Genomic DNA, 60,948 nt, shown 5'->3' on the forward strand with positions numbered 1-60,948 from the left:
AACAGAGCAAAAGTACACTCCGTGATTATCCCCATGTGGTTCTGAAGCAGCGGTAACCAACCATGTTCCTAGAGATCTAGCCTACCGTCCTGTAGGTTTTCATTTCTGCCCTGATTTGGCACACTTGACTGCTGGATGTGGTGTGCTGTGTTTGGGTTGGAGTGAAGTCCTACAGGACGGGGGTTGTTACCACTGTTCAAAAGGACCGTCCAGGCCAGTAAATGATTGGCCCTTTAAGAATGGGCCCGGGCGGGATGCTCGCTGCAGGGGCCCCCTGACCAGCTGGGGCTGTGATCTCTCTCTATGCTGGAGCCAGCTTAACTGCACTGTCACAGTTCTGTGCCCGCTTAGAGCTTGGGAGTGATCCAGCGGAAGCAGCTTGAATCACATTCACACTTGGCTGATGTAGCAGCCTATTCCCAGCCTCATGACAGAGCACTTCCTGTGGGATTCCCACTTTTATCCGGAATCTCCTATCAGAGAGACCGGGGCTGGGGGGCCTCCTAAAAACGAGGGACATGCAGCGCCTCACCCTGGCCTGCAGAGTCAGGGTGCGGCGTGGCCTTCTGGTGAAGAACGCCGACCCCTGCATGGAGCTCCACTGATTCTATGAGTGCCTGCCGATTCTAAGTGTGTCTGTACAGAGTCGTATATGCCACTGTGTCCGTCCTCCCTCCTAGGACCAGCCAGGGCTGCGTGCACATCATCGTGGCCCAGACCAAAGAGAACGGCTACACCCTGGACCAGAGCAGCTGCGTGTTTCCCAGCATCCCCGAGGTGGTGCACCACTACTGCGCTCAGCAGCTGCCTTTTAACGGGGCCGAACATATGGCCCTGCAGCACCCCGTGCCTCGACCGCACTGATCCCGCCCCCCGACCCGCTCTGACACTCCCCCTCTGGGGCAGGTCCGAGGTTCTGACTCTCATCTGATTCATTTCATTTCATACCCTGACCCTGCTTCTTTCTTTCAGACATTCACGTGAACTCACCCTCACTTTCATCTGATTCATTTAATTTCATATCCTGACCCTGCTTCTTTCCGTCAGACATTTACGTGAGCTCACCTTCACTCACATCTTCACGTTTTGCTCTCAGTATGACCACATGTTTTCTTTTGATCAAGCCATTTAAAATATTTTTGTCGAGTGTTGACAATACCCATTCCTGTTTAGGGCAACTCTTTCAAATAAATAATGTTAATAATATTTATGATATTGCCATTTGATCTTCTGTTACCCATAACCGTGTCTATATCCGCTCTCTCTTTTTATTATGAATATAAAACCCACAGTCCTTCAATGTGACTCTTGAACCATCTGCCTCATAAACAAGCATGACAAATCAATCTCACGTCCCCCTCTGGTGGACAAGCTGGTGAACTGCACCAACTTAAAAAAAACGAGTAATGCTTACCGTGATATAGTAAATACAGAAATCCTTTATGCCAAGGGCTTTAGGATTTACTGCAAGAAAAAATATATTGGTACATAAAATGTTTTCCTTTCTTTTCATTTCCATCCCTTGTGCATCGTGAGTGAATGTAATTATGAGTGAGTAAGCCCCAAATGCAATGTGCTACCTTCAGTATTGATCATTGCCTGATAACCAGTGTTAGCTTAATGACCAAAATCAATACTGGAAATCAAAGTATGCTTAAGTTATCAAGTCAATCAATGCTGGTGTATTGAACCGGGCGCTGGTAAAGATTCCCTGATTGGACTTATTTCAGATGAGGAGTGAGGACCTTTTTCATTTCCCCTCCTGCATCTACTTATTTAGCAATGGTTAGTTATCTTTACTCCTAGTAATCTATACTAGTGCTAAATAAATTGACTTGCAAACTATTGTGATCAATATTATCAAATCAATGTTTCAGACAAAGCGTGCCAATATATGCCTTAAAATGTTGTCTATTGTACATATATACAGTGAGTTCATGAGTAACCATGGATGATTTAACATTATTAATATCAATAAAATTTGCCATCAATAACTGACTGGACAGTGGGTTTCCTTGTGTGGGTTTCCTTGTTAGAGAACATGTACACACGCGTGCGCACACACACACACACACACACACACACACACAAACACACACAAAATGCAAAGCCTTTCTCAAATGTAGTTACCCCTTAATAAGTGTGATGGTGCACAGTGACTTGTAACATTGTACCCCCATCTCCCTCTCCCTCTCTCTCTCTGTTTGTTTTTGGTTGCAGAGTCACTGACCTGGCTGTGAAATCAATTACAGCTCAGCATGCCCATGTACATATAAACACATTCACACACACCACATTAACCCTTACACAGAATCACGCATGCATATGAGAGATATTACATACTGTCTAAAGCAGTACTTTATGCAAACGATTTTGGATAGAATGTTTATGTGACCATGTAATTAAATGTACGTACAGTATCTGTGCATGTATTAGTATGTGCAAATGTGTGTGTCAGCTGGTAGTGCACGTCTGCACATGTGTCCTTGTATGTGTGTGTCACTGCGTGTGTCAGAATTTTCTGCTAGATAAGGGATTACCAGGTTGCCATGGTGATTAGTAGGAGTGAGGTAGGGCAATTTCTACAGGGAACTGCGAGAGAGAGGGGGAGAGAGAGAGGAAGAGAGAGGGAAAAGAGGAGAGCAGGAGAGAGATAGGGAGAACGGAGATGAGATAGACATCAACATTAAAAGGGGTCATGAAAATGCAGTAAATATGCACACATACAGACATACACAGGCACGTATGTAACGGCCAGTGAACACTTCTGGAATTTAAATACTTTCACCATTTTTAAGCTGTCCCCAATATACATGGCTTTGCCCATACTAAAAAACCTACTTCATATCCAGGAAGCACTGCGTATAAATCTACCCTATCTCTCCTATTTTATCCTCACTCTCATCCTCTTCCTGCATTTCTCTCTTTTTCCTGTGGTTTCTTATTCATAGCACTAACTAGGTCAAGATGAGCTAGAGGGTAGAACAGCGCAGGGCTATATGAGCATGTCCGTCAGTCAGTCCCCCCCGATCCGCAAGGCATCTGCATCTGCCATCCTGCCCGTCAGAGAGCCAGCCCGTCTCTCTGTCTGTCAGAGGGAGCGTCCGTCTGTCTGTCCGCGAGCCGGGGCTTGGTGCCAGCAGCTGTGACGTGCGTTGCGGGGTCCGCTGATCCATCAGTCTCCACGTCAGCCCGGCGGTGAATTCAGACACAGTTCACATCTGTTAATCAAGCAATTGATCGATCAGTCTTAGGCAACATCTGTAGGAGTCAGTCAGTGTGTCAGGCTGTCGCAGTATATCAGCAGAGTCAGCACGAGGGAGGGAGGGAGGAGGGGGGAGGGGAGAAAAGGCAGAGGAGAGGATGGCTGTGAGGGGGGAAAGAGAGGCACTTGTGGGGGTCCCAGCTTTTTAATTATTCATCGAAAGACTCAGAGCATACCATACAGAGTAGGCACGCTGTCAGGTCAACTCATCCGCTGTGTATGGAGAGAGCGAGGGAGAGAGAGAGAGAGAGAGAAGGAAAAAGAGGCAGAAAGATGGAGAATGACAGAGGAGTGGGAAATTATCACGCACATTTATTTTCATATACTCTGGTTCCATCTTGACTCGCCCTGACTTGTCCTAAATTATTTCCTTTTCTCTCCTCCCACTCCGTCACCATCCTTAAACATAACCTCCCACGCTAAACCATTCATATTTCTCTTTAAGCATCCCCTCTCTTCCTCCTTCAATGACATGTCTTTATACTCATCCTTACTACTCACTCCTCCTGTTCATGTTCACCACTATTACCCTGTCTGTTGTGTTACACCTACCACATACTGTATTTCAATAAAGTCTACCTATGTCTGACCTCTTATTGTTCTCACCTGCCATCAATATGTACTGCCGCATATCTTATTTGCTAATTCACACTCCTTCCTCGTCTGTCTCATCTTTGCATTGGCAACTCATCTGATCTCCTCCTGTTGATGGAGGAGGGCATGAGTGACAGATAGAGGAGGCCCCTCTGATATCAAGATTACGGCGCTGTAATCCATGTAATGTGATTACACCAGAGTGTGAATATGCGTGGAAAACCACCGGTTGAAAAGGACAAGATGGTGCTGAAAAAACGGTTTAATACTCACATTCAGACAGGATCAAGACGCAGACAGACACATATGACAGAGAGATACCAACTGTGACTAAACCCAGCAACCGACCCTGTGGCACCCGCCCCCTCTTTTTTGCCGTAAATGATGCGACTTGATGTCCAACTACTCGCTCAATTGCATCCACGGCAGCGCCAACACCCCCATAAGTAGACGCATAACTGAATTAAATCATAAAAGAGGAGACTTTCTAAAAAGGCACATAACTCCTGCTTGAACAAGATAATACAAATGTATTGCAGCGTGTGAATTGGAGAAACAATATATATTTGTGTTGTCACATTGAATTACGGTCTCTTAAAAAAATACGCGGAGAGGCAACATATGAATATAATACCTTTCATAATTTCTTTCTAGTTTTTGAATGAAATTAGGAAACAAACCGAACGGCATTGCGCGGATTGATGGGGAATACTGAGGTATTCCTCTTCGCCCATCCTCCCCCACCTCCTCACTCACTCGCGCTTCTAGTTCGTCGCATCGCTTAGCACAACACGAGTACACTCGGCATACCCGAATTCTGTTGAGAGATTTTACTCCTGCTACAGGGGAACGAATGGTTCGACCAAGTATAACTTATGAAGCCATGGCATGCATCGAATAAAACGAAAAAAGGACACATCGCTTCTGTCTAAAGCCGTTATATGCGGACATCTATAGATACGCGCGACCATTAAATATTTCACCCGCGGCGAATGTGCACTCATCTTCTTGGCGATGGATCCGTGGATGCTGTTTTGCGTCCTCGCCATTGTGAAAAGTGAGTAACTTGTTTATCGATGTTATTTAATGGATGGACGGATGGAGAGATAAGGATGCTCTTTTCTCACGGCTTGTAGCGATGTGGATGTTGGCAGCGACAGATAGGCGTAATTCTTGTGTACGTATTAGCACCACTAGATGCAATGAAAGGATATCAAGATAGCTATATATGTAGTTTGAAAAAGAAAGAGGAGGCCAAATATCTAGGGCTTTTCCTTTGGGGATAATATAGCATATTTGATTATTTTCATTTCATGCTGATAGTGATTGAATGTGAATTATATAATTGATATGAATTAGCGAGTTACACTATTTTGTTTATTTATTCATAAATGTTACCTTCATATAGGCTGCCTATGTGTAGGTTGAATAGCCTACACCTTGCTCTCTTTCCTCACTCGATACAGAACTGTACCTGTTATTGTAAAGGTATTAGATCATTAATATAATCTTTGTGGACAGCAGGCATATTTTCTCTGTCTCTTAAAAGCCACATTCTTTAGAACAATGTTTGAAATGTAGCTTAGCATGAGCAACCGCTCTTCATTTTGATGACGGTAGTATAATTGCTCAAAAAACCGAAATGAAAGCAATAATTGGAAGGCAAGGTATGTGAGCTGCTCTCTGCCATCTTAGAAATGTTTCACAGATGGAAGTGGCAGAAATTGCGCGACTGGTTATATGCGCCTTCACCGTAGGTAGCCCAGTCACCTCTATCAAACTTGACCCAACTAAATCTGAAAAGTGCCCGTCACACACACGCACGCCCGCGTTTAAAGTACCTAATAATTGCAAATCATGAAATGACCTAGTGGCAGAGGCTTGCTCAAATCAATTGAGGCCCTCTGTGTGTAGCGTGAGATCCCGCCAGGCTAATTCCGCTAATTAACTCCAGCAAAGAGCCAGGACAGATGTGCGATCCGTGCTACGAGAGGGGCAAACAAGTAGGGGTTGGAGAGAGCAAGGTTGCCATTGCGACGGAATCACTCTGGTACTCAGCTAATAAAGTATTGAATAGCAAGAGGCGCATGGAGAAATACTTTTCTCTGCTTGAGACAGTACAGCGACTGATATTTCGCGCGTTATACATGAAGTTTGTCGTTCATTAAAATGCTGAATGTCTCTGGTGATTATGAAGTGTTGAGGTGGAAGAAGCGGGGCCTGCAATTTGCAGATGACTTGACTGACATTTCCATAAAAATCAATGCAAGTGGCAGTTGGGGACGCACTGTAATTGTGTTAACCTTCTATACATCAGCTTCACAGCTTTTATGGATGAGGATCAGTGGTGGAGTCATCCATTACAATGACAATACTCAGAAATATTGCTAACCTTCTTTTAACAAGGTAATGGAGTCGTTCCAATTTTTATGAAAATATTTATCCGGCACAAAAAAAGACAGACTGGTGACACACTCAGCGTACTCCAAAGACACACACACCTCCGGCACATGAAACACTGAAAGAATTCAAAATAGAGAGAGTGCGAACAGGGCTGTAAGAGAATCGTCTTCTGTTCTATTTATACAGGAACAATTTGGCACCTGGCCAGCACACACGCACTGACTCTGCAGGCACATTCAAGGACGTTTGGGCACTTTTTCAGAATAGAGCAGCTATTACCGTAACAGCTGTCAGCATAATCAGAAGGATGTCCATTCGATGGACGGGTAAGACCACCGGCGTCTGAACTGATTCGCTCATACTTGAATTTCAGAGTGGGACTTGGATTACTTATAGTTCCATTCACAACATCCTATTGTCAGTATTTGTTTTACACAATATGAAAAATTGTAAGAACAGCAAGGCCTTCTATTTTGAACTGAGCAGTCTAGTTCAACCCCAAGATTCCAGTTAGCGGGGGTAGCCTGTAGCTTTGTGGCTACGATACATGAATGCGACCTGGAAGGTGGGTGGTTCAAGCCCCAGTGTAGCCACTTAAAGACCTGCACAGCTAACCTCGCAATCAACATTGCTCCAGGGGGGATTGTCCCCTGCCTATTTTAATCAACTATAAGTCGCCATAGGGGTCAGCTAAATAACAATTTATAAGATGTCTACCTTATGTACTCTGTTTAATAAAAATGCTTTGTATGTAAAATGGAAGCAATGATTATTAACTGGCTTGACTTGAGAAGCATGCCAGACACCTCAGGCCTGCTGAAGGTGGCAGAGCAGTAAATGCCTCTCAGCATTTAGCTTCTTCAGAGGACTTGATACCCATTGGCCTCTAGTGGATATGCTTGGTTTAAATCAGGAACGCTCAACCCTGTCCCTGGAGATACCAACTGTAGGTTTTCACTCCAACAATAACAGTGCACACCACATTCAACTTCTAGAGCAGGGAAATGCCCTCAAATGCAAATCCAACCCTGGTTTATCTTTTATTACTGATTGGCCAGACTGTCTCACACCTGACTCCCTGGTAAAGGGAGGAAACCATCAGTTCTTGGCCCTCAATGACAGTGATTTGATGATCACTGATCTAGAGATGTCCTTGAACTCCTAATTAGTAGATGAATAGGTGTACCAAATTAGGGTTGAAATGAAAATGTACAGCAACATGATTGGGCAGGCCTGTTTAAGCTGATTGTAGTACAATCCATTATTAAGTTTTCTTATATCCTTGAAAAATCCTGCTGCTGTTTGTGCTAACCCTGACCTAGTTCATTGAGCAGGTTCTATAAAAAGACACAATGAATACATCGAGTGGATTCAAGAAAAATATGTGTGCACATCAAATAGACACTTGAACAAATGAGGTAAATACTTCAGAGCAATATTATTCAAGAATATACTTACACTCCCAGTAGACCAGAAATGGCATACCTGGTTTTATAGTCTGTCTACAACTTATTATGCCCTTGATTTATAAGCTGCATTCAATTATTCATGCCTCTGCCATCGGTCTAAAGCCGGCTGCATTTTTTTTTCAGGGGCTGCCATCGGTGCTTCATTGATTTTAAAATATTTTGGCATAAAGGTTTCCGCTGCGGCCAAATTCTGTCCCCACTGCACTGAAGGCCAGGAGATTCTTGGCATATCCCGCCCTTCCTAGCGCCATTTGAGGGAGCAGAGAACGTGTCAACCTCTGAACAGGATGATTCAATCTGTATATGTTGCAATTCCTCTTAGTCCATTTCTCTTTGTGTATCTATCGATTTTCTGGGATGCATTTCACAGCCATCCACAGGGCGGTGTCATTGGCGCTCCAGGAGGACTGAAGACTGAAGCGCGCTCTAAAACCCAATGGACCACGATCGTGGACCGTTAACATTACATTAAGTTTGCGGCATTCGTAGCTCGGAGTTCCGCTTCAACACGTGACTGACAGACACCGATGAATGAGAGGCACTTTGTCACAGCGTTAGGGTGACGTCGGAAGGCTTCCTTTTATAGCCTTTCCGGACGGCCATCGAGTGCCCTGATTTATTGAAAAGGCCCGGCTTGGTGCGGCTGTGTCGTCGGGCGTAGGTGTTTGTGCTTACACACTGGCGCTAATCTGCGACAGCGCAGGACCCGTCGCGAGCGGTCCCGCGTGTGCCCGCCCCCATGCGAACACGCGCTTACTCCCCCGCAGCGACTCGCAGAGCTGGATTTATGGCAGCGGTGGTAATAGGGGATGCCCTGGTATCTGTGCTGTTTGTGTCAGGGAAGGAGATGGAGATGGAGAGAGTGAGACAGAGAGAGAGAGAGAGAGAAAGGGAGAGAGAGAAAGACAGAGGGAGGGAGGTTATGGGGCATGATTATAGCCTTCATTGATCCAGCCTCTGAAGCCATCATTTCTGCTCGCTGAACACAGGATGGGTGCGAGAGTGAGAGAAAGCAAGTGAGCGTGTGAGAAAGGGACGATCGAGGGGAGAGGGAGAGCCTCTGCTTCTCACTGTCCTATTTTACGTCATTTCTAACATCGGGTCAAATTTCCACCCTGTTGTTTTGACAGTTGTGAATAAACAGGGCCAGTCTTGCTGCAGAACTGGAATGTGTGTGTATATTCAATCGAAACATAACTGGCTTTTAATATGACATGCTGGCACGCTCCATGCCTGCCTGGGGTTAATGCGATGGTATCGATGCAGCTCTCCACAGAGTGGTAATTGGCTGCGAAATTAATAAAAAGGCAATTGGAGGCAACGGGTCACGCAGTGTCGTTCGCAAACGGCTCTGGACCTGGCCTTATTGAATTCGTGTCTTTGGAGGTTGCACCCGTTTGTGTGTGTATGTGCAGCGTGTACCGAGGGCGGGGACTCTCTGAGCCGTTGTGTCCGGTTGCAGGTAGCCTTGCGGCGGATACCGAGGAGCGATTGGTGGAGCACCTCCTCAACCCCGCCCATTACAACAAACTGATCCGCCCGGCGACCAATGGCTCGGAGCTGGTGACGGTGCAGCTGATGGTGTCCCTGGCCCAGCTGATCAGTGTGGTGAGTGAGAGAGTGATGCCATCTACACTGTGCTGCGTTGCGGTCCGCTGTGTCTGTGCCCTGCCTGGGTGACACTGCAGTCACCTGTACCGCCAATCCACTGAGCTGGTAACAACGCACATCCCTACCGATCCCAGCAGTGCACCCTCTGCCGTGTGTAGACTCACAGTCATCTTTACCTTCTGGCCTGTTAAGCTGCGTCAGCAATCCTCGCAAGCCAGAGGATCTACTGGCTTTTGTCGTTAGCCAGTATTTAATTGGCCAATTAAAACTGTCGATAGCCCCGTTCACTCCCATTACTTGATTATGTGAGCCTGAACTGATTTTCAGGTGAAAACAAAAGCAGACACTGCAGCTCTCCAGGACCAGGACTGCAGCCCGTTCTGAACCTTCCCCAGCCCACGGCTAGTTGACATGTCCCTGTACTTTAAGTATAGTGTTACATCAGCCATCAGCTCTAACTGTTTTTTTAATTCCTTTTACAGAATGAGAGGGAACAGGTCATGACCACAAATGTTTGGCTAACACAGGTGAGTCTTCTCCAATCACCCTCCCTTTTGTCTTGATCTGACTTGCTGCCGATCTTTGGCATGACCTCTGATTAGAGCCCTATGCAGTTCTGTTCCAGACCAGTGGACCAAGGCTGCCTGTCCTGTTACACCTGAATGAGCCTGTAACTGTAGCCCTTGTGATGAATTACCGTTGTTCGTCTCCCAGATATCCTCACACTGCCTTATATTGCCCCTGTGGTCACTGACCTGTGGGGTGGAATGGAGCTCTATAGAACACTGACTGACCAATGGAATGGAGCTCTGTAGAACCCTGTGGGGAGGAATGGAGCTCTGTAGAACACTGTGGGGTGGAATGGAGCTCTGTAGAACACTGTGGGGTGGCATGGAGCTCTGTAGAACACTGTGGGGTGGAATCGAGCTCTGTAGAACCCCGTGGGGAGGAATGGAGCTCTGTAGAACCCTGTTGGGAGGAATGGAGCTCTGTAGAACCCTGCCTAACCTGTGAGGAGGAATGGACCCCGGTAGAACACTGACTGATGTATGGCTGCTGGGTTTGTTAACAAATTCTGAATCTTCTGAACCCTTGTGTCAGGTTGTGGTTGTGATACAACAGTGACGCTCAGTGGGGCAAGGTGATAGCACACAGCAAAAAGGTTCTCTGTGAAAATGATCTCTTGCAGTCTACATGTGGTCCCCATTGGGCCCATATAAACTCGGGTAGAGTTGATTTAACACTGGACTTTGGATGGGGTAGGGTGTTAGCAGTGACTCTGAGTGGGGTAGAGTGTTACTGTGGTTTTTATTAAAATGTTGGCCAGGGGGCAGAGGAGGAGGTATAATTGAAGTTACCACAACACTGTAGTGAGTTTAATACACAATTAGGCACCGCACCTATGATTTAGACCCACATGACGCACAGATACACAGCATTTAGAATTGAGCCAGCACACATTTTAGTTTCCCATTGTAGATCAAATGGCAGTTACTGTACATTTCATTTGTTTAATTAATCTCAACCCAGCAAACATGCATTTGAGTGTATTTACACACACACACACACACACACAGAGCAGTGCATTACGTCCTCACGTTGAGGTCGAGAAGCCGGGGGAAGACTGAAGGCAGAGCCCAGAGCTTGATTGATGTGGGATAATTGAACAGGGAGAGGCCATCAATGTTTTACGAGCTCTATGAGTGGACACTGGGGAGTGCCAAGGACACCCGGACCTCCAGCCAATTCAGACCACACAAAAAACGCAATTACAGCCATAAAAAAACGCCCTGCCGGAGTGAACTGGAGGAGATTGCAACTTCGCTTACTCTATTAGGCAGGTCAAAGGAGTTTACTTCACTGGAATCGCACAACAGCTAGGCCCCGTATTGCTACTCTTATGGCAGTTATGGTTCGATTCAGAAAGTGCTCCTTCCACTCCTGTTGTTGTGTTGTGAGCGATGGGAGCGCCGCTAACTGCGCGAAGCTTTTGAGTGACGCTCGCTGTACTGTGAGCCGTGCTCTAATGGCTGCCGATCTTCCCGTGGGTGTGATTGGTCCTCAGGAGTGGCAGGACTATCGGCTGACTTGGGTCCCGGAGGAGTTCGATGGGATGCTGAAGGTCAGACTGCCCTCCAAACACATTTGGCTGCCCGATGTGGTGCTGTACAACAAGTGAGTGCCCTGTCTGACTCTCCATACCCCTTAGCTGCGCTCTCAGAAATAAAGGTGTGAAAAATGCCGGAGAAGGTAGAGATACTTGTCGCTGGGGTGGTAGCCCATAGGTACATGGAATTGTATGCCTAGCCTACAATATATACTTTATTTGGACCTTTTTTTTTCTTGGAAAATGTACTCATTTGTACCAAAAGAAAACATTACCGTATTGTCAGGGTATATTTTGGATCTGTGAAGAACATAAAAGTACCTCCGCTGTCACTATCTCTGAGAGTCTGCCCAGCAGAGCGAACCCGTTTCAGCATTACCTGCCTAATGTCATACCCTGTCTCCCTGACTGGAGCGTCTGCCAAATGCCAATAATGTAATGTATTCATGTTCACAGTGACGTTCACTCCGACGCTGCGCTCTCACGTGACAAGGTCCCGACTGCATATGCTTTGTATTTATTTGCCTGTTGGACTGCCTTACACATCTTGCTGTTTTGCATCTTTTCATCTCACAGTTGGATATTCAATGGAGCAATTCAGGTTAAGCACCTTTGCTTGGCGGCGCAAACAGGGAATCGAAAAGGGCAGCCTCTTAGCTGGAGGCCCAGTTCTCTTAATTCCTTACCTGGTCACTGACACTGGACCCTAAGCCCCTCCGCTGTGGCCGCATTGCTCGCAATGACATCAATTGGCAGCTTAACTTGATTATGCAAAGAAATAACTGCTGCCATACCTGCTCAGGTGACCTACATACAGTACGCTATCTTATCTGCTAGGTGATATCTATCCACCCTACTTAGCCTAATTCTCTAAGTATTTGACTTCCTGGCTGTAGCGGCCGGATTGACCTGAATGATTTCTGTCATGGCCTCCCTGTGCGCAGTGCTATCACGGTTCCCCTGAATGAGTGTCAGTGCATATATCTTCTGAGGTGAAGTCAATTCCAAATGGATTATTCCACGGTTCATGGATTTCTTGGAACATCTGGTACATGCATCAGGAAAATTACCCAAAAACTCCAGTCCAGTCCACCTCATTTAATCAGACTGGTTCATTTAATCAAACTACTTCCCCGGTGTATCCATACCTGCCAACCAGGCCATTTCTTTGCCTCTAAATTAGAGTGTATTTGTTGATTGCAGTATCTTAGCTATCTTTTGGCCTTACGGGAACGGGCTCACATAAATGACACATGCTGCCAACTGATCGTGGCTAATTAGGGCGGTCGTTTGCCAGTGCTGAGTTTCCATGCCTGTCCAGCAGTAACCGTAGTGCCCTTTCCACCCTTATCTGACATACCTGTCTCTCACATTGTCTTCCTGAGTCCCACGTGCACTGCTTCGTGTCTGCTAATGAAGCTGGTCTCTGGGCATGCCCACTGCTCCCTGGGGTAATTGCTTCACTCAGCGGTGTTTCTGCACCAGTGTGAAACCCTCCTTAAGTCAGTTACTTACAACCCCCTAGACGTCCCACATTACATTACATTATTAAATGACATTTACTTAGCTGACGTTTTATCCAAAGCGACATACATTTGATTAGACTATGCAGGGCCCAATCCCCCCCAGGACCAATGTGGGGTTAACGGCCTTGCCAAACAGTTGGCTACACAGGAGCTTTAACCACCAACCTACCGGGCCCCAGTCAAGCAACTTAGCCACTAGACTATAGGCTGCCCCCACATGCTTCAAAGGTACTGTGGTACTACTTGTCTGTAAGGACAGAATAATAATAATAATGTTTAAAATTATATCTATATATCTATATACACTCACCAAGCACTTTATTAAGTATTTATTAGACTTAATTAGGCTTATACTGCTGTAGCGTATCCTTAGAGTTATGATGCGTTGTCTTCAGAGAAGCTCTTCTGCATAACACATTTGCGTTACTGTCACCATCCTGTCAGCTTTGACCAGTCTGGCCATTCTCCTCTGACATCTCTCATTAACAAGGCTTTTCTGTCTGCAGAACTGCTGCTCACTGTATTTTTGTTTGTTTGCACCATTCTTTGCAAACTCTAGAGACTAGTGTGTGTGAAAATCCCAGGAGATCAGCAGTTTCTCAAACCACCCTGTTACCCTGTCACTTAGATTACATTTGTTTCCCCATGCATTGCACTGCTGCCACACAATTGGCTGATTAGATTATTGCATGAATAAGTAGGGGTAATAAATGTTCCTAATAAAGTGCTCGGAGCACTTTTCATTAATCATATATCTGAAGAGCGCATCTTTACCTCAGTTTTCAAATGAGTTCTACAATCCCTGTTATCTGCAGGAGAACCACTACAAACCTGAGAACGACCTGTCTGGTCGGTAAGGTGTTTGGTGTTGATAAGATAAAATGGACACACTTGAATGACTGAATGCTTGCATTTGGAGAACCATCTACACCCTACACCTAACAGTTTCATGCTCAGCTGGACCACTGTATGCATGTGGAGCACTGACTGCCTCTAGACTTCCAAGTACAGCATAATATATTTGTTGACTGGACAGAGCATAGCATCATTGCTGCCAGTTTACACTATGTTCATGTAGCTAATAGAGAGATTATATCAATTGTTAGTTTCCCGTCCCTAGTTAGGCTTTTTTTCTGAAAATGTGTCACCCTGAATCAGCTCCTGGTTTTAATCTCCCAGATCTTCACTATGGGGTCAGGGTCAGACCTTGAAGCTACTGTAGTCATTACAGGGGCCTGATCTGCTCCAGATCAGTGAAAGCAGGAGTATGAATATTTGGCTGTACATGTCTGATATTTGGGCTGGTACAATTTGTACCCGTACCTGAAAGCTCATTCAACCTCACCATACCTGGCCCATTTGCTTGCACTTTTTTTTTTTTGCGGAGGACTCATGAACAAATTAAATGAAATTTTATTTCAAAGAATTTTATCAAATTCAACTTTCAGGGATATCATGGTATTTAATGTGGAGGAAAATATGTTAAAATGCGGAGTGTTCTGACGTGTCTCCATCTGTCTGCGGTTTGGTAGTGCTGATGGGATGTACGAGGTGTCCTTCTACTCCAACGCGGTGGTCTCGCACGACGGCAGCGTCTTCTGGCTCCCTCCCGCCATCTACAAGAGCGCCTGCAAGATCGAGGTCAAGCACTTCCCCTTCGACCAGCAGAACTGCACCCTCCGCTTCCGCTCCTGGACCTACGACCGCACCGAGATCGACCTAGTCCTGAAGACCGACGTGGCCAGCATGGACGACTTCACGCCCAGCGGCGAGTGGGACATCATCGCCCTGCCGGGCCGCCGAAACGAGAACCCGGCCGACACCACCTACGTGGACATCACCTACGACTTCATCATCCGGCGCAAGCCCCTCTTCTACACCATCAACCTCATCATCCCCTGCATCCTCATCACCTCGCTGGCCATCCTGGTCTTCTACCTGCCCTCCGACTGCGGGGAGAAGATGACCCTGTGCATCTCCGTGCTGCTGGCCCTCACCGTCTTCCTGCTGCTCATCTCCAAGATCGTGCCGCCCACCTCGCTGGACGTCCCGTTGGTGGGGAAGTACCTGATGTTCACCATGGTGCTGGTGACCTTCTCCATCGTCACCAGCGTGTGCGTGCTGAACGTGCACCACCGCTCCCCCACCACCCACACCATGCCGCCCTGGGTGAAGCTGGTCTTCCTGGACAAGCTGCCCGCCCTGCTGTTCATGCGGCAGCCCCGGAACAACTGCGAGCGGCAGAGGCTCCGTCACCGTCGCAGGGCCAAGGAGCAGCGGGACGGGGGGCGGCCGGGGGCCCGGGTGATGGCGGGGCTGGGGCTGGCTGGGATGGGCTTCCCCAAAGAGAGCCCCGACCCCTGCACCTGCTACGTCAACCGCGCCTCCGTCAAGCAGCTGGGGGGCGAGCTGGGGGGCGGCGGGGCCGGTTCCCCGGACGGACTGAACGGACTCAGGGAGGGTCGGGAAGGGGCACCCGCCCCCCTCCAGTCCTCCAGCCTGGCCCGGGGCAAGCAGCAGGGCCCCGCCCTCACACACGCCCTGCTGGGGCAGGCCGTCCCTGGGTTCGAGGAGGCAGTGGAAGGGGTGCGGTTCATTGCCAACCACATGAAGAGTGAGGACGACGACCGGAGTGTAAGTTTTTTTACTGCATGTTATTTTTACCTTTTTTGCCCTCGTTTTAGAGTCACCAGTTATGCCCCTGGAGTCAACGCTGTGCTGCCGGCAGGAGAAGTGTGTGTGCTTCTCTCATCCACTCACCAATGGGCCCTATGACCAATGCCCAAAATCAAACACATTTTCTAAGTTTCTCATAATATATCTTCTATTTAGTTTGCTGTATGACCTCTTGCTGGCCCCCGTCTAAGGATATTGCTTTGTTAGCAAGTTCTGTAGGAAACAAAGTTAGCATCAGAACGCATCACACTCCTCTTTCTACAATTTGCCTCAGTTCAGACGTGTCACTTCAGTCTGAGCTGTATTGGCACAGCTCAGAAGACGCTCAAAGCATGATTCTGGCTGCAGTTCCATTCATTTTAAGGTTTTGCTGTCAAACAAATTTTCTTCTGTGGGGTTAATTATGCAATTCCAAGTGACATCTGAGTATGTTGGGAACTGCAGTTTGTGTATCGCTTGGGCAAAGTGAAAAGTAAAATAACCGAAAAATTCTCACACCTGGTTCCATACTTATGCGATACATCATGATATAATGGTGTAGGATTTGAGTGCCAAATGCAAAATGGCTCTTATTGACCATATCTGTGATTGAGTTTCATTTTGACAGTTTTATTACTATATGACCCTTTTAAACAAATGAATGGTTGGATGAATTGTGGCATTACAGCACCGCAGTAGCCTATCTCGTAGACCTGTAGTGTGGGTTTATTCGATTTTTTTATTACTACAGTATGTATTATGATTTTATTATGATTCATATTTACACACATCGCGGACTGCATTTTGTGTACAGTATATGAGCACATAATGAGTATGATTTTGGTACATACTGTATATACAGCAGTAGATGAAGTAGTGGAGTAGGTGGTCATTTTTGCTGAGCCTGACTCCTGATACAGCCTCCATGATCTGCATTTGTGCATTGGCACGATCTGCCAGATGCCTCTCAGACCTGTTCTCATGGTTACAGCCGGGCCTGTTCAAGTCATTTTTGTTGTGATATGAGATGCACTGTGCTTTGTATTCGAACGTCTGTCCTTTTTACTGAACCCAAAAATTGTCCCTCCACAGGCAGATGCTTATGAATATTCAGAAGCGACGAGCCTTTTATCCTTGTTTAGTTGTCATTCCAATCAGCATCATCATGTGTACAAGTGCTTTAAGTCACACTGCCAGTCATTTAGGATACATGTTAGGCATGTCTACTGATGAATATTCTGGTGATAGGAAAACCAAATTCATTAGCAGGGACTGAAAATAGTATTGACTTGTGTCTTCAGAGAATTAATTAACTGCTTTTGCCTACACTTGTCCATTCAGATGACCATGGTCTCCATGGTTACAGTTAATCTCCATGCCAACAACATTAAATCCCTTCCTCTCCTGGAGCCAACACTGGGGTCAGGAAGTGACTCCCACTGTTGCAGAATCAGTCTGTGTGCATATTAACCTTCTCTCTCACCCCTGCTCAGGTAAGCGAGGACTGGAAGTACGTTGCCATGGTGATCGACCGCCTTTTCCTTTGGATTTTCATCTTTGTCTGCGTCTTTGGCACTGTGGGCATGTTCCTACAGCCTCTCTTCCAGAACTACACAGCCAAGACCATCACCCACACACCCGGCTGACCAATCAATGCTTCCGGCCTCATAGACGGAAAACTGCCCTCAGCCAATCCAAATCGGACTGGGGGACAACGGGACGAGGGAGAGACCTGCCGAAAGTGATTTCTACTCATCATGAACCTGGCTTTATTGACTGCCACGCCCAGCTATGTTTATATAAACTTGCAAAAATAGAAGACAGAAAGCATACTGCTTTTGGGGAGTCCTCCCTTCCAATCCCCACCTCTTCCTTTTTGAGAGACAGCAGCATAAGCCAGTCAGGGAAAGAGGACACACCTGTTTACTTCATTGACTGCTATGCCAGCCAATCACACTCAACTCTCGAAGCAGACAGGGATATGAAGACACCAACACATTCCCTGCCCAAATGCTACACACCTTGCAACAGCTTCAGGGGTCTCTTGAATGACAACTGCACATGCCAATCAAAACAATAGAGAAGGACAAACATGCATTTCAGTTTGTTTCTTGAGCCACCTCTCCAAAAAACTTCCATTCTTTATCATAATATAACATAACATGGTATAGCATCAAGTATATTGTAGCATTAGGACATTTCTATGTGTTAGCATATAAAGGGATATGTTCCTGTTAGGGAGATATTGCTATGGTCAAATATTGTATAGTAATATAAAATAAACAGGAATGTGATGTTAAGTGAACATCCACACGTACACATACACACACACACACACACACAAACACATGTGTATACGTTGAGAAAGCCATGGTGTTTGAACAATGAGGTTTACATTCTGCGACAGCAATAAACGAATAAGGAATAAATCTTGCAAAAACATTAGTAGCAAGATTTGTTTGTAAATTCAGTATGTGAGTATGTGCATGTGCACGTGTGGTTGTATGCGTCTCTGTACATCGGAACAGCCCGGCCTAGTCTTAATCACTGGCAATCTTCCAAAAGGAAACTTCACAGTTTGGAATCGAGTCATGCTCTGTTACTTTCGTTCAACAGAGTCGTAGTGCCAAGACGCCTGTGAGTATTAATAGCATAAATGAATTAAGGGATTAAAGGGATGTTTTTGTCTATACTAAGAGTTTTAATCTTTGACAACACAATTGAATAGTTTGTCTGGTTGTCTTGTCTCATGTGGCAGTACCTTAGGCCCTCTGTCCAGTGCCTCTGAAGAACAGGAGCGTCTGAGTGCATTACTGCTGTGCATCCATGAGTCATATGGAGCACGGTCTTATTTAGTCTTATGTTGTTCAGCTGTTTAAAAAAAAAAAAAGGTTCCACCTGAATATACATGAATATATTTTATATAAAATAAATATATGAATATATTTACTCCTCTCCTCCCCTCCCCTCAAAATATCTTATATATATGTTTCATTCTCTCAATCTCATTGCCTTACTCTCATTCACTCTTCATTCCACTTTCCTTCCGTCTCTCCCTCTATCCATCTCTTCATTCCATCCTATGTTGCTGCTGAGTTTCCCCGCCCGCCCCTCCTCTGTCAAAGAGGACCAGAGCTGCTCTGCCTCTCTCTATAGTATCAGTCTAATAAAGACCATAGGTTCAGTTCCAGTACCTTTGCAGATTGTTTTCTAATGGGAGTGACTGTAATGTTTCTAATGTTTTCTAAAGCTACTGCCAAAGACCCACACCCACTCACACACATACTCTGTGTGTATGGCATTATTAAAATGATGAAGAGCATTAAAAAAGGCACAACAGTGGTGACCAGTAGGCGATACCCTATGAAGAGTGTGTCTAGTGGAGCCTGAGCTGTGCTGGAAATGCATGTTCAGATTATGACAGATTATGACACAGTGACAAATATACATTCCGACAGACTGGGATTCACACATTTACATAAGTAAACTGGCAGATTTAAGCAGTTAGGACAGCGGTTAAAGTATATATATGGCAACGGTTATAATGAAGCAAAAAGAGACTTCAGTGACATAGCCCTACATTCTTCTCAGGGTTATTATTGTCCTCAAGGTAGATTCAGTTTACAGTACAGCATATTACATACAAGTCCTGCACTGCTTCAGTTTCTGTATCTGTTTATTTGTCTTGTACATTACTCACTCCTCACAAGATTGCTTCAGCGCACTGATTTTTCAGGGGGCATTTGTTGATGCACAGCTCTCATATGGTCCCACCACAACATAATTCTAATCAACAAAGAAGAAATAAAAGGGTCATAAACAGTACATTTACACAAATTTAGTTTGTTTTTGTTTTTGTTTACTAATGGCCTAAAAAAGATATATTATGCTTCAGTCATGCTTCAGGCCTGCATTTCTCCTCAAACCTGAGGACAGATGTACAGTACTGTGCAGAAGTCTTAGGTACCCTCAACTTCATTGTATATATATGTTTATTTTTTGTTAGTATAAAAAAACACATTTGAGATTTCCAAATATTCATTTTCCAAAAGATTATACAGAGACATTTTTGAATTAATTTTAAAAGGTAACATATTACTGTAAGCAATTTACTACTTTTTACATAAAAACTTGATCAAGGCTGTCTGAGATCAGAAGCATGGAGCCAACCAAAGTCTACAGAAGAACTGTGGCAAGTTCTCCAACATGTTTGGAACAACCTCCCTGCTGATTCTCTTATAGAACTGCAGGAAAGCGTTGGCTATCTCAGAGAAGATGCAGTTTTAACCCCGAAGGGTGGTCACAAAAAATATTGATTTGATTCAGTTTTTAACTATTTTTCCAAATGTAGTGTAATGTAATGTAAAATGTACAGTACGTTTATTTAGGACCTTTCATTGAATTATTTTTGAAATAATCTTATCTGTACAGAATGTTATACAGGTGCCTAAGGCTTTTGCACAGTACTGTGGCTGCTTTGAAAATGAAACATTTGTTGGTTGACTAGGGGCAGGACAATGGTTACCATGATTACCATGATCCATCGATTTCATAACTATCTTCCCCCAGCGTTAATCGGCAACATTTTGTAGTGATAGTTACAAGGCGTTGTCGCTAGAGATTGCTAAGGTTGTACCAGTGTAGCTGGTCACTATAGCTAATGAAATTCTGAGATATTTTCCTGAGTAAAAGTTTGCAGTGGACTTCCATAGGCCAGTACACTCACATTTAAACAAATATTGCCATCTAGTGGAAATGCTGCTGTAAATTCACTTAAAAACCAACAAGCAAATACTGAAGCAGTAAATGTGAAGGAATAACCTTGATAACTTTTGGAAAACACACATGAAAATGTGCCCTAAAAGTGCCCTGCCAGGTTAAAAAAGGCAAGGTGGTAGAAATGAACACAAAATAAAAATGTCAAAATAAAGTGACTGAGGTCACAGTTGGTTAAATGTCATGGTTTTATTCTTATGAGGAGGAAACTGTGATAATCAAGAAACAGAAAGGTTACAAAATGAATGAAAAGGAACAGTCAAACATATTCACATATTGAACAATGAACGTTATTGCTTGTATCAGGTTCACACTTCTCTTTCACAGTGCACGGGCTATGTGGGTACTGGTGCTGAGCAGGTGCATGGGTGAGTGCAGTTAATAAGTATGAGGAGGTTTCCTCGAGCCTTCTCCTTCACCTTCTCCCCTCCTCTTCCTCCATTGTTTCAGGTGTCGTTTTTCAGGGCTGTGACCTGGGCTTACTGCTTCTTCTCGATCTTCTGGTTGTACTCCAGGAAGAAGTCGTTGCAGGCAACGGTCAGGGCTCCCACAAGGATGACGAACTCGGTGAAGTCCACCTCCCCATCGTTGTTGGCATCCAGGTCTCCCATCACCTTGTCTACTGCGTCCTTATCCTGGGGATTCTGCAGGCCGGAAGTTAAGGAGGGTTAAGAATGGCTTTGCTGTTTCCTTGTGTGTAGTTGTGTGCCACACACAATGAAATGTGAATGTAAGTTAATGCCGGCCTGGACTTCAGATTGGTTCTAAGTCTAGCTCTTGGATCGTTATCCCATACTCTTTATCTGGGATCCTCTGGCTTTACTCTGTTGTCTGTTAAGCTTTAGCAGTCAGGTGATGCACAAAGAGATGAGATGAGAAGCAAGTCCACCAAAATGGATCACCGCATGACTGTTACGGTGTCTACCCTTTTGTTCCCAAACACGTGTGTGTTGGGCTGCTATCACTGAATTTTGCATGTGTGTTAGGTGTCAAAAGTGTGATTTCATGCCTGTCCACATGTGTGTATGTGCGTCTGTATGTGTGTATGTGTGTCTGTATGTGTGAGCCTCTCTCCTCACCCCCAGGTAGTTCCCCAGCTCCTGGGTCAGCATGTCCTTGAGCTCTCCCCTGCTCAGGGTGTACTTGTCCCCCTCGTTCCCAGAATACTTGTGGAAGGTCTGGATCATGAGCTGCATGGCGTTCTCCAAGTTGGACTCACTGCCAGAGGAGTTTCCGATGAGTGGGCCTGACATTCTGGGGAGGGGAGGAGAGAGAGAGAGAGGGAGGGAGAGGGGGAGAGAGAAAGAGAGGGATGAGACACATCCAGAGGAGATGGGTGGAAGGAAGCTTGGATTCAGGCTCCCAAATTTCTGCATCCATCCAAATTAAAGAGAGATGGAGGTACAATAATACAGAGCAGAATCTGGCTGGACTGATAACAGTGAACACAGACACACTGAACTACTGATGAACCAGATGTCTGTCAAATGATACGAATGTTAGTAGGCAGCTGTAAATACAGCAGACAGAAACAAGCACACACACACACACACACACATAGGCACACATGCCCATGCCTGCACACGGTACATGCACAAATGCGCATACAAGCAAGTGACACACACAAGATTTGCAGAGAGTCTATGTTTATGTTTTGCTCTGATGATGATTAAGTCACAGCAGAACCTGCTCTCAAACGCAGTTCTGTCCCCTCGCCCCCACATAAAAATCGATAGAAATGATGGATGAAGGTGGAAAGCGGAGGGCTAAGAAAGAAACATGCAACATGGCAGGGGAAAGATAAGCCCAGTCCAGGCATTCATTAGTATGCACAAGCCACAGGTCCACAGTCAACCCCGCAGTCAACCTCAGACCCAAAATAAGACCAGAGGAAAACCAGATACAGCGATGGGTATACTGTTGAATACAGAGCCCTCTTTCAGAAACATATTATAATCCTCTTCCTAATAACCTCGACATGCACATAAACCACAGAGTGAGAGAGAGAGTGTGCGAAAGATATATAGAGAGAAAGAGAGGCAGCATATGTTGCAGCATCTATGAGTATACAAAGATGCCACAAGTGCAGTGATAAGAGAAAAACATTCTTAGAGATAAACACATCTTCCCCTGTAAGACAACTATTCCTCCCAGGTTTGAAAAGGAGAAGGCGCCCTTATCTCCCGCTCTCTTCCTCACCTGGATGATGATGGAGTGATGAGCTTGCACTTGTTCAGAATCCGAGAAAGAAGACTGGTGAGAAGACAGTGCTGGACCACGTCTTAAATACCCTCGTCCCTCCACCCACTTCACACCTATCTCCTCCTCCTCCCTCTCCATTCCTTCTTCCACCTGTTGCTTTCCCCTCCCATCTCCCCCCAACCCCCCTCAGCCCCCCCCCCCCTGTTTACGCAATCTCCTAATGCCGTCCCCAAACACAACACAGGTGGTATAGCTGTTACATGGCTCACAATGAAGAGACCCTCAAGCGCGTGTCTTTAGTGTCTTTTATTACTTGGCGTAATACATGCAGGCAGGAATACACAGTGTGGTATTATCATCGAAAGAGCTCATGGACCTAAAGCATAACATGGACAGAGTAGCTGTGCTGGCGTGGCTAAGTCACCGTGGCAGAAGCAAGTGGGCAAGGATTAGTGTATTGGTCTGTAATGTATAACAAGCAGTCAGTGGGTGAGGATTAGTGTATTGGTCTGTAATGTATAACAAGCAGTCAGTGGGTGAGGGTTAGTGTATTGGTCTGTAATGTATAACAAGCAGTCAGTGGGTGAGGGTTAGTGTATTGGTCTGTAATGTATAAAAAGCAGTCAGTGGGTGAGGGTTAGTGTATTGGTCTGTAATGTATAACAAGCAGTCAGTGGGTGAGGGTTAGTGTATTGGTCTGTAATGTATAACAAGCAGTCAGTGGGTAAGGGTTAGTGTATTGTTCCGTGCTGTATAACAGGCAGTCAGTGGGTGAGGGCTAGTGTGTTGGTCTGTATTGTATAGCAGACAGTCAGTGGTCTAACCATACAGGCATAGAGGAGGATCAAAAATCAATAGTGAACACAGTGGGGCACATCAGGCCACACATATAAACAACTAAACCACAATTGGGTACAGTAGATCACACATATACACAACCAAACCACAATTGGGTACAGTAGATCACACATACAATCTACCCAATCATAGTGGGGCCAAACAAGACAGCGTTTGTCACAGTTGTCCAGTTGAAAATACAAACAGGTTTATGGTAATGGGGGCAATGGGGCATAGGCAACGATGTCTGGGAACAATGATGACATACATCGTACTAATGTTAAATCGTGGCACTGGATGAAGAGGACACGATATTGCGGAGTGTGTCCGTAATCGAGCCCATCAATGTTACAGTGAGAGAGTGCCCTGTAATCTTTCTGGCAACAGTAAAAAGATCAAAGAGGTATGTTTGAGATGGACATTACATCAGGGTTGCCCCATAGCTGCAGGGCCTGATGGTGTGGGTTCCCTCAAGGGTCTTAATTATTGACTTTGGGCCATTGTGTGGCTGGGATGTCACACACCTGATATTCTCAGTCAATCTTAATCCTTTGCTAATTGAAAGGTCTCCATAAACCTGGCCCCCTCCCCTCCTCCCCACTCCCACAAAAAAAACCCCTCCCTCAAGCACACTAATGTTACTATTTTCTGTGCAGTGGCACATTGCCGTTGGGCAGTAAATAGAGAAATATGCTTTAGCCTAGCACGCTATGTTAGTATAATAGGGTGAAAATGATGTTGAACGTTTGACTGCACGTTGTATGTACAGCTTATAGCACTACATTCTATTGAAAATGTACACTGTCAATGTATCGGTGTGTTCGTGTTCCAGTTGTGTGTAAGGAGTACAGCATCTACGGTAGTGTGCAATGCAAGAGCAGTATAGCAGTGAGGCCTTGAAAAACTTCCCCCGCTGTAAGCTCAATCTTACAGCAGGATTAGATTTGTTTACGGTAGGATAATACAGGATAGTCAGTAGTCCTATGGATATTTCTGTGCAGGAGTAATGTTTGTGTGTAGTGTGTGAGTATGTGCTGGACAGAGACTCTACGGGGCTTCCAATTATGCCTCCCCTGCTGCTGCATCCTCTGCCTCTGCCTCTGGCTCTGCCTCTGCCTCTGCCTCTGGTTCTGCCGCCTCTGGTTCTGCTTCGGCCTCTGGCCCGGTTTCCGGCTCTGGTTCTGCATCCGGCTCTGGTTCTGCGTCCGGCTTCCCCTCTCCCTCCGCCTTCGGCTCCGCTACTGGCTCTGGTTTTTCCTCTGCCTTCGGTTTTGCGTCCGGCTTCGGATCTGCCACTGCCACTGGCTCTACCACTGGCACTGGATCTGCCACTGCCACTGGATCTACCACTGGCACTGGATCTGCCACGGCCACTGGATCTGCCACTGCCACTGGATCTGCCACTGGCTCCGGTGCAGTTGCTTTGCCGGCCTGATGCTTGTCGCTCAGCTTTGTGGCCAGGTATCCCAGCAGGTTCATGAACTCCGTGAAGCTGACTTTGCCTTCCTGCGTTTCTCCCATATCTTCGCGGACCTCCTTCACCGCATCGGCGCTGTCTGTTTCCTGGACAACACAAGCACGGACACGTAATTGCGGCAGGCAGAATACCTACATTGTGACTCAGGTCTAGTTTCAATAGAAATGAACAATGGAAACTTCACTATCATTTCCATACTACTACGCCTGTTATGTGTTCACTTCCACATACTACTATGCCTGTTATGTGTTCACTTCCATGAAGGCCACTGCACCAATGACTAATTTCAAGGGGTTGAGAGTGTTCAAACAAAATAATAGCATCATACTCAAACACTGATATTATTCATCTCTAATCTCCATACATAGCTACAGTGGGCTCCAAAATTATTGGTACCCCTGACTGGCAGTGCACAAAAATAAGTATTTTTCTATATTGCTTGACAATGTTAAGGGACACATTTGGAGGCATTTTGGATCATTCCACTATGCAGTTCCTTCTCATTCTTGGGTTGGCACTTATCACCTGCCATCTCCAGTTCTGCCCACATGTTTTCGATTGGAATAAGGTCCGGCAACTGAGTTGGCCATTGAAGAACATAGGAAAATCCACCTATGGCCCAGTCTCAGTCTTATGGCAGTGGCAAGCAGATTGTCAGTGAAAATTGCCTGATACTTGGTGAAATCCATAATACGACTGATCTTAACCAGTGCCCATGGACCTCTAGAATTAAAACAGCTAAAAAACATCACTGACCCACCAGCATATTTCACAGTGGGTAAGAGGTGCCTCTCAAACGATTTCACTGTATATCTCTTAATCAGGGAAGCATTTTGGCCTTTGCATTATCAGGGTTTATTTTCAGTTGTGAGAGCCCTTGATTGCAGTGAGCATAACACGTAACGTAAAGGGAAAGGGGTTTGAATTTGGTAGTGAACAAATGTACAATGTCAGTACAATATTTGTAAAGTAGAGTATTGGGACCGGGTTCCAGCATAGGTTCAGTAATATTACGAGAAATATACAGCATGAACACATAGTGTGTGACTGAGGAATATCTGGAATGTCTGGACTGTGGCAGAATAAAATGCCTCACCGCCATCAGGTTTTTCAGCTGATCTGTCACCAGCTTCTGGTAGTTCTTTTCCGGCATGTCCTCACTTCCCCTGGATGCCTTTACGAAGGCCTTCACTATCGCCCGAATCATTGCCTCCATGTTCCCGCTCCCTGTTCCTTCACCCGTGGGGGAGAAAGAGGGCAATTGAAGGAGGGACAAAAAAAGTTAAAAGCAGAGGTATAAACGTATATGGACAAACGCAAGCAAATATGATAAGAACTGTAACCATGCACAACACAAAAAAATCATCTGATCTGTCAAAAGGGAAAAAATGTGTGCATATACTGAATATAAATATATATATATAGAGAAAGAGAGAGAGAGAGAGCTAATATATATATATATATATATATATATATATATATATATATATATATATATAACTGATCATTCAGACAGCTGTTTCTGGAAAATGCAATATGAACAGATAGGTGATGTCAGAATACTAAGCAAATGAGAGGAGAGGCTGAACTGGAGTCACACAATGGAACCTCTGATCTTTGACGGACATCTGATCTGCTGAACACACTAGAAGGCCAAAGGTTCAAGTTACGGGAGGGATTGCCTACTACCTGTCTGTTATTTTTGCTATATATGTCAAACACGGACATATACAGTGCAGCCTGTATCTATTTGGCCGGTTGGTACAATTTCTGTGCTTTTGGCTCGGTAGTCCACCACATTGGACTGGATACTGTAAGAAAAAAAGTCAGAGACATCAGCTCAACAATAGGCTTTCCAAAAAAAACTGTTTAGAACATCATTAAGAAGAAAGAGGGTGTCTGTTTGGCGGATTATTTCCTTGCTGTGGGATGAAATCCCACTGTCCAATGAGTTTGGAGGCATTTGATTTAACTTCAGCTGATAAGATGCTTCGGTAGACATCCTACCCTATTCCTTCTGCTGCTGTTATCAACAGATCTGCCTTCATTGATAATGTAACTTATCGTTTTACAAATGAAACAGCACCTGTGGCAGTCATACATGCCCACACTTTAACACCCCCACCATCATGTTTCACAGATGAGGGGGGGTGCTTTTATTCTTGGGCAGTTCCTTTTAACCTCCACACTTTGCTCTTTCCATCCTCTGATCAGTCAATCTTGGTCTCATCTGTCCACAAGAACTTTTTCCATAACTCTACAGGCTCTTTTAGGTCATTCTTAGCGTACTGTGACCTTACTATCCTGTTGTTGTCACTACGAGAGTTTTGTGTCTTGCAGTGTAGCCTCTGTAAATCTGTTTGTGAAGGCTCCTGAAGTGTTTCTGATCTGTTGGACAGGTGTGGGGTTTTTTTCTTCATTGTGGTGATATTTATTAGGTCATCAATTGTAGAGGTCTTCCTTGGCATTCCAGGCTCTTTGGGGTTACTGGCAGTGCTGTCTTTCTTCTTAATGATGTTCCAAACAGTTTGCTTTGATAAGCCTGTTGTTTTATGTCTCTGTCTGTTTGATATCTCAGCCTCATAATGGCTTCCTAGACTGTCATTGGCACAACTCTGGTCCTTATGTTGACAAACACCAATGACAGCCAAAGACAATCAAAAGCCTAGAATCAAGACTAGATATTGAAAGCTTTCTTATACAGCACCTGCACTAAGGAAGTGATTCAATACACCTGACTATTCAGAAAAAAAATTGATAAAACTAGGTATGAAAATGGATGTGATTCCTACACACATCATCCAATATGGATTAAAGGAGACTGGACTACAGAGCCAAAAGAACATAAATTGTACCAACTGTCCAAATACATATGGACTGCACTGTACATACAGACCACACAAAGGACACACACACACACACACACACAGACAGGAACACACACACACATACACACACAGACAGGCACATGCACACACACACACACACACACAGGAACACACACACACACACACAGACAGGCACATGCACACACACACACACACACAGGAACACGCACACACACACACAGACATAGGAACACACACACACACACAGGAACACACACACACACACGCGCACACACACAGGAACACACACACACACAGACATAGGAACACACACACACAGGAACACACACACACAGACACAGGAACACACACACACACACACACACAGGAACACACACACACACACACACGCACACACACAGACAGGCACATGCACACACACACACACACACACACACACAGGAACACACACACACAGACAGGCACATGCACACACACACACACACACACACAGGAACACACACACACACACACACACAGACACAGGAACAGACACAGGAACACAGACACACACACACACAGGAACACACACACACACAGACATAGAAACACACACACACACAGACACAGGAACACACACACACACAGACACAGGAACACACACACAGACAGGCACATGCACACACACACAGGGATACACACACAGACAGGCAAATACACACACACAGGAACACACACACACAGACAGGCACATGCACACACACACAGGAACACACACACAGACAGGCACATGCACACACACAGGGATACACACACAGACAGGCAAATACACGCACACAGGAACACACACACACAGACAGGCACATGCACACACACACAGGGATACACACACAGACAGGCAAATACACACACACAGGAACACACACACACAGACAGGCACATGCACACACACACAGACAGGCACATGCACACACACAGGGATACACACACAGACAGGCAAATACACGCACACAGGAACACACACACACAGACAGGCACATGCACACACACACAGGGATACACACACAGACAGGCAAATACACACACACAGGAACACACACACACAGACAGGCACATGCACACACACACACACACACACACATATACACATGCACGCACACATACTCACACATGGCCATCTGGTCAGATGAAAAGGCCCACTCACTGACCGTAAATGTAGGGAGGGTTTGAAAACGAACAGGGAAAAGAGGGACAAGGCTCTGGGAGCAGGATAAACGAAACAGAAAACAGAAATACAGCAGGCAATGGAGCAGGAGCATGGTACAGTATGGGGTGCAGGGAGTGTACAGTAAGTGAAAATGATTAGGAACGGAGATGGATGATAGGAGGAGGACAGGGGAGATAGCCTTGGCCGAACAAGGAGTAACCCAAGATTTCCTATCTAATGTAAATGTGTCACACCTGGGCACACACGCTATGCCCTGCTCCCTCCCGCGCTCACAATACGCCTCCGGGCAGTAGCCAATTAGGCGCTACAGCTATTAACCTAATTACTGTGAGAGCGAGAGCACTCTGGCCCGCTCCTATGAGTCTCCATGTTACCATGTTCGCTTCCATAGCATGTCATTACACTGAGGCACGCTATAAGCAAATGTTGAGGCGCGCCCACACTATTTACACAGCCTGCTGCACTCCATGCAATGCGGTCAATATCGTCTCCATTGGTTGTTTAGGGGTTTTTATCAGGTTATTGTTTGTGATTAAAACAACCAGGAGTCACAGAGGGGAAAAAAACTCATGAATATTGCTTTGAATACTGTATCATGTGCTGTTATCATTCTGGGTTATGCTCAAGCTGAACATGAAGTCACTTCAGGTTGTCGGTTCATTATTGTACATTGTCCACAACTAGCAAACTAAAAGCAATTTTCACAAAACCTTAAATTAAATGTTGACCAATTGCAATTACACATTCAAATGATTTTCTAGGTGAACAAACTGTCTGAGCAATTTCAACTTTGATCATAAAATGCTCTTTACGTTTTACTCCAGACATTGCTACATTTAGAAACCCAGAATTTACTATACTACACAACAATCTATGGCAATGAGCAGTTCTAGTGCTTGGATTATAGTATGAGCTGATCTATGATATATTTCTATACTTTGTTTATAGGACAATGCATTTAGCTATTAATGTTTAGCTATTCGGTTTTCTCCCAGGCCTGGATTAAACATTTCACACCTGATGCACCTGCCAAAAAATTGCTTGGAGGGCATTCTAAAAGTTTGACCAAATGTAATATAAATACACGGGGAACACTACATAGGGAATTCGCAATCTCTAAGAAAGGCTATTTTATTTTACAGCTGGAACATCAAAACAAGCCGCCAGAACGGCTTTATTAATTCGCCCCCCAAAGTCAAAATTCAGTGAACCGCAAACTTTGCGCATCTCCCTGGGTTCCAGTGGGCCGCATGTTCAGACCACCTTGATCAACTAGCCCACGTATAGTTCAACGAGCAATATTCATTCACGCCCATGAATAAACAAATTCGTTAAATCCCAGGCGTGAATCGATTCTACAACAGCCGTGCATGTAGGCTATCTGTCACCAGCTGCCGGAACAAACCATTTCTTTACCCTAGCTTTAAGTACACATTGTGGTTGTCATTCGAGGCTTATCAACACATTCATTATTAAAACTACGGCTGTAACTTGGCTGCTGCTACTGACAGCCGACCTTAGGAAAGCAAGGGGCCGGCCATCTACGTATATGCCTGGAGGGAAGGAGCCGATGCCTTCCTTGCGCGTCCACGCCCATCGTTTAGCGGACAACAACTAATCCCAATGATTTGTAGTAAAACCAAGGACAACCCAGAAAATAGGTAAATAAATAAACGAGGGGTTTCTGGTTTCCCCCTGAAGTGTAAAAGAGATTAAGAGTTGGGTTACCAACAAGGAGAACGTGATATGTGTTCTAGCTAAGTAATGACAGCAGCTACGGACCGTGGTGTGCCATGAAATATTAACTGCCGAACGGAAGAAATTAACTACAACTGAGGCACATTTTTCAACTGTTTCGGTTTTGACAGAAGATGCAACGAAAGATAAGCCCATGCAAAACTTAATATGCACTGTGCGAGAGTAACAGGCACTGCTGTAACAAGTTGTTGATGAACGCAGTAGAGGCTTCTGCTGTAAATGCGCTTAAATATTGATTAATATAACGACGGCAATTGTCAGTTCAAGGAAAGTTATTTTATGTTGTACAATGTTAATGAACAGATAATGCTCAATTCAAGTTGACCTACATCAACTTTATTTTAAGAATTTTAAGTTATACAACCATTTTCAGGACACTTCAGTATTTCTTGGAACGATGTTTTAATTAGGCCTATATCGTTTATGAACTACGAATCTTATTGTATTCAATTGATAGACTTTTAAGTATTTTTAAACCGTGGTTTAAATTTAGGCTACTACAGACAGGTGGAGTGAAAGTGTACTACACCACAGATTTGTCCTAAGGGATCCACCATCCGTGCGTTTCTCACATACTTTTATTGGACGCTTTAATTAGACTCATCGACAAGTGATACAGTGTCACTATTTGATGCACCCTGATATTTCCTCCAGTATTTCTACAACAGATTTCAGGCTACCATGGTTGCAGTGCAGAAGAAAAACAGTAGTAGGCTATATAGCTATAAACACATACTGTAGCCAATTTGTGGGGTGCCCAATTAAATCAATGAAATACAAAATCTGTTATCCAAGGTTGGTCAATAGCTAGGCAAAATATTTGTCAATAGGCCATCATTGTCATAATTCCATATCATTCAAACTAGATTTTTAAACATGACTTATATAAGGGTGCACATCAACAGCTGTGATATGGATTAATCAACTCCCCTTCATGAATTCTGCATGTCAAATAATTTTTCGTAATTTATAGACAAATAACTTACCGCTAAATTATGACCAGAATTGGAGTAGACCACTGCCCTGTTTGGTTCTGGTATTCATATGCTACCTTTCCTCTGCCCTACTTTTACCCCCCTCTGTCAGTTAACAAACTTGTCTAACAAGATTAACATGAGGAATCTCTTCCGCGATTCAGTTTTTTCCCAACTGTTTTTGGACACATTACAGGGCGTGTACTTGGGAAAATTAAAAAAAGAGGGAGCAAAAAGAAGAAAAAAGAAAAACCAACACTGGTATACAGGTATACAGCATTATCACTTGAACTTATGGTGGCAGGCTACCTGTTTGATTTGTCTTTAAGTGTTGTATTTAGCCTGCGTAGGCCTGCTGTGAATCGCTGTGAAAGTTGCTTCACACCATTTCACCATTACCAGTTTGAGCTTCAGGAGACATAACAGAGCAGGAATAGCAGGAGGAAGGGAGTAACGGCTCCAGTCATTACAGGCCTTAGGACAGGCTAACCCTTAACCCGTCCTCCCTACGGGATATCTATTTATAATTCATATAGGCTAACATTGAATGGTGTTTTATGGTCTCACTTGGTTAGGCCAGTAGTTTTGTAGCTGCTGTAACATGATCTTTCTTTAATTCAAATGACATTGAATTTGAATATGAATTTGAATTTGCCTGTGTGTGAGAATATGTGCGTCCATGTGTGTGCCGTGCATTTGTAATGGACTGGTGCAGAAATGAGTCAGGCTACAGACACAGTTATGTTTCAGCCACACCTTAGTTTTCAACAAGTTGTATTTAATTAAGACTGCGGCCCTGGGTAGATTACAGGTTCACAATGTACAGAGAAGGAAAATAAGAAATGAGAGACTGCATGAAAAAACCAGAACACATCTAGATATTATACAAACATCTAGTACTGATATGTCCGTTCTCTAATCCACAAACCCAATTTAGTTGCTGTCTACTGTTCCATTATTGGAGTCTCTTCACTTCCACCTGGTATGAAGTCCAGAAATGTAGTTTGTGTGTTTATGCATTGTCAGGAAATATAGGGTTAGTTTTAGTGTAGTTGGTGAGGATATTGCAGAAGTACAGTTTTGTAACACAATTAATCTGGCTAAACAGGGAGAGAAAGACAAGAGTGCTTAGAATGGTGCAGTGAGAAGCTAATGGTAGCAGAGCAGAGTAGTGCAGAGAATGAGTGGGTGATTCATGGAAGAGCCAGGATTTTTCAGGGCAAAACCTTGTCAATAAATAAATCAATTATACTCATGTACAGAACAGAAAAAAACAGAAACATTTTCATTGTAGTTGACCTTTGGGCCAAAAATACTTGATCTTTCCATCAGGGCATGGAAATCTGGCTCGTACACTTGTTCTCCTATTGGCTGAAGCCTCCCTGCTTGTTAGCCAGACTGCCAATCAGTTGCCAGAACTCCAGGAAGGTCAGCTCGCCGTCATTGTTTTCATCCACTGAGCCCATGAGCTGGTCGATCACTGCTGGGTCACTGGAGTTCTGCCCAAAACCAGTAAGAAGGGGGGGTGGGGGGGGTTAATTAATCTTACAGTTTTCAGCCATGGTGCACAAGACTTCTGTGAGATGCCACCTCCTTGTGGTCAAAGGCGATACTGCATCTCCATTATATCCAGTTCCTCCATCTCCGGGGATTTAAACGAATCAGCAGTTAGCTGAGTTTGCGTAACGCTCCTGTCGCGGTAAGACTAAATTACACTGACATCATGCTCCTGTGCTTCTCTTCCTGGGAACAACCTGCAGTGATTTTTTCAAAGACTTACTGCCTTTCCTCCAAACACTGTGTTTACCATGGTTAAATATTGTGGGTTTTATTTAATTTGGTTTGAGACTCATACCTGGTATATCCTGGTAATTATTATTGTACTCATAATGGATACTTTCTCCACGCCAAGACTATATTCTATCGTATTATAATAGAATAGTTTGGATATGCAATCATTGTTCTTGGGTGTGCTCCAGTGCACTGTACTATTTACATCAATAGCCTCAGTAGCAGAGATTATTAAGTTAATTGAATGAAGTTAGTTGAAATATGTTCAGAAAAGACCCATGAAGGGCAGGAGACCCAGGGATGGCTGTCTGCAGGGATGAGGATGAGGCTACTTTACCTGGACAAAGTTGGGGAGCTGGGATGCCACCAAGCTGCGGAACTCCTCTTTGCTCAGCGTGTCAGAGGATCCATCCTTCCCTGCAAAGGTCTTGAACTGGGAGACCAGTGTGCTGATGGCAGGTTCCATTGCGCAGAGATACTGAGATGGAGACAGAAAGAGAGGAAGAGAGAGCGAGAGAGAGAGAGAGGTGTGTGAGACAGAAAGAGAGAGAAAGAGAGAGACTGGAGGAGACTCGGTTTGATGGTATCTGAGGAAGACAGAAGTAATGAAATAAGCATTCCCAGTAGAATGCAATCTGTGAGGAAGAGTCTGCAACAGTATATACAACACCATGCTAATAAACAGCTTTCAAGACCTGGACCATGTCTGGTGTCAAAATGCTGGAAGGTTGGAGGACATTCAGAAACTGAAGAAAGAGGAAGAGTGAAAGGATTTGGGAATGAATGAGAAAAACTTTGTTTATTGAAGGTGGAAGACAAACAGAAGGAGCAGAAAGCACCCACGGAAGAAAAGACAAGTTTAGAGAAAGGTTTACAGGAAAGACGAGGGAAAATGAACAGACCAGCATACAGACATAGAGAGAAAGAGGAAGCCACCTCACCTGAGGAACACACCTGTCTCTGGAGCAGCTGCTCTATCTCTCTCCCTCACTCCCTCTTTCTCTTCTTATACTCTCCTCCTCTCCACCGGAATGACTGATGTCAGCGGAAAATTGATCATTCACCCTCATTCCCTCTTTCCTTGACCTGTTCTTGTTTTCTGATCTGTTCTGTTTTGAAATTTCCATGACGGGAGACAATAAAGCAAGTTGCATGTTACACATGCAAGAACACATCTGTATTTTCCCACAATGGAAAAACTTATACTTATACATGTTGGCACAGATGGAAACACACCTATGTACACAAGTATCTACCTCTCAAACAAATCGATCCCCAAACATAAACCGTCTTTACAAAATATGAGTGAACTGTCGATGGTAGATTCAACTTAATAATAGTAATAGTTTATTTCATACTGTTCCTTGTTAATAAGCTTTTTGATTGCTTAAACGTGTTATGAGTGCATAGCAGGAAGGGGCGAGTGCGTAGGTTTATCTCTTTGTCCATTGAGAGGATGAAGTCAATGGTTAACATCTTTTCATTGAAATCTTCCATTGCACTGTACCCCCTAGTCAAACTGTAATTAAAATTAAACCTACAGCAAGTACACAGAGGACACCTAATGGACGTGCTAAGTTACAGGAACACCCCCCCCCCCTAAACCACCCCTTTGCTCTCTTCTTTCCCTACTGAATTTTCTACATTGTAATTGGGTTTTTATAATTCAAAAAGTGTTCCATACACACACACCACACACACTCCTACCTAACACATTGACACTTCTAATAGACCTAAAGCAAGCACACAGAGGACTCTTAATCAGTGCAAAAACGCATGTTCCCCCCGCAGATTCACACTCATACTCAAACACTAATTTACACTAGGAATGGTGAGATTCCCCCCAAATACAACATGAAACACATAGAAATATGCTTTACCCATTATTGTGTAAATTCCAATAGGCTGTGTTTGAAGAAATCCCTGTCATTGTCTCACAAATGTATGCGCACACACACACACACACACACACACACACACACACACACTCTCTCTCTCTCTCACACACACACACACACTCTCTCTCTCACACACACACACACCCACCCCTCATGGGGTATGCTTTCTCACCATATACCTAAACAAATGCATCGTAAGCAAGCAGGCAGCAACTACCAAAAAATAGATGGTGGAGTATAATTCACACACACACACACACACACACACACACATACACACACACACACACACACACACACACAGTAACTAGCAGGTGGCTAGGCTTGAATTTTCAGGAACATCATCATGAGCCACCATATTTATCAAACCTCAAAACTTCATCATTCACTGAGAAAAGTAGAATTTTCTTTAGCTCACACCCATGCCATACAAACTCTATCTATTAACCTCCCTAGTCAGGGAACACAAGATGAATGCCCTGAAATACTGATGACTGGACAACCTGTGCTCCACTCACCCTAATTACAGTCCTGGGATACACATATATAAATATAGCTACTTAGTCAGGGAATTGGAATCAGGTTATACTTGTCTGTAAGAACAGAATCAGCACAGATGTAACCAGAGATCCAAGCAGGCATATTCCCATTAAAAATAATTGTATTATTCAGTTCTTCTGTTCCTCAAGACTGATGAGTGTGAAGCTTAAAATAAAGATACCATTATTATTAATACTCCATGTGTGGGGCTACTGTATATGTACTATAATATACTGTATGTGTACGTTTATAACATATTGACCGGCATACATATGAGAATACTTTAAACATAGGAGACATCTAAGGAGACCGTAATCTAAATCTCTCGGACAGTTGGAATTCACTGCATAAAGGCTCTAGTCACTCTTATTCTGCCTCACATTATGTCTCTTCTTGGTCAGTCTTGGTCACGAAAGCAACATCACATTTTTCCAAGCACATTTAAAGGCTTTGGGAACACCCAGCCAAGCACGTCCCACCCCAGACTCAACATGGTCTTTATTCCGCCTCTGCTTCCCCTCCCAAAAAATGAACGCCCCCCCTCCCTTCATTAGACACATGTAAAATACATTCCTGTCTTATCACCCATTTTATAAGGGTGAATCGGAGTTGCTTGCATAAATGCGGAAAAAGTCAATGGCTCCCACATATAACAGTTGTGTTGTGACTATTGACTTTTATGTCTTATTGTTAAGTACTATTGTACCTGGGAGGTTCAACCTGTACCAGCTCAATAACTATGCTGTGCACCACTCCTGGGTAATGATTAGTTACTGCTGTCTGTTCTGTGTGCTGCACTGTATTTATGTGCACTGGGCAACAATTCACTCTCCCCAATGCATCATAACTGGCTCCGACACAGAGTAAGTACAGCATACACATGAATGTATCACCACTGCAACACACAGCTCCACAAAACAGCAACACACATTGGCTGGGAGGTGGGGAAATGATTCACACACGCTTACAAAATATTACATTCAACATTTTCCCATGAAGTTTGTACAAAATATACAATACAGTATGAAATTCTACTCACAAGCATACTAAATAATACAGCCTCAAGAAGCTTTATTCGAATATTTATTTAAAAGAAAGCATAATTCAGATAAAAGATAATGAAAAAAGATCCACATCCCAAAACAAAGGTCTTCGGTTCAAATAATTCTGTATTCTCTATGATGTTTCCGCATTCAACATTTTGTTTGAAAAACACGACAGAAACAGTCTAGCTCTTGAGGCCAATCTTGAGTAATTGCAGAAATGTGTAATTGCTTTCAGCCAGTCCACACATATGCACCATTACAGTACATAGTATTCTATGGTAAATACTGCTACTGTAAACAAAGACTTGGATTTTAACTTAAATAAGAGAGAAAAAAAAACCCTCACTGAATATATTACTCGGCAACCATTGGCACTTAAGAGCTGCCACATTGTTTTTCTTTATCAACCTTTGGATCCCCTAAAACAAGCAGACGCAGTAGAGCAGACAGGTCTCACTGCCATGCATTTGTAAGACTTAGCTGACATATTAACCTGCTCGCATACCTGAAGTTAAACCCAATGCCTAATTTGGATACTAGATTTTCACCAAACCTGAAATCAATTTGAATTGAAAATTGCAACATGTAAAAACTCCAGTTTGCATAATAGTAGCGCGGGGATCACACAGAGCAGGTTGATGAGGCAAGCCCTGCGTTAATGTATAGTCACCACGAAGGGGATTCAGTTCCAGCCGCTCGTCACCTCCCTCCTATTGCTGAAGTGACTGGCCTGTCAGAATCCCAGGCCCTCTGACAGGACAACAAAGCGGCCTTCTTAGGCCTGACAGTCACTTCCCCATAAGATTGTCATTTGGCGCATTCGGTGCTGGAGTTCGTCTCATGCGGGGAAAATTGATTTAAGCCTCGTATTTGACTTTAAATATTTCTCATCATTGCTCTTCACAACATGTCTCTTCATTTGTTGCTGAATCACATTGTTGTGAAAAGGATTTACGACGCATGGAAACGTAGGCTGTGGCTGCGTCCGAAACCGCATACTGCTCATACTAAACTTCAGGCTGATTTTCATTGAAACGTAGTATGGGTAGTATGCCAAGTATGCGATTTCAGACCCAGCCTTTGATTATGCTCTTGCCCTTGTTACTTCTTCAATGACCAAATAAAGGTACGCCCAATTTCACCTCTTATTACATCTTTCCTCAATACACTAAACCAAACTAACACTCTCCTCTGTATTGTTTAGTATGCTTTTGACTAACAACAGCCCAATAAACAATTAAAAAAACAATTAGTTCTGCTTCATGATCAAGCAACTACTACAGTACATCATATATATTGAAAACCTTTTAATTGAACCTACTACTTATAAGCCTACTTACACTGCATCTGTTATTTAAATAAAAGCAATTCATTATATGAGTGTGGATGTGGATTTTATTTGTATTATCACAAAGAATGGTGTATTGCCACATATCTTTCCATAGTTGCTGTGAAAAGCTTTGAGATAATTCAGTCTCGTGGACCAAAAACTGAAACAACATGTGTACTCTAGACTTTAGTGCTACAGTAGATGATGTTTGCTGTTTTAACCCTTTGGTGAAAGGGCAGTAACTCATTCTCGTGGGATTCTACAGTACCATGAAGACCAGTATATTGTTTTTTTGCGTTGGATACTTTAGAGCACAACCCGTTCACCCACCCCCACCTTTCCCTGAAGGCAGATGCACAGCCCTAGCCTGTGACCATTATTACATCACTTACATGTGCTGATGTCATCAAGGGCGCGTTTCCCAATGCCTTCATAAATTGTGCCGCATGTGAGAGATTCCTTATTTGAATCAGTTGTCCACACCAGTTACAGGGAGCGGGGGAAGAAATGCATTTTGTTCAACGGTTCATTCCAAAACGTAGATTTTATATATGGCCTTTATACCCAGACTGTATTTTATAAAATAAAATATCATAACAAATATATAGTTCTTCATAAAAAATTAATGGGAAAATCATTAATAGTCTGTTAGGTTAAATCATGACATTATTTGGAAAGTGACATTTTTGTATTTTGGCACTGACTGACATACTTACAGTATATAATACTTGGATATGTTTTCAGTTGTTATTAATAGATATTAAATAACAGACCTGAAGTGGACTGATATATTAATTGTTGTACTAAAAAAGCAGTAGATCAAATTATCCTGCTTGTGAATAATAAAAATACAGTGACACTGCCCCCTACAGGAAGAAAATATGAATTGAACTTCCAGAATGTGTCAGGAAGCAATTGCTTTCCTGTTAAAAACAACATTTAGCCAGTAACTAAAAAAACATTATGTTACTTTATGTTGGCATACATCGTCAGTGATATCACACAAAATACATATCCTGAACCTGTAAAAATAAGTTTTACAGGTTCAAAGCTTTGTTGAAAAAAGAAGAAATTTACCGGTGGTATGGCGAGAGCGCAAAGGAGGAGATACGCTCGAGGAAGACGAGTATTAGGCGATGTGCGTCTTCAGCCAGCTGGCGATACGTGGCCACCCGCATTTCCAAGAGATAGCGGATCAGCAGGCACATCGCGCACCAGCTGCTGTACACGCTATTAGTGATGTTGTCAACGACGTCCTTTCCCACCTGCGGCTCAGTAACTGGCAGCCAGTATAACCGAATACGTTTTCTTTTTCTTTCGATAAAACGATCTTAACTATCTGAAGTAAAAAGATAAAAAAATTAATTGGATTAGAGATTATTGTTGTGTCACAGGAGAGGCTGCCAAAATGTTTTCATATAGTTTCCATGGACACATGGAAGCAACTAAAACAGGAATAATAAGCATGTTTAGTCCAACTCGGCCTCAGCCCAGGCCTCATCCCTTACTGCTGTAGGGACCCAAACGCATCAGACATCTCCTCTTCCACTCCCCCTTCTTCTGTCTCTTCTTCCCCAGCTTCTTTCCACCCAGCTGCCAACTCTGAAGAACAGAACCAGGAATGGCCAGTGGGCGAATCGCTAGCCCAGGGCAGAGGCGAGGAACTGGAGGACCAGCACGGTTGAGTCTGGCACAGCCGTTCCGCGGTGGACAGGAAGTTGTCCCTGTACAGCCGCTGAAGGCGGAGGGGCCATTTCGTGGAAGAGCAGCTGTTTTAGTCAGGTAGCTGTGGCGGCAGTTAGGCAGCATCAGGTTTCTAAGATTTTGGAAGGCCAAGCTTGGGTCAGTGCGATCGTTGAAGATGAGATCGATGAGCTTCAAGTGCTTTAGTTTGTGGAAATGTTTGATCTCTGTATACATTACATTTTTTACATCCATTTCTGGATCAGCAATACAGTCGAAGGATTCTAGTATTTATAAATATGGTATTGTACAGACTTTGCCACACGTAAACTGACTGACTTTCAATTCACGTACATCCTGGAACAAAGGGCTCTCACTCAACTAATGCCAGTTTATTGCCAACCAACTCCAGGTCAATGGGTGCACCACATCAAGGTATATTCCCCACATGCAGGGTTCTCCCAATGCCAGCATCAATCCCCAGGTGACGTAATTTTTATGGGAATCCATAAAAGGGCATAAAACAATAAAACAATCAATAGTTATACTGCAACTTTCCAAGAGTCAGCTCTTGCAAACCCTCCTTTTTACTGAACACACCCTGCTCAATATGTTCCATCTTGCCATGTAATAGCAACATCTCTAAAGCTACAAGACTTGAGCTTGTAAGAAAGTGAGATTTCACCCGCTGTTTGATTCGGTTTCCCGCCGGGCTGAGGGTCTTCAGCTTCTCTAGGCCATGGAAAGCTCCACATGCCAGGCTTTCAATCGAGCCGCTCTATGGGAGGCATACAAACAAACTGATTCTCTTCTAGAGCAGTGAGGCAATTTTGGGGGAAAGCTTGTGATTTTCCAAAGTTTGCCTTTACCGGCAGTACAGAAGGAGGCTTTTTTTTTTTTTTTTTTTGCTTTATTCTGGTCGTTTCCAGAATTCCAGAATTCCTTTATCCCACCGGTACTCACCAGGAACCCCAAATCCAGACTTTTGACTTCACCTAACCCCATGTCTAACTCTTTCAACCAATCCCCACATTGTCTGGATCGTTTCTGCAGATAAATCATCTATAATACGACACTTCATGAATAAGGACTCTATTTCTAATTTCAAGACAAGGTCGCATGCATCTCAAAAGTTAAGCAGTAGGTTGTTATTTTGGTCAACATCTCGTAAAACCTCCCTCACCCTTCCTATTCCAGATTCCCAAACGCTGCCAAGCCATGGTCCTATGAACCACAGTCCAAGGCTGGTCAGGTTCCGAAATAAATTCAGAGGTTCTGGTACAATGATTTTAATGGGGTTGGCACTGAGATCCAAAGTCTTAAATCTAGACAAAACTGGGCGGGCCAACTTCCTGATCCTGCACACATTTCGGATTTCAGCAACGTTGTTACGATGCAAATTCAAAGTTTCCAGATGTGATAGTCCCAGTGGCAGACAACAAAAAACATCACCAATGTCATCAGCACAGTCACTTTTGAGATGCAGCTTTGACAGAGGGGAAAACACGGATTTGGAAACTTTGGAAAAATGCAAGCCATTCATTTCTAGTTCCACCAAGCTGCGCAAACCTCAGAATACTCCTGAATCCAAAATAACATCTCCACAGTCCCTGTCAGAAAACAGCCAAGTGCAAACGCCCCAAATGTACCAATCCTAAAAATGCCCCAGATTGTATATTTTCTCATTTCCCCTCTATACTCAACACCTCCAGACTCTGAAACTGTGAGGAGTGGAAGGGGAGGGTCGTGGCACTGCGGACGAGGCATAGAGACCGCACCGAGGGCGAAACTTCCCGCAGTTCAGACTTGAAATCAGCCACAGTATTGCATTCAGCATAAGGGCTCAGCCCAGCAATTTGAGAGCAGTGCATTGTGCTCCCGATGTCTCCATATAGGTCCTCCCCAAAGGCAACACAGTGGTGCATAATCAGTGCCTCAGCTCCACCCTGACCACCATCCCATATGCTGGAGTGAAAGTCACAAAAAGACACAAGTCTCGACATCCTCAACCTTTTTTTGAAAACCGTCCCCCTGACGGAGTACCAAAATAATGTTGCTCACAGTGAATTCAGCTGCAGTACTTCAGATGTTTGGTATCTTGCTTTGGTGAGTTAAGTTTATTTTGAAATTGTTCCTCTATTGGGCCACTCTTGATGCACAGCTTTCTCAGTTCTGACTGCAGTAACAGTGAGGCATGTGGCCAATAAATACAGAAGCTATAAATAAGGCATCTTATACCCTCCACCATACTTCAAACTCAAAAACTATACATGTACATCATTACAACCTGAATATTTAGTTAAAGGCAGAGGAGTGGAATGATAAGAACAAGAAATATATTTGACCATTACATTCTTTTCATGAACTTGCACGTTTAAACATCATTGTAAGAATTTATTGATTTGCATCAGTTCAATTCTAATCAGTTCATTCTTGAGTGGACCTTTACGCCAGACATAATGAAATTCCCATGAAAATGAGACAGGCATGAGGTCACAGTGACCTTGAAAATTGAATCAGTTCATTCTTGAGTCCACATGAAAGTTTGTCGTTCACAAGAATGGGACGGACAAAAGGACAATGGAGGGACGGACGGACTACCGGAAAACATAATGATGTCACCACCGCCCCGTAGGCATAATACTGCCTCCAGGAGTAGGGCTAGGGAAACCAGAGCTCCACTTCACAAATAGCTTTCCTGTGGTCTCACAGAAAATAAGTGAAAACGGTGCACTTATCGGTTTCTAAACGTACGTGTTCTTGTCAGTTTATTTACCAAGATCACAATAGCTTATGTGCTGCACAAATGGGTTGATGAGCAACAGGCTACTACAGACAGGAAATGTCACAGGGCTTGAATAGAGAAGAAGATGAATGAACATACACAAATGACTCACAGACCAACTTCAATATTATAATTTTTTTACATTTATTTTTGTCAATATTTTACAAAAGGCTAAGGAAATCCTACTATTAATTGTGCTTCCAAACAAAGGAAAATGCCTGAACTTTTGACTGTAGAACAAGACTGTAGGTCTAAACTGTTGTATGTGCTACACAAAACATCAGATAAAATGTTATCCACAGACTGTTTTAGTTCAGTATAAATGTGCTATTGAAGTGAAATTCCCTCATGATTTTACTCAAGGTTTTCTGACCAACAAATTCCCTTAGTTCCAACACCATAGTAAGGCACTCATAAAGTTTGCACTGTTCATGTACAGCAAGATGCCCCTTATGGCTACAGTAAATAATACTTTTTTACCCTGAAGAAACAGTGCACACTCGTCTAAAACACTTCTTATGTATAATGATATCAGACCTGGGTTTCAGAAATATTTTAAATGCTGGCATTGTCTGACATTGTCAGGTTACTGACAATTTTAAATGAAACATCTGTGTTCATCAAAATTCAGAACAAAATTCTTCTGTAACATGATTGTGCATACTTTGGTGAGTAATAGATTATGTTTCAGAAATATTGGGGATCATCAGGACTATTGTCAAAAGCATTAAAGCGGCAGTTAACCCAAAATGGGAAATTACCAAGTACTAGTATTACCAAGTACAAGTATTAGTATTACAAGTACATCAAGATAAGTTCACAGAGTTTTCTAGATTTCACAGGTTTACACAAATCTCATGGTTAGGATATTAATGGGTGTTTTGTACGACAGAAATTACACTCATTAATATCTCAACTATGAATTTCAAAGCTGTTCTGCACTTGAGATGGTGTTATTCTGTGAAAGTCTCTCACACTTCATACTCGTCCGCGAGCAGAAACCTTTGGCTGAGATATACATACTTGGCATACTCTGAGAAGAAAGAAGTAGTTTTTGATTAAATGGTGAACAAATTAAGCTCTGTGGACATTTGTGAATAACCATGGCAGTATATTTGAAAAGCGACGTTGTGCTGGAGTTTTCAAATGTAGAGTTTCAGTGCAAGTCAAATCTCGGCAAAACTATCTGGATGGATAGACAGCACTCTGGGTTAATGGAAACATACATTCATTTGATTTTTGGATGAAATGCCCCATTAAGTATGTAACTGATGCTGGTCTAAATGCTATACATTACTTTTGAATCTACCTCGATTTGTGAATTTTTTAAATATAGTGCTAGTACCTCAAGTACTTTAGTAAAGTATGTATAAAATAAGTTTAATTCAAATATCAACATTACAATCCTCCACATTACATCTACAATCGTAACCATGTAGTAATCAAACAATACTAGTCGAAAAAGTAGTCAACAACAAAATAGTATTTGAAAATGCTGAATAAATAAAAACACAACCATAATCAAAACCTAAAAAACCTAAGCAAGTAAAACTAAAATAAGTAAATCTATATACAGAGCTAAAAACACACTCATGAATTTAAATTTTAGATTTCTGTAAAATATTTAAATTTTAAATCCAATTTCACAAAAATATTAGACTTTCCTGAACACACCAGATAAGTGAGATCTGTATATTTCCCCCTCATCTTCAAAATCAATATATTTATTTTGCCTGTGTGACCAACGGACAATCAAGACCCAGGTGATACGAGTGCAATATTCAGGTTCTCCTGAGGGCCATCTCATGTCACCTGCCCTCACCCAAAATTCAACGCTTCCAATTTACAGCAGAATCAGGGCCTCTCCATTCCTAACGACGCGTTTCCCTATTAAACCTACCACAGCCGATTAAAGGCTTTGGCCTCATGTGTCATAGTCATCAAGAATTAACAATAGTCTACAGATACAGGAAAATACACAAGAATGGTCACATTTAAGCAGTTAAAATAAGTTGCAAAGTAGTAAAAAAAAAAAAAAAGACACTACATTCAAACACACGGAACTACAGTAAACAGAGTGTTAATCAGATCCACCTATGCCCACTTGGAGAGAGATGGAAGGTGAGCGTGGGTCGAAGGACAGTGTGGATGGAGGATCACTACGGATGGTTCCAGAAGAATATGTTCAGCCCTAAGCTTCACTCACTCAGGACTGCAATACTCACTCAAACACACCGAGTCAGTGCCCTCTCAGCTGGGACAGGCTCCAGATGGGTAGCAACTAGAAACTAGGCTTGCAACTCAAGGCTAGTGAGTTTGACTGACAGGTGGGGTGCTCCTATTGTACCTGAATTGATTCAGTAAAATATCCACCTGTATAAATGGAGTGTATATACAGTAAAAATGTAATCTGTGTCATTTTTTCTTAATAAGCCTGACTGCGGAAATGTAATGTCACACAAGCTGAACATCTGCAGTATAACGAAGATGATTTATAGATTTAATATAATCTATCCTTGCAGTAAAATTATTAAAAGATTAAGTGGCTGTTAATCTTAACATCTGAAGAAATTTCCCTCTAAATGAAGATCTCCCGGGCATTATCTGCGCTAATTCTCCATCCACACCCCTTATCACACCCCCATCCTTTTTCTTCATCCAGCTCTTAAATCCTCTCCTTCACCCCCCCGCTCTACCACCCCTACTGAAAACAACCTCAAGGCCTCCTTCTCGAACGCCTCCATCTCATCCTCCATCTCATCATTGTCCTCTCCCTCACCCTCCACCATATCCTCCAAAATGTCAGCTAAATCTTCCACAAAATCCCTGAAGGAAATCTTGTCATGGGTGAAAACCCCGTCCACGAAAAAATCCTTGACTAGCTTGCCTATTTCTTCCCCGCCACCGACGCCAGCCGCCTCCATCTTACTCAAGTAGCCTGCGAGGAGAGCCTCGAAATCAGAGAGCTGAACAGGAGCGAGTCCTTCTACTTTGGCACACTCTGCGATACCGTGACACTGCACTAGGGGGCGGTAGAAGTGCTGGAGTTTCTCCCGCTTGCGTTTCCAGTACTGGTTGTGCTCGTGGTGCCGGTGTGAGGGATCCAGTGGGGTCTTGTCTGCTGTACCCTGCCAGTGCCTGTCTTTCTTGGCCTTCTCCTTCTGCTCGCCCACGCCTTCCCTCCCGTTCCTGCTCTCCTCGTGCTTGTGATGACCCTCTTTACTATGCGGTTTCCTCTCCTCCTTCCAGCCATCTTTTTTTCTCTCCCAGTTTTTGTACCACCCTTTCTCCTTCTCCTCTTCCCTCGGTTTCCAGTCTTTCCCGCCCCTCTCTCCGTCTCTGCCCGCCTTCCACTCCTTCTCACCTGCCTGTTCCTTTCTTTCCTTCTGCTTCCGTTCTTTCCCCTCATTTCGTCCGCCGTGCCACTCCCTTTTCCAGTCCTTTTCTGCCCTCCGTTCTTTTCTCTCCTCCATCTCCTTCCACACTCTATCAGCTCCTCTCCCTCTCTCCCCTCCTTCTTTCCAATCCTTCTCTCCTCTCCACTCGTTCCTCGGTTCTTTTTCCCTGCCTCCGTCTCTCCCTCCATTTCTCCGTCCGTGAGCCTCTTTCTCCCCCCTCCACTCTTTCCCCTGCTCCGCTCTCTCACTCCCTGCTTCCCACGGTCTCTTCCCCTTCTCTCCACCTCTCTTCCCCAGCTTTTCCACCTGCTCGGTCAGCCTCCTCTCCATCTCCACCAGCCCCTCTCTCACTCCTTTCTTCCCCCCTTCCTCTGCCTTCATCCCCTCCAGCCTCTTCCTGCTGCCCTCTAACAGAACCTTCTGTCGCTCCAGCTCCTCCTCCAGACTCCCCGCCTGGCTCTTCTCCTCCGTCGCTCCTGCCTCCTCCCCCACTGCAGGGGTCTGGGTGCTGTTCTCTGTTTGGTCAGATGGGGGCAGTGCTGAGGCAGCGATAGGGGCTTCCTGAGAATCTTCCTTGGCTGGAGAAGAGGTGAATGGATACATAATCCACACAGTATGAAAATGAAACCATTATCAATGAGCAATGTTACTAAGGTAAGCTCAGTCACTCTGGCCCTCAGTACCTGTGAGTAAGGTAAGCTTAGTCACTCTGGCCCTCAGTACCTGTGAGTAAGGTAAGCTCAGTCACTTTGGCCCTCAGTACCTGTGAATAAGGTAAGCTCAGTCACTTTGGCCCTCAGTACCTGTGAGTAAGGTAAGCTTAGTCACTCTGGCCCTCAGTACCTGTGAGTAAGGTAAGCTCAGTCACTTTGGCCCTCAGTACCTGTGAATAAGGTAAGCTCAGTCACTTTGGCCCTCAGTACCTGTGAATAAGGTAAGCTCAGTCACTCTGGCCCTCAGTACCTGTGAGTAAGGTAAGCTCAGTCACTTTGGCCCTCAGTACCTGTGAGTAAGGTAAGCTCAGTCACTTTGGCCCTCAGTACCTGTGAATAAGGTAAGCTCAGTCACTTTGGCCCTCAGTACCTGTGAGTAAGGTAAGCTCAGTCACTTTGGCCCTCAGTACCTGTGAATAAGGTAAGCTCAGTCACTTTGGCCCTCAGTACCTGTGAATAAGGTAAGCTCAGTCACTTTGGCCCTCAGTACCTGTGAGTAAAGTAAGTTCTGTCACTCTGGCCCTCAGGGACTCCAGCTCACTCTGGAGGGCAGGTAGAGAAGACAGCTCCTCTTTCATCTTCTCATTCTCTCTCTCCAGCTCTCCGCTCCGGACGCTCTCTCTCCCTTTCTCCTCTGCTTGCTGCAGGGCCAGGTTGAGCTCCTCTTTCTGGGTCTGAGGGACAGAAGGGAGAGAAGAGGTGAGGCTTCAAAACAGCGTGAGAAACAGACTCTGCCAGTTCCTTAACTGGAAGGAACAGCAGGTTCACAATTACATGCTGAGAAGAGAGAGGAGGTACCATAGATGTGTTTGTTAAGGAATAGTCCAACTTTTTGGAGAATTAGTTTTTGCCTGTCTCACCCATAATTAGATAAGGTTGATACCAATTTCATCCTTGCGCACAATGTATGTGGCCTCCATGCAAATGGTGCGATCACTATGAATGGTTGCTGATAGAAGCAATAAAAAAAAGCCCAAAAATACACACTCAAACTAAAATATGCGGATTTGGAAGCATTGTCTGAACTTTTCATTTTTGAGCCAAGCCAACATTAAAAACACAGGTTATGTCACAGCAGCCACCATTTACAGAAATATACCATTTCAGAAGCAAAGTTTGTAAATCGCATCAAGTGATATGGGCAAAAAAAAAAAAAAAAAAAAAAGCTCAAAAGTTCAATCACAGTCCGATCAAAAATCTACCACTGTCTGGGGTTGACTGTTTAAAACAAGTGCTGTATGCAAGAAACAGTTACGGTCAAAAGGTGGCAGTACTGCATACCGGTGACTACCGGCCAACTTCACTGCAGTTGGCTTATATCAGAATGGTTTCTCAGCCATCTCTAATATGCTGTACCGTATTCTCAGGTCTCCATCCAATCCCTTGGTCTACGACATGCACCATGTTTCTCCTGCCTGGACATGCTCTCACATCTCTATGTGTTAGCTTTACATCTGACAATAAACTGATAATTACACATTAAAGAGACGAATGAAGGCAGGCTGGCAGAGGAGAGCACACTGAGAAGAGGTCTAACCTGTAGTTGTGTCTGTAGATCGCTGATTTGCTGGTTCTCTTTCGCAAGTTTATCCAGAAGCTCTGCCATCTCCTGAGCTCCCTGGGGTTCTGCTTCTGCACTCTGAAACGCCTAACCCAACACACACGCACACACACACACACGTACACACACACACGTACACACACACACACACACACACACACACAGACACACAGACACACACGCACACACACGCACACACACACACACACACACACACACACACACACACACACACAGACACACAGACACACAGACACACACACACACACACAGACACACACACACACACACACACACACACACACACACACACACAGACAAACACACACAGAGACACACACACACAGACACACAGACACACAGACGCACAGACGCACACAGACACTCACACACACACACACACACACACACACACACGCACACACACACACACACACACACACACACACACACACACACGCACACAGAAAAGAAAGACGCATGCCTGATGAACATGCCATCTCCACAGTGAGTGGCAGAACACAGAAATAAAGAAAGCAGTGATGGCCTACCTGGTTCCCCTGCAGCTCCGTCTCACTCAGTTCTCTCGTATGAACATCTTCCGCTAAATAAAAACACTCACGTCAGCACTACAATACACACTCATGCCATAACACAATAACACTGCTGTTACTATTACAAGCAGTCACTGCATTTACCATTATAATACTGTCATCTCATGTTGAAATTTACCACACCGTTAGCACAACCGGCTAGCAAAATCCTAAATGCCATACTGCCATAACAGCTAAATGACAAAACCTAACAAAATCACACAGCACAAGTTCATAACACATTATACCATGAAGCATTACAGAAGAGGAGTGATGCATTTTGTGGTATTAAAGCTGAATATCCAGTATTAAAAATTAAGTAGTGATTTCTGGGCACAAAGGCTTTGGATCAATTTCCAGTTCTGGGATCAGAATGGTCTATTGGCCGTAGCTGTAACACCAGTGGGCCTCCGTGCACAACTTTCTTTTCAAACTCTTAGCTACTTCCAGTTGATTTCTGTCCTTAACAAACCCGCTAAACAGCTAATTCAAATAGACTGTGGATCTCCTGGTTCAAAGCTTTTTAGTATGACAGCTGATTAGTACTGGAAGCCGGCTCTGTTGTTCCGTCTTCCCATCTGTCTAAACGGTTTAGGCAGAGGCTGGAGGATTTGTCATTACTGAGCGGCAGGTAAGTGGCAGTTGGTCATGGGAGACCACACCTCTCCCGTTCACAAGCTTTCAAAAATCCATAACCTTCCTGGAGACATAAGATTGACAACAACCGCTCCACAGTCCAACACGTTTTCCAATTATATGTGTGCAGTCTAGTGTTTTTCCAGAAGGGAACCACAGGTGGACATGTTCCCCCTTCTTTACTCTCCTAACAGACTATTCAGCAGAAGAGTTTTAAAGCTGTTTAAAAGTTTTAAAGCTGTTAATTCAAGTGTACGTATACATCGGATCTCTTGGTGCAGGGGGTCAGGACCTCAGAATACAGAATGTTCCAATTAAGAGTTTCTTTATTTTTTTTTAATACTGGCAGATACTGAAATAAAAACTGAACCACAAAATGAAATTCACAAAATATAATTAGACAATGCTTTTATATGAATGTAAGGAAGGAAGAGAGTATGAGGAGGAAAACATAGAGCATTTATAACTACTCTACAGTTAGTCCAGCCAAAACTACAGATGCTAAGGGGGGCATATCTCACAGATTAAAGCTAAATGCTAAGAATAGCATGCAGCAGGCTCTTAATATCCCCAAGCAGCCACTGGCCATGTCAGTGAATTCGCAAGCTCAGATTTCCCACTCTATTCTGCACCTACCATCATCCAGGTCAGTGAAGACACCTGTGGACACAATAAACCTTACTTTTTATGCATCATCATTTTTATGGCGGATCGGATTTCATTCTCAGATTCAGTTGAGTATGATATGTGAATTAATGCCATTAATCCTAAGGTGGCAAGTTGCCACAGGTTTACATTTTGGTTGAGATCTATAACTTCACAAAACAAAATTTTGTTGTGAAGTATTTTTTATTTTTTTAGGAAATCAAATGAAATGACTCATCATTCGGAAATGCGAAAGTATCAAATATCCATCCATCCATCCATTATCTAAACCCGCTTATCCTGAACAGGGTTGCAGGGGGGCTGGAGCCTATCCCAGCATACATTGGGCGAAAGGCAGGAATACACCCACTCACACACTCATGCCTACGGGCAATTTAGACTCTCCAATCAGCCTAACCTGCATGTCTTTGGACTGTGGGAGGAAACCGGAGTACCCGGAGGAAACCCACGCAGACACGGGGAGAACATGCAAACTCCGCACAGAGAGGCCCCGGCCGACGGGGATTCAAACCCAGGACCTCCTTGCTGTGAGGCGGCAGTGCTACCCACTGCGCCATCCGTGCCGCCCTAGTATCAAATATCCAACTTTCCAAAAACAAACCTGCCACCAAGGGGATAAACTTAGATAACAACTGTGATGACGGTCAATACGAACAGTTCTCAAGTTCAGTGATGGTTTCTATGCCCCAACTTCAGCTCTGCTTTTCTTGAGAAACAAGTGTGGCTGCACTGGCTGTCACTCTCACTGGAAGTATGGCAATATCTCCTCGCCGCCAGCAAACAACAACCCGACAAACCGATAGCAGTGCAATAGTAACAATAACACTAAAAATGCATGAGAAATACTCATCCAGTACTATTCGGTCATTGATAACAGTAAGGAAAATGTGTTGAATATCAGTTGTACTTACAATATGATCATGTGACTTACCTGAAAATACAATGGTGCCAATGCCAAGCAAAAGCAGAGCTCCCAAAATGCACTTGTTGAGAGTGAAGCCTCCATCCTCATCGCCCTCTCTGGGCCTCAGCCGGTTGTCTTCCTCCACCTCATCGCCCTCCCTCCCCAGCTCGTCCAAGGGTCCAATCGGAAACACTTTCCTCTTCCTCAGCCCCTCCCCCTCGGGGCCTTGCTCCGCCCCCAACTCGGAGTCATAGGGCAATTCTACCCAAGAAAATGAGAAGTTCTGGAAATTAAACAGCCACCTCAAAACCAGCAGACTTTGAAGCTCTTTTTTAGTACGACAGCTGATTAGTACTGGAAGCCGGCTGTGTTGTTCTGCCAGCCCATGTCTAAACGGTTTAGGCAGAGGCTGGAGGATTTGTCATTACTGAGCTGTATGTAAGTGGCAGTTGGTCACGGGAGACCACACCTCTCCCGTTAGCAAGCTTTCAAAAATCCATAACCTTCCTAGAGACTCATGACTGACAAGAACTGCCCCACACTCCAACACAATTTCCCAATTAGGTGCGAGCGGTCTAGTGTTTTTCCAGAAGGGAACCACAGGTGGACGTGTTCGGCTTTCTTTAAACTCCGAACAGAGTACTCAGAAGAGTTTTAAAGCAGCACGGATTCAAGCTGGCACAAGCCTCCACGAGCAGGCTCCTCAAGGAATATCATCACAGGTCTGGACACCACAAATAAAGCTGCCTGCTACACTCTCAGTTAAGTGCTGATACTACAGTCCCCTGTGTCTTCTATTTTTGCTCCAGCAAACTCTAATTACTTTGCAAATCCTTAACTGAACCTCCACTCCAGTGAATTACTTCCCATTTTCATTTTCATTTCCACATAAAAGCCAACATGATCCACTATATACTAAATACAGTACTGCACTGACAGCTGGCACGGAAAACATTAATAACTGTATGTGCCCAATTAGTAGTTGTATATGCACAATTAAGTTGAATTCCACTGATGCATTAGCCTCTTATGAGCAATTATATGCAAATGATATCAGCCTTATTGTTTAATCAGCTAATTTTCCATAACAAATTAACAGAAATGTTATACTCTCGGGTAACCAAGGCAAGCCAGATTAGTTATATTCAATAATAAAATATAGATCCAATTTACTGCATGCCGCAAAGATTCAAATTGCAAAAAGGTTAATTTAAGAAGCATTACAAAGCATTTTGGAAATGTACTGAAAAGTGCAGTACAAAGAAAAGCTATAAATATTTTTTTATAAAGCCACAAAGTGCGGCTGTTTCCTGTAACTGCCCATCTTGCCTATTTAGATAAACATTTGGGCCACTGGGAAGGCCAGGACGATGATAAGCAATGTAACAGATATTGCATGGCGCTCTGAGGAAAGGGCTCCCTCCTGCACGGAGAGCACAGTGGAGAGAAGAGAGCACATACAGGAGAACAGCGACTCGCTGCAGAAGCTGAAAGAATCCGTGTCTCAAAAAAAACCCAAATTAGATATGGCAGGACAATGCAGTCTGATGTGAATGCTCTTCCACTTTCTCCTGGAAAATGTACACAAAAAAAAAAAAAAATCATGCTCCCCATTTGCATGTGCCAATTTGCATGCACCCTTTCTTTGTACACTCCTCCTACCAGAGATTCCTCGTCTCGTCAGCTTCCTTTCCCAGATATGGAACATGTCCTTGACCAGCTGGTCCACCAATTGCACTTAAACACAAACACGACGAGCGTTTACCCGCCCGCTCAGTCAGGGGAACAGGGAGGGGCTAGATGTGTGACATTAGACCTTTAAATCAGTTACTGAGTGAACAGTGCAATATTCAACTGAGCCGCGAGAGGAAACTCCTACACCTCCTGCATTATTAACTTTGATTGGTATGTGTCGAGTGCCCGCTCCATCAGTGTCCATACCTGCTTGTTTCCCAACATCAGACACTTTTCTGGCCAGCTCAGAGCCCTCTTCTTCCTGCTGAAGCCCCGCCCCTCCGTGGGAATCAGGGCTGATTGGTATGTGGCTCTCGGGGGAGGAGCTTACGTGGGTGTACGTGTCAGAGAAGGTTTCAGGCTCATGGCTAATGTGGCTGTAGCCCTCAGGGTGGCAGCCAAAGGAGGGTGAGGGGCTTAACAGGGTGGGGCTGGGAGGGGTGGAGCCATCATTGCTCTCAGGCGCAGTTTCCTGGCAAACCTGCAAATTCAATGCAAACAAAGGTGTGTGTGTGTGTGTGTGTGCGTGTGTGTGTGTATGTGTATGTATGTGTGTGCGTGTGTGTGTATGTGAGTGTGTATGTGTATGTGTGTGTGTGTATGTGTGAGTGAGTGAGTGTGTGTGTGTGTGTGTGTGTGAGTGAGTGTGTGTGAGTGAGTGTGAGTGTGTGTGTGTGTATGCGTGTGTGAGAGTGTGTGTGTGTATATGTGTGTGTGTGTGTGTGTGTGTGAGTGAGAGCATGTGTGTGTGTATGTGTGTGAGTGAGTGTGTGAGTGTGTGAGTGAGTGAGTGAGTGAGTGAGTGAGTGAGTGAGTGAGTGAGTGTTTGTGTGTGTGTGTGTGTGTGTATGTGTGTGAGTGAGTGAGTGTGTGTGTGAGTGAGTGAGTGTGTGTGTGTGTGTGTGTGTGTGTGTGTGTGTGTGTGTACGTGCGAGTGTGTGAGTGTGAGTGAGTGGAGGGTTAGACCTGCTTCCTGTGGTGTGCATTTAACAGAGCGCGGTGGTTTTGTCAGACAGAGCAGAGAAGGGGGATGGATAACGGGTAACGTGCTGACCTGCAGGCCCTCCTCAGAGCGAACATCCTCAGTCTGCGCTGCGCCGCCGCCCGTCTCTGCCCCTGTCACGGTCACACAAGGCAGGGGAGCGGTCACAACACAGAGTAACACGAAGCACCAACCGCCCGCAGCGCTGCGCCCGCATCCCAACACACCGGGGCCGGGATCCATTCCATTTCTGTTCAGTCAATTCAGGAAATTGAACTGCCAGTGAAAGCGCGCGTAGCGTTCGACGACGTTCATTTCCCCAAACTGACCGAAACCGAAATGCACAGCAACAGCTGAAGTGACACGCATCACCACTGACGATCCGCTCTCTTGACTGAAAGGCGCTGGCTGGCATAAGCAGATTTTCCACACAGCGCTGAAGCAGCGCGCACAGCAACAGCAGCACAAACAGGCAAACCGCAGAATACACAGAAAGAGAGCTGACAGAGATCAGTGTATGGAAATGAGGGCTGAAGGCACATCAAAGCAGTGAAACTGATGGGGCAGGCAGAGCCGCGGCCTACCTGTCACTTCCTGTGCCGAGACAGGCGTGTCTGCAAGACCTGCCTTCACTTCAGCTTCTGGGCCAATATTTTCAACAGCAGGTTCCTGATGGGTGAAGACATGTACACAAAACATAAATAAATATGTATATTCTGTATATCTGCTGTCGAGCTGAACTAGGACTACACCTCAAGTATTATAGGAGCCAAGGGGTGGTAAGGTACTTGAAATATTAAAAGTTCAGAAGCAGGATCATTAATGTCAACTGCCGTCATTATGGGGGGGAGGGGGAGATGTAAGAATCACAGAATTCTCTAGAACAGTGGGCTCTTTCCAATCGCTTATTATTCTCCTCCTCCTAGCTCAAGAGGCAAAAAAAGGAAGTAGGAGAATACGAGGCAATCAAGAAAATGTGAATTAGGCAAATGGAATGTCCTTCAAGTGCCAGTTGGAAGCCATGTCTCCTGCAGACGTGGCAGATGGGGAGAGGTGGACGCACAGGGCGATCATTTATACATCACGCCTAATACTTCCGCAAGGGATGCGCCCCTGTTTCCTTGCTCAAAGGAAAGGTCGGGAGCCACCTAACTTCCACTAGGAGGAACTTAAAAGGTTGGAATGTCGTTAATGATGCCGAACCCCAAATTACTTCTGGGTCAGGCAATGGAAAAGGAGATATGAAGTGAAAAAATAAGCGGTTGGAAAGAGCCCAGCAGCTCCCAAACCACTCCTGGGGCACCCCCAGCATTAATCAGGTATTTGGTGTGTTCCACCTCCAGCACACCTGCTACAACTATTATTAGCTGCATCGGGTGTGTTTGAGACAGACTCCATCAAATCCGTGGATCTGGACGTGGGTACTCGATGAGAGGCTTGGGAGTCTACGATGAAACGGCGAGGAATCAGCATTACCTGTAGGCCCTGCTCAGGGTGAACTTCCTCCATTCCTGCTGCACTGTCATCAGTCAGTTTCTCTGTCTCCTTGCCTATTAAAACACACAGCACAGCCATAGTGGGCGGCCTGTAGCGTAGTGGTTAAGGTAAATGACTGGGACAGGCAAGGTTGGGGGTTTGAGTGTAGCCACAATAAGATCCGCACAGCCGTTGGGCCCTTGAGCAAGGCCCTTAACCCTGCATTGCTCCAGAGGAGGATTGTCTCCTGCTAATCAACTGTACGTCGCTCTGGATAAGAGTGTCTGCCAAATGCCAATAATGTAGTGTAATTTCTTAACACAGGCAGCCACAGTGCACAGGCACCAGCTTCCTGATACAGGTAATTTAGATTTTTATATACTATGAATTATTTGCTGAATACAGGGCTTGCATGTTTGCACATAATGTATATATAATGCGAATGTGACATTTGTGTTGTGCAACTGCTTCAATGCCGTTAAATGCATGTGGTCGAATGAGTAATTGGGAGTCAATCGAGGCAGAATTCATTGGCTGTAATGAAAGCCAGCATACACATAGTCCTCCGTGAAAACGGTTTTCAGACCACTGCTCTAAACAAACAAGCAAAACACAGAACTTCTGTTCAGATGGAAGCCCTTTAGCCTTCCCCCTGCCAACTAGCTAAAGGATGACTGTAGTGCAGCACTACACCGTTTATTCTTCATTGTATCTACTTAACATAATCAACACGGCCAATTAATGAACAGCTTACACAAACAAGAACGAACACTACATTTTAATCTAATTGGTCTGACAATTTATTTTGTGTTACTATGATGAAAAATGTAAGCAATACCAATTAGATGTTGCTAGGCCTGTGTGAGCCAATTAACCTTGCTGTAAATGATGAGGTTGGCCACTGCACCTTGTGACTACTGTTGCATGAATTATTAATTGGAGACATTTAGTCAAGAAAACACCATTATGACTGTACTGTAGGCACAACAAAATGTTCCTCTTCTTTTTCTTTAGCCACTCTTCCTCACTGCAGCTCTCAAAAGAGCACTGTAAATTATCCAACAGTATGTTCCACAAAGCCAACTAAATGCAGATGCCTTAGTATTTAGCATTTTTTAATGCTAAACTTTATAGGCTAGCTAGTAAGCTACATTACGTTGTTGGATATCACTTCAATCATTGGTTTGGCAAGTACCATAGATTAACCAAGCAATGTTATTTTTCTTGTGTAACATAAAAAGAATAACATAATAAATATATGAGAGGAGTTTCCATTAGCAGATCTGCTGGTGAGGCAAATGTTTTTTTTGTTTTTTTTTTAAATACACCAATGTTCACTAATAAAAATGGCTTCTATTTTCACAAGTTAAATAATACAAATTGACAAATTTCCATCATAGTCTTAAAGATGAGGAAAGTATACTTTAGACAATAAATCAGCACAAACACATACACAGTATGCTGCGCAGATGAAAAGCACACCAAAGCGTTACCTGTCTCTCGCAGTGCCAAACTGGGTGCGGCTGTCAAACTTTCACTCCCCTCAGCTCCTGGGCCAACATTTCCAACGGCAGGCTGCTATAATGAAGGGAACAACATTCTAGTTTTTGCTGGGAAATACAATTGATGCCTGCCCACATATATAACAAGGACAATCACACACCACCACCACCAACCCCCCCCCCAAAAAAAAAATAACACACACTCGCAAGTGTATACCTCAGTGGGGAAGACAGTCCAGTTGTTGCTGGAACTGTTACTGTCGGTGATGTTGCTGCTATCAGACATCACCCCCCTAGTGGCTTGGCCCAGCGCCTGCTGGACAGACATCAACACAACAATCTGCACATTATCTTCTGTGCATTACAATTGGGTCCTTAACAACAGAGTCTTTTAACCCAGAGCATTTTTCACAGACAAACGTGAATCTGAGGGCACATGGCATTAAAGCATCTGGCTGCACTTGTCAAAAGAATTATGTATTAATGAGAAGAACAGACGACACGTCCCTATAGGTACTTGGTATAGGGACACATTTGCTGTAATCTGCATTTTGCTGCTTCATTAGCAGTTAGTCTGTGTTCTGCCTGTTCTAGCTTTTTTTACTGCTCAGTGAATGCTTTGGCAGAAATAGCGGTTACTAAGGAAGTACCCGTCACTGGGGAGACCAGTCTGGTAAGGCCAGTGTAGCTGAGCTGGTGAGATAGATGGGACATCTAGCCTAAGAAGTGGACACACAGAGAAACTAAACTATTTTCCTGATGTGCTTTGAAAGGAAAGACAAAAAAAAACAAAAAACCTTTGCAATATATTGTAAAGTTTGCCAGACAGAGCAATGGGCGATTTCAAAGACATAAACACATTGTAATATACTGTATATCTATTGTATCAATCAACCAATTCCATCATCGAAATGCTTTGAAATACAAATATATGAAGCAAACAGATAAAATGATTGAATTGTGAAAATACAGGAAGAGAAAGAGATTGTGATGAGAAGAAGATTCTGTGTTTACATTTGAGGTTTGTTTTTGTGTTTGTGTTTATACGTTTAGCCACTTTCCTCTTCTGTGATGCTGTCACATGCTTCCTTTGTCTATGCCTGCCAGTCCTTATCTTTCGGTCAGTCTCGATTCAAAAATGACCAAAAATGGTAAGACCAGACGTCGAGCGGAGTAAGGACGTGTTTTAGGCCTAACGGTTTTCCGAAACTGAAGTCAAAACAGGTATAAACTAGTTTTGTCTCTCACGCTCAGTCTGTACGCCAAATGCTTCCGTGCATAGGCTGCGCGTGTCTAGCCTACAGTTAACATTTGCATGTTTGTGACAGTATTGACAAAAGGGGAGTGTACTCTGAAATGGCTAAGAAGTCCTGCAAACTGAAAACTCACGTCTGTCGTACAAAGATACAAAGTAATTTACGCAATACCGTTTACATACCAGTTACCACTATGAGAAAAATTGGTAAGAAATCAATTGATAGATACTTCTGTCAAGTGTCTTAAGCTGAGTAGCTTTTCTCTTCGCATTTGACGCAACAAACTATCTTTCAACGGAAAAGGGCGGAGACATTTATTATACGAACGAGCGAGCTATTCAAATTGTGCGCAATTGCATAAAAAATGAAATGCCACAGGCTTACCGTGCTTTCGATCTTAGTATAATTGCTCCGATACTTCCCCTTAGCTGAACAGGTAGCCACTAGCCAGCAAGCTAAACTCTTTTCACGAACTTCACAACTCCGAATAGAAGGTTGACGGACTTACCTCGTTGCCAACAGGGTAGCGAGATTCATCAAGATCCTGCCTCCCTAAAGTTGCATGAACCAATCGAACTGTAAGTGTCTTGCGGATCAATTGATTGACATTCGCAGGTGTTGGTGAATGGCTATAGATACACTTTCAAACATTGAAGAAACTCAAGACTGATTACTCACACTTAAGCTTACACATATTCAACGAGGCATATGACACGTCGGCATTGCTATATTTGTAGCAAACTATCATTAGAGTGTTAAGTATTTCAGTTCCGTTCGGGGTTTTTGTTAAACAGTTGCACACCCTTAAGTAACCAAACACGACTGAATCCAAAATATAACAGCATACATTGTTATATTATGACGCTTTGCAAACCTCAAACCATTATTCATAAGCTCCGTAAAATGTATGCTTTATTGTAAACGGCAATAACAAATCATTTCCTGAAATCCAACTCAAATTCTACTTTGATGAAACAGAATATCGTAGTCCATAACACTCGAGTATGATCTTAAGATTCACAAAAAAGTCAAACAACATTGCGAAACATTTGTCATTTTTATTGTTTCATGTATGAAAAGTGAAAGCAAATACTTTCACAGAAATGTATCACTGTATTCCTTTTTAAAGGGTCAATTCACCGCAAAATACTGCCGCTGTTGTGAAACCGCCCTGAGACATCCAGCCTTGCTTTCCTCAGAAATAAACCAGGAAAGGAGAACAAATGAGCTTCACTGGAAAATGTGCGGAAGGCTGAGCAGAGAATGCAATACTGCAGCTGCCCACAGGATGTCGAGTTAAATCAACTCATCGGGGCCCCAGCTCCTGGAGCTTAGTAAATGACCTACTTCACACTAGCGTTTTATCATTGTATCACACTGAATTTCTTTACAGCCTAAAGCCCCCATAGCATTATTACTTTCTTCATTTTTTACATAGCGTGGTGCCCTACCCAATCACTGTCCCACTCTAATTCACTAAACAAACATTCAGTGTCAAAACTGCAGGTTGTCAGTGGGGTTATCATTTTCATAACTTCCATTTGCGCTTCTTTCTGCCGTGACTAAGAGTCTTCTTCTGCACTCTAAAGCTGGGTCAGGTTGTCGCACACATCCACCACTCCAGACTCAGAGGCCTGACCTTGGCTTCGCATAAAGGAAGTTTGCAGTGCATCAATATGTTGAGGGGGGCGGGGGAAGATATTTGAGTCTTCAATACTGACAACAGGAAACGGCTTTTCCCAACTATAGTCATCCAGTCTTCAAGGTGTGAGACACTGCAACAGAAAGGAACAGATTAAGGCCTTATTCTTCATCCAAATCCATCAAATGAGGGCCAATCAATATTAACAGAATATTAGCCCTTTCACAGGATTACTTCTTTTCAAGCAGTACAGAAAATGGGCGTCAGTTATGCTACGTATTCCGTGCAGCCAGTTTATAGAACAAGGCCCAACTGCATAAATTCCCAAGTATGCTGCTTAAGGGTGTAGCATCTCCCCATCAATCATGCAAACCCAGTGATGGGTTATAGTTACCACTCACTGAAGCCTCCTCTGACGTATTGCGCCACAGTAGTCCTCTTAACGCCGTGCTAACAACACTACGACCGCACTCACCTCAGCATTATTCCAGGAGTGGCTCATCCCAGGTTATGAAATTGGGAGAGATAAAAGTAAACTGATGGGGGGGGGGGGGGGGGTTTGACGCTCCAAGCCTGACTTCTCTCAGTCCAGGATTTCCTTGATGCACCAGCAGCACAGCAGAAAGTACATGCACTCTTTGAGAGAGCGGATGATACCGTAAGCGAAGTTACCGCCGAAAAAGTTCTTGCCGCGACCGAAGCCGCCGAAGCCGCCGTCCCGCCCGATCCCGAAAGCGCCGTCGCGACCGAAGCCCAGGGCGTCCCGGAGGTTCTGCCCCACCGAGGTGGCGGGCATGGCCTGGGGGAGGGGGCGCTGCGGGTGCATCAAGAGGCGGGAGAGCAGCGCCCGGAGAGACAGGAACGAAATGGTTGCCGACGGGGTGCAACGGGCCAGGAGAATGGTACGACAGACGATTTCCAGACGGTCCTGCACCTGGATCTGCGGCAGTGGCCAACCTACAGTTCTCCTTTTTACAACTTGGGTTTCTTCAGCACCTGCTTGGTGGTTTTGTGGGGGGAAAAAAGATTTGCGCAAACCAGAATTTATCCGTTGGTCCTACAACCTGGTGTTACGGTGTTGCTACTGGGCTCTGCGGCCGTT

General features: G+C 44.2%; 7 protein-coding genes and 1 pseudogene across 16 annotated transcripts in view; 2 read left to right on the forward strand and 6 right to left on the reverse strand.

The window, feature by feature from the left end:
* The window catches only part of she (Src homology 2 domain containing E), a 9,001-nt gene extending 7,007 nt beyond the window's left edge, over positions 1 to 1,994 (forward strand). The window contains exon 6 of the mRNA XM_061252712.1: positions 681 to 1,994. Within this exon, the coding sequence (XP_061108696.1) occupies positions 681 to 864 (184 nt within the window). The 3' untranslated portion in view covers positions 865 to 1,994. The remainder of the gene's footprint in view (positions 1 to 680) is intronic.
* Positions 1,995 to 4,636: 2,642 nt separating this feature from the next.
* Positions 4,637 to 18,820, forward strand: chrnb2 (cholinergic receptor, nicotinic, beta 2). The gene is made up of 6 exons (XM_061234716.1): positions 4,637 to 4,916; positions 9,194 to 9,339; positions 9,825 to 9,869; positions 11,408 to 11,517; positions 14,508 to 15,609; positions 17,124 to 18,820. The coding sequence occupies exons 1-6, from the start codon at positions 4,874 to 4,876 to the stop codon at positions 17,274 to 17,276; spliced, it is 1,599 nt and encodes a 532-aa protein (XP_061090700.1). The 5' UTR covers positions 4,637 to 4,873; the 3' UTR covers positions 17,277 to 18,820.
* Positions 18,821 to 20,703: 1,883 nt separating this feature from the next.
* s100t (S100 calcium binding protein T) lies at positions 20,704 to 22,635 on the reverse strand. Of its 2 annotated transcripts, XM_061234752.1 has the most exons (3): positions 22,606 to 22,635; positions 21,486 to 21,660; positions 20,704 to 21,050 (listed from the first exon to the last, which is right to left on the reverse strand). In XM_061234752.1, exons 2-3 carry the CDS (start codon positions 21,657 to 21,659, stop codon positions 20,886 to 20,888), a joined length of 339 nt encoding a protein of 112 aa, XP_061090736.1. In that variant the 5' UTR covers position 21,660; positions 22,606 to 22,635; the 3' UTR covers positions 20,704 to 20,885. The 2 variants fall into 2 exon arrangements, with proteins under 2 accessions (XP_061090736.1, XP_061090727.1); XM_061234743.1 differs by lacking the exon at positions 22,606 to 22,635 and having other exon boundaries at positions 21,486 to 21,783.
* A 264-nt stretch (positions 22,636 to 22,899) lies between these two features.
* si:ch211-105c13.3 (uncharacterized protein LOC325758 homolog) lies at positions 22,900 to 31,840 on the reverse strand. The gene is made up of 3 exons (XM_061234730.1): positions 31,723 to 31,840; positions 26,019 to 26,155; positions 22,900 to 25,008 (listed from the first exon to the last, which is right to left on the reverse strand). The coding sequence occupies exons 2-3, from the start codon at positions 26,136 to 26,138 to the stop codon at positions 24,508 to 24,510; spliced, it is 621 nt and encodes a 206-aa protein (XP_061090714.1). The 5' UTR covers positions 26,139 to 26,155; positions 31,723 to 31,840; the 3' UTR covers positions 22,900 to 24,507.
* Positions 31,841 to 32,471: 631 nt separating this feature from the next.
* LOC133142311 (protein S100-A11-like) lies at positions 32,472 to 34,571 on the reverse strand. 3 transcript variants are annotated; one of them, XM_061263482.1, is made up of 3 exons: positions 34,443 to 34,571; positions 33,839 to 33,979; positions 32,472 to 33,209 (listed from the first exon to the last, which is right to left on the reverse strand). In XM_061263482.1, exons 2-3 carry the CDS (start codon positions 33,965 to 33,967, stop codon positions 33,075 to 33,077), a joined length of 264 nt encoding a protein of 87 aa, XP_061119466.1. In that variant the 5' UTR covers positions 33,968 to 33,979; positions 34,443 to 34,571; the 3' UTR covers positions 32,472 to 33,074. The 3 variants fall into 3 exon arrangements, with proteins under 3 accessions (XP_061119466.1, XP_061119457.1, XP_061119449.1); XM_061263473.1 differs by having other exon boundaries at positions 33,839 to 34,088; positions 34,443 to 34,469; XM_061263465.1 differs by lacking the exon at positions 34,443 to 34,571 and having other exon boundaries at positions 33,839 to 34,412.
* Positions 34,572 to 39,388: 4,817 nt separating this feature from the next.
* LOC133132966 (uncharacterized) lies at positions 39,389 to 41,923 on the reverse strand (annotated as a pseudogene).
* Positions 41,924 to 42,903: 980 nt separating this feature from the next.
* pbxip1b (pre-B-cell leukemia homeobox interacting protein 1b) lies at positions 42,904 to 58,725 on the reverse strand. Of its 7 annotated transcripts, none has more exons than XM_061252031.1 (14): positions 58,589 to 58,725; positions 57,166 to 57,261; positions 56,940 to 57,021; positions 55,447 to 55,520; positions 54,555 to 54,639; positions 54,043 to 54,104; positions 53,196 to 53,469; positions 52,917 to 52,991; positions 51,282 to 51,515; positions 50,321 to 50,344; positions 49,007 to 49,059; positions 48,432 to 48,542; positions 47,385 to 47,568; positions 42,904 to 46,759 (listed from the first exon to the last, which is right to left on the reverse strand). In XM_061252031.1, exons 2-14 carry the CDS (start codon positions 57,232 to 57,234, stop codon positions 45,438 to 45,440), a joined length of 2,649 nt encoding a protein of 882 aa, XP_061108015.1. In that variant the 5' UTR covers positions 57,235 to 57,261; positions 58,589 to 58,725; the 3' UTR covers positions 42,904 to 45,437. The 7 variants fall into 7 exon arrangements, with proteins under 7 accessions (XP_061108015.1, XP_061107989.1, XP_061108024.1 ...); XM_061252005.1 differs by having other exon boundaries at positions 56,940 to 57,024; XM_061252040.1 differs by having other exon boundaries at positions 57,166 to 57,264; positions 58,589 to 58,677.
* Positions 58,726 to 60,429: 1,704 nt separating this feature from the next.
* Positions 60,430 to 60,672, reverse strand: lenep (lens epithelial protein). Its single transcript, XM_061230971.1, has one exon. It carries the CDS (start codon positions 60,670 to 60,672, stop codon positions 60,430 to 60,432), a length of 243 nt encoding a protein of 80 aa, XP_061086955.1.
* Positions 60,673 to 60,948: the final 276 nt, after the last annotated feature.

The sequence above is a fragment of the Conger conger genome, chromosome 1 (assembly GCF_963514075.1).
Source record: "Conger conger chromosome 1, fConCon1.1, whole genome shotgun sequence".
Classification (NCBI taxonomy): domain Eukaryota; kingdom Metazoa; phylum Chordata; class Actinopteri; order Anguilliformes; family Congridae; genus Conger; species Conger conger.

Coding starts and splice junctions, on each gene's coding strand:
- chrnb2 (XM_061234716.1), top strand. CDS start 4,874: ATGGATCCGTGGATGCTGTTTTGCGTCCTCGCCATTGTGAAAA. Junction 4,917..9,193: donor CGTCCTCGCCATTGTGAAAA/GTGAGTAACTTG, acceptor GTCCGGTTGCAG/GTAGCCTTGCGGCGGATACC. Junction 9,870..11,407: donor CAAATGTTTGGCTAACACAG/GTGAGTCTTCTC, acceptor ATTGGTCCTCAG/GAGTGGCAGGACTATCGGCT.
- lenep (XM_061230971.1), bottom strand. CDS start 60,672: ATGCACCCGCAGCGCCCCCTCCCCCAGGCCATGCCCGCCACCTCGGTG.
- si:ch211-105c13.3 (XM_061234730.1), bottom strand. CDS start 26,138: ATGGAGGCAATGATTCGGGCGATAGTGAAGGCCTTCGTAAAGGCATCC. Junction 25,009..26,018: donor AGCTGAAAAACCTGATGGCG/GTGAGGCATTTT, acceptor TGTGTTGTCCAG/GAAACAGACAGCGCCGATGC.
- LOC133142311 (XM_061263465.1), bottom strand. CDS start 34,174: ATGGTGTTGTATATACTGTTGCAGACTCTTCCTCACAGATTGCATTCT. Junction 33,210..33,838: donor AGCTCCCCAACTTTGTCCAG/GTAAAGTAGCCT, acceptor GGTTTTGGGCAG/AACTCCAGTGACCCAGCAGT.
- pbxip1b (XM_061252005.1), bottom strand. CDS start 57,234: ATGTCTGATAGCAGCAACATCACCGACAGTAACAGTTCCAGCAACAAC. Junction 50,345..51,281: donor TGGCACCATTGTATTTTCAG/GTAAGTCACATG, acceptor TTGTGTCCACAG/GTGTCTTCACTGACCTGGAT. Junction 46,760..47,384: donor AGAACTTACTTTACTCACAG/GTACTGAGGGCC, acceptor CCTCTTCTCCAG/CCAAGGAAGATTCTCAGGAA.
- s100t (XM_061234743.1), bottom strand. CDS start 21,782: ATGCAGAAATTTGGGAGCCTGAATCCAAGCTTCCTTCCACCCATCTCC. Junction 21,051..21,485: donor AGCTGGGGAACTACCTGGGG/GTGAGGAGAGAG, acceptor TCCGGCCTGCAG/AATCCCCAGGATAAGGACGC.